The sequence below is a fragment of the Pongo abelii genome, chromosome 15 (assembly GCF_028885655.2).
Source record: "Pongo abelii isolate AG06213 chromosome 15, NHGRI_mPonAbe1-v2.0_pri, whole genome shotgun sequence".
Taxonomy (NCBI): Eukaryota; Metazoa; Chordata; class Mammalia; order Primates; family Hominidae; genus Pongo; species Pongo abelii.
This window is the reverse complement of record NC_072000.2, coordinates 92367549-92439637: the sequence shown is the minus strand read 5'-3', so window position 1 is coordinate 92439637 and position 72089 is coordinate 92367549. Positions and strand designations below refer to the sequence as shown.

General features: G+C 38.5%; 1 long non-coding RNA gene across 1 annotated transcript; it reads right to left on the bottom strand.

Annotated features, from left to right (window-relative positions):
- Window positions 1-41001: 41001 nt before the first annotated feature.
- LOC129049805 (uncharacterized) lies at window positions 41002-70520 on the bottom strand. The gene is made up of 3 exons (XR_008513153.2): window positions 70263-70520; window positions 69447-69536; window positions 41002-41240 (listed from the first exon to the last, which is right to left on the bottom strand). It is a non-coding gene; the product is annotated as an uncharacterized LOC129049805 (long non-coding RNA).
- Between the last annotated feature and the right edge of the window lie 1569 nt (window positions 70521-72089).

The following is a 72089-nucleotide window of genomic DNA, read 5'->3' as shown; positions in this document are numbered from 1 at the left end:
CTCCCCAGTAGCAGGGCTGTGGCAAGCTGCTGATATCCCTACCTGAGCATTCCACCAGGGGCCTGGGCATCACCCCACACTTGCCTATGACAACCAGCACCTGCATGCTGCATGGGGATCTGAGGGCAGGTCAACCCAGCCCAGTTTCCCCATGCTCTCATACCCAAACATGCCATACAAGGGCCTTGGGATTAACTAGCTCAGTCCAATACTGCTGACACCTGAGCACTCCTCCTGGGTGTGGTGGGGGGTCTGAAGTTGTGCCCACTCAAACTGCCACTACCACCACAGCTGACACCCACCCACATACACTACCTGTGTGTTTGGGGACTGGCCTGCCCAGTCTGTTGCAGCCATCACAACAATGGCACGGACTGGTTGGGTCCCAGAGGGTTGTACCACCACTGCTACTGCCATTTCCCATACTATATCCACTGCCCAGGGGCTTGATAAACCACCCAACACTTGGCCCACCACTGCCATTCCTGGCACCTGAACAAGACACCTGGAGGCCCAAGAATGGGCCTGCTTGGAACCACTAACATCATTGCTAGTGTATGCCACCCTGGGTCCCAAGGATAGCCATGCTTATAAGGTCCACTGTTGCCACTAATGAAGCTCAAAGACTATCTGACCTGGCATCCCAGTCCCCAAGAAAATTTCACTAAAGCCTCTATTAACAACTGTACCCTAAGTTACCAAGGAAATAACAGCCACCACTAATGCTATTTATAGCTGAAGAAATCAAACAAAGACTGCACTACTGTACACACTCAGAATCAAAGCCAAAGTGTCCTACCCAACCAGTACCATAGATACATCTCCAGGAAAATGTTCTTCTCTCCGAAAGCAAATTCAAAAATTAAAAGGGACTGTTACGCAACATGTGTAGATATCAATGTAAGGACACAGGAAACATGAAAAAGCAAGGAAATATGACACCTCCAAAGGAGCACAATAATTCTCCAGTAACAGATCCCAATAAAAAATAAATGTATGCAATCCCAGAAAAATAAATAATTCAAAATAGGTACTAAAGAATCTCAGTGAGATACAACAAAATACTGAAGACTAATACCAAGAAATAAGAAAGATAATTCAGGATATGAATGAGAAGTTTGTCAATGAGATAGACATCAAAAAAGAACCAAACAAATTCTGGAACTAAAGAATGTATTGAATAAAATAAAAGTACACTCAAAGGCTTCAACAATGGACTAGATCAGACAGAAGAAAGAACCTCGGAACTTGAAGACAGATCTTTTGTAATAACCCAGTCAGACAAAAACAATAAAAAAGATTAAAAAATAACAAGCAAACCCTATGTGACATATGGGACACCATAAAGCAAACAAAGATTCAAATTTTTGGTGACCCAGAGGCTGAAGTGGAAACTAAAGGGTTAGGAAAACTACATAACAAAATAATAGATGAAAACTTCTCAAGTCTAGCAGGAGATTTAGACATCCAGATACAGGAGGCCCAAAGTTCTTTAATTAGATACAATTCCAAAAGGTCTTCTCTACAGCACATTATAGTCAAACTGTCAAAAGTTAAAGAAAAAGAGAAAATTCTAAAAATAGCAAGAGAAAAGCTTTAGTCACTTATTAAAGAAATCTCCTATCAGACTAACAGTGAATTTCTCCGCAGAAACCTTACAGGCCAGGAGAGAAGGAGATGATATATTTAAACTGTTAAAAGGGAAAACCCGTCAGCCAAGGACACTACCCAGCAAAATTATATGTCATAAATGAAAGATAAATAAAATATTTCTCAGACAAGCAAAAGCTGAAGGAATTCAACACTGCTAGCCTGGATGTACAAGAAATGCTTAAGGAAGTCCACACTAGAAGCAAAAGAACGATAACTACCATCATGAAAACATACAAATATATAAAAACCACCAGTAGAGTAAACACACAAGCAAGGGGGAGAAAAAAACTTAAATGTTACAACTATAGAGTATCACCAAACCATAATGACAAGAGAGACAGAAAGGCATAAAAGATGTACAAAACAACCAGGAATCAGTTGATAAAATGACAGGAATAAGCCCTCACACATCAATACTAACTTTAAATATAAATGGATTAAACTTTCCTCTTAAAATATATAGACTGGCATAAATAAAAGAATGACCCAAATATATGCTGCCTACAAGAAACTCATTTCACCTGTAAATACACATATAAACTAAAAGGAAAGGGATGGAAAAAGATATTTCATGCAAATGAAAACCGAAAGCAAGCAGCAGTTATATCAGATAAAATGGACTTTAAGTCAAAAACAGTAAAAAGAGACAAAGAAGGTCATTATATAATGACAAAAGGATCCATTCAGCAAGAAGATATAACAATTCTAAACATATATGCACCCAATGTGGGAGCACCCAGACTTACAAAGCAGATATCACTAGATACAAAGAAAGAGATAGACTCCAGTATAATAACTGTTGGAAATTTCAACAACCCATCTTCAGCATTAGACAAATCATGTAGACAGAACATTAACAAAGAAATGGTTGATTTAGAGTGCACATAAGACCAAATGGACCTAATAGATATTTACAGAACATTTCATCTAACAGTTATAGAATACACATTCTTCTCATCAGCACATGGAACATTCTCCAGAATAGACCATATGTTAGGATACAAAACAAGTCTCAACAAATTTTAAAACGTGAAATTACATCAAATATCTTTTCAGACCCCAATGGGATAAAACTAGAAAACAAAAACAAGAGGAACTTTGGAAACTGTACAAATACGTCGAAAGTGAACAACATGCTTCTGAATAACTTTCGGGTCAAGGAAGAAACTAAGGAAGAAATAAACAAATTTCTTGAAACAAATGAAAATCAAAACACAACTTGCAAAAACCTATGGGATACAGCAAAAGAAGTGCTGTATAAAGCTGTTAAAAAGAATATTATACTTTTATTTATTATTTATAAATTGTGGTATACATATCTTTTATAATTTATAATAAAGATACAATGTATAATATACATAATTTTTTTAGAGAACAGTTACCAGCACACTGCTGGACAGATCTAGGTTTAAGTTACAAGAATTTTAAGTAAGTAATTTATTCTTTCTAAGCCACAGTGTCTGTCCACATTTGTACTCTATTATGGCAAGAAGTTACTAATATTATTTGTTAGATAAGGGGTAGTGATATGGTTTGGCTATGTCCCCTGCCAAATCTCATCTTGAATTCCCACATGTTGTGGGAAAGACCCAGTGGGAGGTAATTGAATCACTGGGGTAGGGCTTTCCTGCACTGTTCTTGTGATAGTGAATAAGTCTCACGAGATCTGATGGTTATATTAAAAATGGGACTTTCCCTGCACAAGCTCTCCTCTCTTATCTGCTGCCATGTGAGATATGTCTTTCACCTTGCACCATGATTGTGTGGCTTCCCCAGCCACGTGGAAGTGCAAGTGCAATAAACCTCTTTCTTTTGTAAATTGCCCAGTCTCAAGGATGTCTTTATGAGCAGCATGAAAACAGACTAATACAGGTAGCAAACTTTTTCTTTAAACAGCCAGAAAGTAAATATATTTGATTTTGTGAGCCATATTGTTTCTGTCACAAATATTCAGTTCTGTCACTGTAGCATGAAAGCAGCCATAGACAGTACGTAAATGAATGGCTGTGGCTGTGTTCCCATAAAACCTGACTGAATAAACAGGTAGCAGGCTGCATTTGGCCCACGAGCTATAGACTGCTGAATCCTGTACTAGATTATATATTTCTTGAGAGTGAGAATTACGCCTATCTTGATAAAACTTGTATCCTTAGAACTTGACACAGTTCTTAGCACACATAGCAAAAGATGAATTAATATTTGTTGAACTGTGAATAAAAAACAGCAGTAAAAATGAATGTACTGATGCTGCCTGAAACAACATGGTTAGCACTCACAAACATCATGTTTAGCAAGAAAATCTAGAGGCAAAAGAAAACATACTGCAAAGATCCATTTCCATAAAGTTCAAAAACAGGCAAAACTGGACTCCTGCTTCCAGTCATGATGGGATAACAGATTTAATTTACCCTCCTGCTTCAAGCAACTAAAAATGAAGACAAACTCTGTAATACAATAATTTATGACAATGGGAAACAAGCAGCACTGGACTCAAACTCCCAAGAAAAAAGAAACAAAGTGAGCCCTATAATCATTTCAGTTTAATTTCTGGATACAGTTTCTAGATTGCAGCACAGGATGGAGGAACTCAAACCCAAATCCTGGTTGTCTTGCTGAGTGAAGGACACAGGGCTAAGAATTTGAGAATCCAATGAGGCTAGAATTTGGAGATGAGGAAGATCAATAGACAGCTCCAGAGATCTGTAGAGAAGTCCGCTTGTATCTTTGGTTGAGTATTAATCTGCCCGTAAGTGCAGAGGAAATTACCCTAGGTCAAGGAAAAAAACACCAGAAAACACTAATGTAACCAATTTCTAGAATTCCTATATAGTGAAGAAAAGCTTATGTTGCTATGACTGAGAATGGGAAGATATCATAATACATGGGACATTGGATAGAATCCTCAGACGGGTGTAATATTAGTAGTGGGTTGAATTAGCTCTAAAATAGTGGCTACTCTGGATCAACCTTAGCATAGTATGATAGCAAGTCTGAAAAAGATCAAATTGATTTAAAATAAGTGAAAACCAGAATAAGGTCCAATATAATATTAAGCAATAAAACAAAATATCACACCTCAAAACCTAAAATTCATGTTGATCAACTAATCAAAAATTACTAAGTATTTTTGGAAAATATGGTCTATAGCAAGGAAAAAAAATAGTCTGTAAAATAGACCCAGAAATGATACAAAACATGAAATTAACAAAAAATTAAACCAGCTTATAAACATGTCCCATTCATTGGTTTAAGAAAAATGAGTAAAGCATAACCACAATGAGGAGAGAAATGGAAGTTATAAGAAGATTCAAATAGAGTTTCTAGCGATGAAAAATGTAATAGAAATAAAAAAGACTCTGGATGAGATTAACAACAGATTAGATACCATAAAAAATAAGTGAACCCAAAGGTATAGCAATAGGAATTATCCAAAAAGAAGCACAATGAGAAAAAAATACTTAAAACAGAATAAACAGAGCATCATTTTTCTGTATAAAAGCACTAAATGGTCTAAAATATGTGTCACTGGAGTCCCAGGGTGGAAAAAAAAAAAAAAAAAAAAGAGAAGAAATAGTAAATGAACGTTTTCCATAACAGATGAAATTTATAAAGCAATCCAAAAAGATAAATGAACCCCAAACAGAATAAATATAAAAGAACCACCACATTGTAATCAAATTGATGAAAATCAGTGATAAAGGGAATTTTATAAGCAGCCAGAGAAAAATAAACATTACAAACCAGATAAGACTGATGCCAGACTTTAAATCAGAAACTATGTAAATCAAAAGAAAATTGAGAAACATTTTTACTTCATGAGAAAGGGGTGGAGGGAACAAAACAAAAACAAAACAAAATACAGTTAAGTGATAATTCAATAACATGTAATAATATAAAAATGATTTTAAAAAGGAATTTTTAATATAAAAATGGAGCTTGAGGAACTCACTACCAGCAGGTTTCTAATGTAAGAAGGCTATGAAAAGGTCTTTGGCAGGAGGAAAATAATGGAAGAAATTTGGCTCTATGCAAAGAATTGAAGAATGTTGGAACAGGTAAATATACTGGTTAAGTATAACAGACTTTTGTCCCAATTTAAATTTTTTTTAAAAAAATTCACTGCTTGAAACAACAATAATAACAATGTGTTGTGGAATTTATAACACATGTAGAAGTATACATATTAGGACAAAGGACAGGAGAAAGAAAATGGAATTATACCCTTGTAAAGTTGTTACGATATACATGAAGTGGTTAAAGTAATATTTGGAGATAGACTATGTTAAGTCAAATATATGTATTTTAAGACCTAGAACAACCACTTAAAATAATAGAAAGTATAGTCATTAATATGTTAATATCAAATATAAAATAATCATCCAAATGAAGGCAGACAAAGAGGCAAAATGGAAGAAAAAATAGAGATTAAATAAAAACTAGGTGGAAATATGGTGGTTTAAAACAAAAGTATGTTAAAAATTACATTAACTGTAATTTTTTTTTGAGACAGAGTCTAGCTCTGTTGACCAAGCTGGAGTGCAGTGGTGCAATTTTGGCTCACTGCCACCTCCGTCTCCCGGGTTCAAGTGATTCTCCTGCCTCAGCCTCCCGAGTAGCTGCCTGCCACCACACCCAGCTAAGTTTTGTATTTTTAGTAGAGATGGAGTTTCACTGTCTTGGCCAGGCTGGTCTCGAACTCCTGACCTCGTGATCCACCCATCTCGGCCTCCCAAAGTACTGGGATTACAAGTGTGAGCCACCGCATCTGGACTTAAGTATAAATTTTATAAAAAACTTCAATTAAACTACAGAGATTGCCAGATTGAATTAAAAAACTAGTTGTAACTACATGCTGTCTGATTCTCCTATTAGCAATGATAAGAAAGAAAGTTTTATGGCCAGTATCTAGAAATCACGTATAGTGACTCTCTGCCTCTGCCTCACATGAGTTCACATAAAACATATACAAAAAGGTTCATCAGAAAAATACAAACTCATCTTTACTTACTTGGGTTTTGTCTTAAGCCTTTATGAGGAACCATCTACCCATGTGCCTGACATAGGTCTTATTTTTCTCCTTAGTACAAAGGCAATTAAAACAATCTGAGTGATCTCTTTGTTCTTGTTCTCCTATACCAGGAGTAGAAAAACTATAGACTGCAGGCAAATGCTTTCCATCACCTGTTTTTTTCTACTATTCTATTGAATTATAATTCATATACCACACAATACAACCATTTTAAGTACACAATTTAATGGTCTTCAGTATATTCATAGCGCTGTGTAGCCATAATCACCATAATTAATTTTAGAACATTTTCATCACCCCCCAAAGAAACCCTGCACCCCTTAGTTATCACCCTCCAATCCCCACGTTTTTCTGCACCCCACACTAGGCAATCATGAATTTACTTTCTGTCTCTATAGAGACAGAACATTTCATATAAATGGAATCACACAATATGTGGCCTTTTGTGTCTGGCTTCTTTCACTTAGCATAATGTTTTTAAGTTCATCCATACTGTAGCATGATTCAGTATTTTGTTTCTTTGAATGGTAGAGTGATATTCCATCATATAGATATACCGCATTTTCTTTATCCATTCATCAGTCGAAGAACATTTAGCTTGTTTCCACTTTTTGGCTATTATAAACAATGCTGCTATTAACATTTTTATACAAGCGTCTGTGTAAACCTTTGTTTACATTTCTCTTTGATATACACCTAGGAGTGGAATTTTATGTTTAAAATTACTGTTTGACTCAACAATTCCACTCCTGGGTATATACCCATTTTGAGGAGCTGCCAAAATGTTTTCTAAAGAGGTTCCTCTAATTCACATCTTATTAGCAAATTGAAGGATTCCAATTTCTCCAAATTCTCATCAATATTTATTATTGTCTTTTTTTTTCATTGTAGCCATCCTAGTAGGTGTGAAGTGGTATCTCATTGAGGCTTGAAACAACTGGATATCTACAGGCAAAAGAATAAAGCCGAACCTCTATCTCACACCATATATAAAAATTAAGTCAAAATGGATCAAAGATCTAAATGCAACATCTAAAGCTGTAAAACTTGGATGGTCGTGGTGGCTCATGCCTGTAATCCCAGCACTTTGGGAGGCTGAGGCAGGAGGATCACTTGAGCCCAGGAGTTTGAGAACAGCCTGGCCAACATAGTGAGATCCTTTCTCTATCAAAAAAGAAGAAAAAAAAAAAAAAAGAAAGCTGTAAAACTCTTAGAAGAAAACAGAGGTGTAAATCTTTGTGACCTTGATTTCAGCAATGGTTTCTTAGCTATAAAACCAAAAGTACAAGCAGCAAAAGAAGAAAAAATAGATAAATTGGGGTTCAAGAAAATAAAAAAACTTTTTTGCTTCAAAGAACACTATCAAGAAAGTGAAAAGACAACCTATACAGTGACAGAAAATATTTGCAAATTGTATTTCTGATAAACAACTACTCCAGAATACATGTAGAATTCTTGCAGCTCAACAATAAAAAGATAATTAGTCCAGTTAAAACTTGGGCAAAGTGTTTGAACAGAACATTTCTCTAAAGAAGATAAACAAATGGCCAATAAGCACATATAAAAGATGTACAACATTAGCCATTAGGGAAATGCAAATCAACATCGCAATGCAATATTAGGACATACCCACTAGGGTGCCTAAAATACAAAAGCAGACATTAACAAGTGTTGGCAAGGACGTCAGGAAATTGGAACCCTCATACATTGTTGACAGAATTGTAAAATAATGCAGCCATGTCAAAAAAACTGTTTGGCTGTTCCTCAAATTGTTAAACATAGAGCCACTATTTGACCCAGCAATTTCACTCTAGGTTTATATCCATGAGAAATGAAAACCTGTGCCTACAGAAAACTTATACACAAATATTAAAAGCAATATTATTTATAATAGTTAAAAAATGAAAAAACCTAAGCATCTATTAAATGATGAATGGAAAAACAAAATGTGATACATTTGTGTGGTATATTATTCAGCTATACAAGGAATGAAATACTGAGAAATGCTACAACATGGATGGATTTTGAAAACATTATGCTAAGTGCAAGCAGCCAAATACAAAAGACCACATACTGCATGATTTGGTTTATATAAAATATCCAGAATAGGCATATCCATGGAAACAGTAATTTAGTGGTTTTCACGGCTAGGAGCAGGGAGAAGGAAGAAAGACTGCTAATTGGTTTGGATTTTCTTTATGGGATTAAAAAAAAGAAAAGAAAAAGAAATCCTGAAATCAGATAGTGGTGATGGTTGCATTTTGTGGATATACTGAAAACCACTGAATTGTACACTTTAAAATAATGAATTTTACAGTAAGTGAAGTATGTATCAATGAAGCTATTAAAACATCTATTTATTAGCTCAAATTTCTACAGGTCAGAATTCTGGCATGGAGTGGCTGCATTCTTTGTTTAAGCTGAAATCAAGGTGTTGTTTGGCCATGTTCTCACCTGAAGCTCAGAGTTCACTTCCAAGCTCATTTTTGTCCTTAGCAGAATTGAGTGTCTTGCAATTGTAGAACTGAGGTCTTGGCTTGCTGTCTGTCAGCAGGGGACTGCTCCCTGCTTCTAGAGGCACCAGTTTCCCTCGTTATGTGCCCCTTCCATTTTCAGGCCAGCAATAATGTGTTGAATACTTCTTATGCTTCAAATTCCTGGCTTCTGCTACCAGCTGGAGAAAAACTCTCTGCTTGTAGAGGGCTCATGTGATTTACTTAGTCTTTGTCTTAGCGTCAATTTATTTGGTACTTGGGATTTTAATTGTATCTGTATGGTTCCATCAAGGCAATAACTGTATTAGCGTTTGAATAAATAACCAGGTAATCTGGTAATTTACCATATTGGTCAACTGACAGGGAGATGGGAATTCATCTGTACAATTCTGCTTACCACAAACCATGTCTGTGCTTATTTTCTTTGGGGAAGGGTTGTCTGTGACTGTCACTTACTTTGAGGTTCCATGTTGCTGAGATTCTGTCCAGTATTTTGACCTCTCCCCGAACTGGTATTCAGAACCATCTCTTAGGAGCAGTGCACAGGAACATCCAGTGTTTTTTGCTCCAACTTTGGTCTCAAAGGGTCATCCATCCCCTTACATCCCTTACCTGAGTTGACATGCTTCCTTAAGAAGGTCCCATGGAGGGCTACTAGTGGTAGAACTTCAGGCCAGATGGCCTGCGGTGATTGCAGTTATCCTGGGTTTCTCACTGGTGAACGGAGAGTTAGGGAGGAGGAATGTTCAGCCCTGTTGCTGCTGCCTAGATTTCGTGTCTTGCAGAGCCATTCTAGGTGGCTCTGAACTCTCCTCTCTCTATTTTCCTTATTGGAATCACTGCCATTCAGGCTGGTGAAAACCCTGGCTGAATCTTTGTTACTGAATGTTCACTGTGGCATGGTGATTGTTTGGAGGTCTCTCGAGGGTGGAAACATGGGATGAGTAATAATTTATGATATGCATCATCTGAAAATAGAAAAAAGAGGTTACATTTTTCAGTACAAAACTTAATGAGAATGAACCAAACATCTACGTACTCTGTTTTTCACCTTTAAAAGATTATTCACTAAGAGGGCACATACTGGCAATATGCAGTCATTATCAGTGTAATGAAGAACCCAAGTGAAGGCTATTTCGGATGCTCTAATGGGCCTGTTTTATGAAAGTATAAAAGGCCTATTTACTTTTCAATTGTTTTATTGCAGTACAAAAAAACCTATCTCTTCCAATTTATGACTAATCTTGGATTTTATTATTCATGGTCTAATTCTGCAGCGGAAGGTTACAGAAGCAGGTACACATTAATTCTCCTCAATTTGGAGCCTGAGAAAGATGATTGATGGCAGCTCAGCTGCCCTCTGGCTCTCACTCCTGGAGCTTAACCTTTACATATGGATACTAAACAGGCCTGGTGCAATCCTGGTGAGCCTCTCAATGAATATTTTCTTACTCAGAATAATCAAATTTTATGAATGTGCTACAGGAAAAAGCTGTCACATTGCATTAGGTTAGCACTGTGACTTCATGGAAATGGTCAGGTAACTCAATTGCCCCAGCCCAATAATACACAGGCATAATTTAGTTCACTTAGAGTTAAGAGGACAAATCATTTAAAAAATGTCCTATTTGAGTTTGTTGAAGGCAAGCAAGGAACTGTGGGGCAATGGATGATTCAGAGTGGTTATAGGAGCTGAGCTAAGAATAAAATGGGCATCAAAATACTCTGTATTCTTTATAGAAATGCTTATAATTAAATTATATAATGCTCTATAGTTTACAAATTACTCTCACTTATAGTCTCTTTTGACTCTATGGGAGATTCTATAAAGAGATACTATTGTCTTAATTTATAAGTGACGATACTGAGTATACTGAGTATCGGAGGCAGTGCTTCATTCAAGGTCACTTGGCTGGTTTGTGGGACTAGAAGCTGAACTTAAGTTGTTGTTATGGGTTGACTTGTGGCCCCCTGCCACCATAAAGATATGTTCAAGTCCAGCCTCCCAGTACTATAGAATGTGATCTTATTTGGAAATAGGGTTATTGCAGATATAATTAGTTAAGATGAAGCCATACTGGAGTAGGGTGGACCTTTAATCCATACAAATGGTGTCCTTATAAGAAAAGGAGAGAAACAGAGGGAAGATGGCTATGTGAAGACACAGCGGCACAAGGAGAACACCATATGAAGAAGAAGACAGAAACTGGAGTGATGCTTCTACAAGCAGGGAACACCAAGAATTGCCAGCCATCACCAGAAGCTAGGAGAGGCATGGAACAGATGCTCCGTGGGAGCCCTCAGAAAGACTAGCACTGCTGACATCTTGATTTTGGATGGCTCTTCTTTTAAGCCACCCAGTTTGTGGAACTTTGTTATGGTAGCCCTAGAAAACTAATAATAGCTCCTAAGAGTAATAAAATTTTCCATTTATAGTGCCCTGACTGTGGGCCAGGTACTCTACGTGCATTATCATGAAATCTTTTAAGAGTGCTTCAAGGTCTATTAACATCAATGGCATTTTCATGACTTATCTTAGGTCAAATAACTACTAAGTAGTGGAGCTGGGATTCCAGCCCCAGCCCTGAGTTTAAACCTGTGCTGTGTCTACTTTGTCCATAAGCCATGGTGGTGTTTAAAAATGTTTGTGGCAGTGTGAACGAGGGCAACCTCCAACCCTGGCGAGTTGCTTCTTTATTTTAGGTCTCCTAGGCAACTACTAACTCAGTTTCAACTCTGCTATGCTAATTTACATGCACTAGTTACTAATAATTACAAAATAGTGCCTGAAACACAGAAAAAAATCAGTATTTTTAAAACATGTAGTAGTAAGAACCTGTTACAGTGCTTCAAAATTTATAAAGTATTTTCACATAAATTCTTATTAGGTCTTTTAAAAACAATTGGAGGCTACTATAAGCAATTCTTATCTTTTTTCCTTCCAATTTTTGTTTTTAAGATTTATCATATCCCCAACCAGATAGTAAGCTTCTAGAGGTAATGAATACATCAATTTTCTTCTCTTTCTTCTTCCGTGATACTGATTCTTCCCCGAGTTCTACTGGATGCACACTTAACGGTCTTGCAATGATGATCCGTGTCATTCTGAAGATGGTTATCAAAAATAAACTGGATAATCTATATATAAAAAGCAAGAACAGAATTTTTCATTTTTATCTTCTAAATCACAGAAATCATTGCTAATGTTTCCCAAACCTCACTGTAAACCATTTTAAGACTTTCCCTCATTTAATGCACTGTGAGGTGAACACTAATAGCATCATCCTCTTTGCTCTATCAGACTCAGAGCTAGAGAGGGATCAACCCGCTGTTCAGCCCTCCATAGTTCTTGGGGTCAAGGAAGATGAGAAAGTCCTTCCGAGAATATTCACATAAACTAGGACAGCCTTTCTAGGATCCAGGATGTGCCATAGCCTTGTTGTCACCTGTCACAGTGTTTGGCCTTCTTGGGTGATCACTAAATTCCTTGCTGGTTTTAACAAGTTATGTTTCATTTTTATTTTTTCCAACGTTAGTTTTCAAGATGTTCCTCTGTTACATAGATTCTCTAGGCAGCTTATTCAAAGTTGAGATAAGCAAACCTAAATTGACATACTTTGATTTTCAGTGATATGGGAAATGTCCATGATAAAACAACTGAGTAAAAAATGGCAGATAAAAATATGTGCAGTATGCTCCCAGTTCTCTATGTATCTTTCTGCTACTTGTAGCTGTGTGATTTTGGGCAAGTTACTTATCCGATGAGCCTCAGTTTCCTTAAATGTACATAATAATATGTACCTTGCAGGGTTAATGTGAAGATCAACAGTGATGTATTTGACACTCCTTTACAAATGTTGGAGAGTTACGCCTTGTCTTAGTTTGCTAGGCTGCCATGACAAAGTAGCACAGACTGGATGGTTTAAACATTAGAAATATATTTTCTCAATGTTCTGGAAGTTAGAAGTCTGAGATCAAGGTGTCAGTTGTTTCTTCTGAGACCTCACTCCCACTCTTCTTCCTTTCTAAGTTTAGCTCTTACGTAGGAATCTTTAGGAAGTACTTTTTCCTTTCATCACAATCACAAGAAATTAATCTTTCCCTTCAGGGTCCTAGGGCTCTTCGATGAACCTGCATCAGAGCCATGTTAAATCTTACTTACCTTTGCATCCACCTAGGCCTAGGACAGGATTTGACACACAATAGGTATTTAAGAAATAACCCATTGAATTGCATTGAATGCCAGTTAATTAAATGAATGCTTTCCTGTTGTCTGACTTAGCTGGGGAATACTTTCATTTGACCAGCAGCAGACCACCCTGCAGGAAGCAGAGATCAGAGGAGTTAACATGATCCCAGACCATTTGTTAAAAAACTGAGAGTGAAGAAGTCTGTTCATTTGATTTCCTTCATATATATTTTATGTTTAAGAAATCTATGGTAGGATATGTTTGAAGCAGCCTAACATTTGTGAATGTTAACATGAATGTTAAATGACTTTCCTAATATATAGACATACTTTGAATTTTTAGTCAATATGAGAAAAACTATTCTACTCAGGAAGTTCAGAATATCATGTAGGGTGATTATTTAAACTGCTTATGTAGGAGGATAAATAGGGCAAAAAGAAAGTCTGCTGTGAAAATGTGGAGAGATGATTTAAACAGGACTGTGTTTTGAAGTGTATGGAATGTACATACACATACTCTTTGCCCTGAATGTACATGTACCTATGCTTATTTGGAATGACTCTCCTCAGGATATTTGGGATTACAGTACAACTACATGAGTGGCTATGTGAAATTCTTCTCACTGTAGGGGCCTTCTCTTTCTTATATGAACCTCAGCTCCAAACAGGTGGACTTTTATAAAATCTTAAAGCTGAAAGTGTGCCTCACACACTCCCCTTGTCCAGGCTGGCTGCTTGGGCAAACCTGAGACAACACTAAGTGAGATGTTAGATGATTTGTAAACAGCTCAAGCAGTGAAGGGCCTGACAAATCTGTGCATAATCTATAGAGTTCTGTATTTTTACTATTTTTACAGCTGAGGTTCCCATCTTTATTGTTTTTGTAATAAAAACCTACGCTGTTGCTAATGAACATTTTTTTTTTGTAGAAAAATCCTTTGTTCCTCACACATAGTAAGAGGTAGTAAAAATTTTTTGAATCAATGAACAAATGAACTGAAAACAGGTTTTTCCCAGCAAACTTCCAACTCCTCTAAAATGTTTGGAAGTAATCTTACTTCTCCTACATCCTCTTTTTTTCATTGATGACTTCACCATCCATTTACCCAGTCTTGGAGTGAAAGCATATGGGGCGGGAGGGTGCAATTAACACCTTCTTCTCTCTTGTTTCCTACATCCTGTCAATAAGTCCAACAACTTTTCTCAGATCTATTATCCCCATGAATTCATTCACCCTGTTCCTGCCTCAGACCATTGCCTTTCACCTAGGCAGCCTCAGGGACTTGTTCCAATATAGGTTTTACTGCCATGACAGAGATTAAACATAACAGTATTTTAAAACACAAGATAGAAGTGATTCTGTCTGTCACATAATGATCCAGGACTGTTTGGGGTCTCTTTCTTTGCAGGAATTCAGATTCCTCCTGTGAAACCCAGAGGTTTCACATGTAATTTAAACTCACATCCCATTTGTCAGGATTAGTAACATGGCTCATCTCAGTGCAAGGGGATAGCTGGGAAATATAATTGTGTTAGTCTGTTTTCATGCTGCCGATAAAGACACACCTGAGACTGGGAAATTTACAAAAGAAAGAGGTTTAATGGACTCACAGTTCCATGTGGCTGGGGATGCCTCACAATCATGGTAGAAGGCAAGGAGGACCAAGTCACGTCTTACATGGATGGCAAAAGGCAGAGAGAGAGCTTGTGCAGGGAAACTCCCCCTTATAAAACCATCAGGTTTCATGAGACTTATTCACTCTCATGAGAACAGCACGAGAAAGACCTGCCCCCATGGTTCAATTATCTCCCACCAGGTCCCTCCCACAACACGTGGGAATTCAAGATGAAGTTTGGGTGGGGACACAGCCAAACCGTATCAATAATCTTCATTCTGAATAGCCTTGCATCCAGGTAAATTTTTATCCCTATGGAAGACGAGAGAATGGATATTGGTGGGCAGCCTGAACCCTCAACCTTAACTCCTAACTGGCTTCCCTGCTCCTGGCCTCAACTAATTTGCCCTTTTCCTCAACTCATAACAAAGGCAATCTGGTCATACCTTTGTCTGCTCAAAAACATTCAGCAAGTTACTCTCTATTGACAGATAAACTTTTAGCTCCCAGGGTGGACTGAATGGTCTATATGTTCTGGTTCCTGCCCAAGTTGCCTCCTATTTCTGTCCCTTTGGTACCTTACTTTTTAACTGCACTCTGGTATTTTTTAGTGAATAAAATGGGGTTTCTTGCTTCAGCACCTTGGTACATGCTACTGCTTCTTTAGGGATGGTATTCCACCTGATGAATTTCTAGTTGACTTAAAAAGCTAAGCTCAGAAGTCATTCCCATCAGGAAGTCTTTGTTAATCTTCCATCTCCCACCACTAACCAAGATAATTAATTGGTCACTCATTGCCACCTCATAGGTGCATTTGCCTATTTTTGCCTTTAATATATTATGTAGTCATTTATCTGTTCACGTACTTATCATCTCTTTCACATCATGAACATGATCGGATTCAACTCAGATATCCTCAGAGCTCAGTACGGTGCTTGCTACCGAGCAGTGGACAATGAAAGAGAGGAAAGTAGAGTTTTGCATGGTGTCATATGCCAGAAAGAATATTGGACCAGCAGTTACTGGGCATCTAAAAGTTAGTAATTTTCTTATTTTTCTAATATAGCAAGTTGAAATGTAACCCTCCTCCACACCAATATGTTACATTCACACAGCTATGATTTTGCTAAAAATGGACACTTTCTAAATGTTAAAACAGTACATGTTAGAGAATAGTCAATTTAGATCCAAAAATCCTCACTCCGCTAAAGGATAAACACTAAAGCTTTGGATCCCACTGAGTATAAAACCATTCCAGAATGGAAGATGTGAAATGGCATTGTTTAAAAGTCTGCATCCAGATATATTTGCCTACCAAATAAATCTTGGATCTGAAAGTGTTGTAATTTAAATGCAGCTAACAAATGCACCATGGATTCTCTCTATGACATGGGTCCATAATGTGGGGAATTCTATACAACTCCTTTGTGTTGCCTTTTCTTTATTGAATTACATTGGGAATCTTGAAGGGTCTCAGTAACACCATTCTTTTCCATGTGAGCTCTGAAACAGTTGTTTAGCAGATGGAGATAAGCCTATCATCTTTATTGGTGTGAAAGATAATATGGAAAAGTATGGCTTACATCTGTGGCCAAGGCAGCTTCCTAGTACTGAGCCCTAGAATTAGACAGACATCCCCCAGCCAGGCTAGATTAGGATAAGCTTGTTCCTTAGCAAGTGCATGAATTAAGCATGCTCAGTTTCTCCTTACAAACTCACCATGGCAGGGACTGCTACCTCTTCCCTCAAATCTCTTCTCTCCTTCTTCTCCTTCTTCTCCTTCTTCTCCTTCCTTCTCCTTCTTCTCCTTCCTTCTTCTTCCTTCTTCTTCTTCTTCCTCTTCCTCTTCCTCTTCCTCTTCCTCTTCCTCTTCTTCTTCTTCTTCTTCTTCTTCTTCTTCTTCTTCTTCTTCTTTCTTCTTGAGGAATACAACTTCCATTTTTTAGTGGGGCATGGCAGCTCCCCAGAATAAAGACTACATTTCCCAGTCTCCTTTGCAGTTAGGTGTGGCCATATGGCTTAGTTTAAGTGGACAGAAGTAAGGGAAGTGTTGTGCCCAATTTTTAGGCAGAGTAAAGGCATATGCTTTTCTCCCTAGTTTTTCTTCTTTCTTCTGACAAGAATGTGGATCTGGGGTGTCCATTCTAGATCATGAAATGGAAACTGGAATTTGTGAATGACAAGCAAACTGGAAAGAACCTGCGGCCCTGGAGACATCTTGCTATCCCTAGATGGCTTATCTCAAAGTTTATTTATGGGAAAGAGATGACCTTTTTTTGTTTTTTGTTTTTTGTTTTTTTTTGAGATGGAGTTTCACTGTTGTCGCCCAGGCTGGAGTGTAGTGGCATGATCTCAGCTCACTGCAACCTCCACCTCCCGGATTAAAGTGATTCTCCTGCCTCAGCCTCCCAAGTACCTGGGATTACAGGTGTTTGCCACCACACCTGGCTAATTTTTGTATTTTTAGTAGAGATGGGGTTTCATAGTGTTGGCCAGGTTGGTCTAGAACTCCTGATCTCAAGTGATCCACCTTGGCCTCCCAAAGTGCTGGGATTACAAGTGTGAGCCACTGTGCCTGGCCAGAGAAGACCTTTATCTTGTTTAAGTCACTATTATTTGGAGTTTCCTGTCCCTTAAGGCTGGGTCTTATTCTAACCTATATACTCTCCAATCAAATGAATTATTCCATCTCCTCCAGGCAGAACGTTACACTAATTGATATCCCTCCACACAGAAGGGAGAGTTGGGAGTAGGGAAGGAGAGTTCCCCCTCTGACAAGTTTATTCATTCAACAAATTATTATATGCCACTTGTTATGTGCAGAATACTGCTCTAAGCACTTTACAATAATTAATTTAATCCTCATAGTGATCCTATAAGCTAGGCACTAATAATATTATAATCTCACAGATGAGGAAGCAGAGGCACAGGCAGGTTAGGGAACTTGCGCCAGGTGACATTGCTTGGAAGTAATGGAGCCTGGGTAAAAGCCTGGGCTGTCTACCTCCAGAGCTCCTGCTTTTCATTGCTACCTTACGCAGTGTCTTGTGAGAGACAGGAACAGACACTCTCGTGTTACCTCAAGTAAGGGAAGACTGTATTTAGAATCAATGGAGAGGTCAGAAAAATGAGAAAAATGTCTTAGTGATCACCTGAGATGCCCTGGTGTCTGGTCATCTCCTCAGCTGCATGAGCTGGTAGCTACTTTTGTGGCACCAATATGATGACTCAGTCACTTCCTACTACTGCCAATCACCACTTCTCAGGCTTCTCGTCTTTATTTCGCTCAATTACTGGCTGTTTCTACTCAGTTACGACATGACATCTTATACATGTCTTCTGCTACCCGTGGCTTCCTAATTTTGTCTTCTCAATGTGTACACATTTCTGCTTATCTTATTTTCCATTAACAATAAATAGTCTTCTTTAAACAGAGAACTGATGAAATCAGCCAGTTGTCTTCCAGTACTGAATGCCCAGTTGGGTAAGGCTTTTGAGCCAGTCACTGTTTTTGGATAGTCTGCCCAGCCTCTCAAGGTCACGAAGAGTGCTGCAGGATATGTCTCACCTTCAAAGACTCTTTGCCGTATAGTTTCTCACTCAGTTTCTCTAAGCAGGAGCCATGGTAAGCAGGGAGTTTGGATATGCTGTCCCTATTATTTTCTCCTCATTATTCTTTCTCTTTATATCCTATGAGTGTGAGGGGAAGTCTGAACTGTTTCATAATAACCAAAGACATGGGATATTCAGTGTTTGAATGGCATATTCAATGTATGCCTTTTCTTTTCCTATATATCATCAAAAGAAAATGGAATAAGCTTTGGACATGTACCCAAAGATATCTTTCAACTCTCACATCTAGTCTAAACATTGCACAGTCTTCTTCATAGGTGGTTGGCCAGCCTATCACTAAACGCCTTTGGATCAGTGGCTACTCTGGTTCAATCTGCTGTGACCAGAATATTGGTTATGAACAAGTATGGAGACTGTAGTCTTCTTCATAGCTTCTTCTCTAAGAATAGTAGCAGAAGACAGGGCATAGGAAAGTTTGGTGTGGGGAAAGATGGATTGATTCACTCAAGGTTTCATGGGTTGAATATAATTTTTGCATAACCATTGATTTCTGAACACTTTTTAGTGACTCTAGGTGTTTAGAATTTGAATTAGGAGGTAACCAATTATAGTAGAAAAGAGCACTGGACTGGAAGTTCTAATCTGAGCTCCCTGACAAAGGAAGAGAGCGGGTCCCTGGTCTTTTGTCTTTTCTTTCATTTTCTTTTCCTCCTTTATTTTCATTACAGGCGTACAGAAATTGATTAATTACAATCTTTAGTTCATGACTTACACTTATTATTGATTTGTAAATGGCTTGCTTTATTTGTTTAGTTACTTATTAGTAACTTACTATTGGTGAACTATATATTTTATTATTATTATTATTATACTTTAAGTTTTAGGGTACATGTGCACAATGTGCAGGTTAGTTACATAGGTATACATGTGCAATGCTGGTGTGCTGCACCCATTAACTCGCCATTTAGCATTAGGTATATCTCCTAATGCTATCCCTCCCTCCTCCCCCCACCACAACAGTCCCCAGAGTGTGATGTTCCCCTTCCTGTGTCCATGTGTTCTCATTGTTCAATTCCCATCTATGAGTGAGAACATGCGGTGTTTGGTTTTTTGTCCTTGCGATAGTTTACCGAGAATGATGATTTCCAGTTTCATCCATGTCCCTACAAAGGACATGAACTCATCATTTTTTATGGCTGCATAGTATTCCATGGTGTATATGTGCCACATTTTCTTAATTCAGTCTATCATTGTTGGACATTTGGGTTGGTTCCAAGTCTTTGCTATTGTGAATAGTGCCGCAATAAACATACATGTGCATGTGTCTTTATAGCAGCATGATTTATAGTCCTTTGGGTATATACCCAGTAATGGGATGGCTGGGTCAAATGGTATTTCTAGTTCTAGATCCCTGAGGAATTGCCACACTGACTTCCACAATGGTTGAACTAGTTTACAGTCCCACCAACAGTGTAAAAGTGTTCCTATTTCTCCACATCCTCTCCAGCACCTGTTGTTTCCTGACTTTTTAATGATTGCCATTCTAACTGGTGTGAGATGGTATCTCATTGTGGTTTTGATTTGCATTTCTCTGATGGCCAGTGATGATGAGCATTTTTTCATGTGTCTTTTGGCTGCATAAGTGTCTTCTTTTGAGAAGTGTCTGTTCATATCCTTCGCCCACTTTTTGGTGAACTATATTTTAAAACAAAAGCTAAGATTTTTACAATAATTTATATCTCCTTGCATTAGTTTTTTTATTGCTGCATAACAAATTACCACAAATTTAGCAGTTTAAAATAATATCCATGTATTTTCTCACAGGTTCTGTGGGTCAAGAGTTTGGAAAGAACTTAACTGGGTCTTCCATACCAGGTGTCACAAGGCTTAAATCATGGTGTTGGACAGACTGTAATCTCATCTTGAGGCAGGACAAGGAAAGCTCCCTCAGGTGGTTGGCTGAATTTGTTTCCTTGAGGCTGTAGATGTGGAAGCTTGCATCTTCAAAGTCAGCATCATGTCCTTTGCAGGAACATAGATGAAGCTGGAGACCATTATCCTTAGAAAACTAACACAGGAACAGAAAACCAATACTGCATGTTCTCACTTGCAAGTGGGAGCCAAATGATAAGAACACATGGACACATAGAGGGGAACAACAGACACTGAGGCCTTCTGGAGGATGGAGAATGGGGGGAGGGAGAGGGTCAGGAAAAATAACTAGAAGATACTAGGCTTAATACCTAGGTGATGAAATAATCTGTACAACAAACCTCTGTGACACGATTATACCTATATCACACCCCTGCATATATACCCCTGAACTTAAATTAAAAGTGAAAAAAAAATCAGCAATGAAGAGAAAGAGTTTCTGCTGCTCTAAGTACCTGACTTCTAAACTCATTTTAAGGGCTCTCCTGATTAGGTAAGCCCCACCCAGGATAATTTATCTTTCGATTATTTAAATCCAACTGTTAGGGACTTTAATTACATCTTCAGAATTCCTTCAACTTTACCATATAACAGAACTTAATTACAGAAGGGATATCCCATCACCTTTGCCACATTGTATTGGTTAGGAGAAAGTTACAGATCCCACCTACATTTAAGGGGAAGGGATTATACAAGAGTGTGGGTCACTGGGGGTCATTTAAGAATTCTGCCTGCCACACTACCCCTATGGAATTCCTCCAAATTCCCACACTCCTGACTCTCTCCCTCCAAATCTCGTCATTCCTTAGCTTTCCTTTCTCTATCAACTTATTCACCTTGAGATTTGCTTTTAGTCAGTTAGTATTATATTGCTAAGATTCACCCATATTGACATATGTTTTTATAATCCATTCATTTAAACTCTACTTAATATTCCATTAAGTGAATTTTTATACGATGAATTAATTCACTCTCATGTTGATGGACAGTTGAATTGTTTCTAGATTTTTTGCTACTGTGAAAATGCTGATGCAAACATTTTTGCACATGTCTCTTGTTGATGTATAAGAATATATTTTGAGGATATATGTAGGAGTGAAATTTCTGGGTCACAGGATATATTAATTTCAACTTTAGTAGAGAATGTCAAATTTTTCTAAATTCACGTTTCTATCAGCAACATATAGATCCTGTGGCTCTATTTTATCTCTTGGCATAGATTAATTTTTACATTTTTGCCTGAAAAAGCCATGGGAATTGGTACCCCATTCTGGCCTTAATTGCGTTTCCCAGCTCCCTGATAACATTCAACACCTGTTTGAATGTTTGCAAGCCATGTGTTTCATCTGCAGAACATCTGCCCATGGATTTCCCTATTTCTTATTGAATTGTTTGTCTTATTTTAATATTTGTGTGTAGGCATTATTTAGACATCCAGCTTTACTTTTCTTGCCAGAAGTATAAAGGAATTGGGGAAGATGCTTGTTAAGTTCCTTCATCTGTAAATTGGGATAATCGTTCTTGCCATGCTTACTTTTCAAAGCTGATGCAAAGATCAAATGAAAAAATATATGTGAAAGCACTCTGTACACTAAAAAGGAAGGACTTGTTTTAGGGTAAGTAAGCCTGATAACTTGTAAATATGGAAACATTCAACTTTGAATTGGGAGGCAATTTAGTGTGGTGATTAAACACACAGATGGTTGCACCAGATTGCCTGGGTCCAAACCTTCACTCCAGCAGATACTAATGATATGAACTTAGGTGATTTATGTAACCTCCATGTCCCAATTTCCTTATCTAACAAATGAGAGATAGTCATGTCTCTACCTCAAAGAGATTTTTTATAGGATTGAATGAATTAATATGTAGATAAGATTGAGAACAGTATCTAGCAAATAATAAGCACTATATTAATACCTATTGAGAATATTACTTGACTTGGATTTCCACAGTTCCTGCTGAATGTTCTGCTAATCAAATTGAGGACAATTACTTCCACACGCTCCCATACATGTACATTCTTTTCATATTGACCCATTTCTAACAGGTCAAAACAGTTTATTTTTTTCTTTCATGAATAACTCTTGAGTATGGAATTAGTGGCTTGTGGAAAAATATTAACTCAGGCCACTGAAGTATACATGTAATAATAGAATACAAATAATACATTATATAATAATAATATATCATAGAACATGTAATTCTGCCTCTAAGCTCTTATCCTGGTTTAATAGCCTGTGATCCTGTAAGGGGTATTGAATTACTTATTCCGGGCTGCATGAAGCATGACAACAAGGCATGATAGACCTTAAATTCCACTGCTTTGTTGAGCCTGAAATCACATTTGAGGCCATAGTTATTGTCCAAGTAAAATTGACTGCCAATTATTTGAATAAAGAGAAGTGGTATTGTCTTATATTAGTTATCTTTTTTTCTCATTAATGAAGTTCATTTGTGCCCATTTGTCTACCTTTTCTTTGTTCTTCTGCGACTTTCTTAAGACTACTGAATGCATAGATGGCTTTTATACACTCCAGACAGATAGAAGGAGTCCAATTCTTCTAGTGAATGTATTTTTAGCAACAATTAAAGCTTATGTATCCTGCTTTTTGAATGCATCCTGCAGTATTCAGAACCACCTGCATTCAGCCTTCAGGGACCTGGACTGCTTTGCTGATGGTTTAGCTATCAACTGAAGGCATAAACACTGCAGGTTGTGTGTAAGCTTGAGAGGGTAGCTAATTATGCTAAACAAGAAATATTAATAATGCAGGATGTGCAAACAAAAACGCTCTTACCAATTTCAAGACATTATTCTTCCTTTCCTCTTCCTGCTCTCTCCCTCCCCACTCTCTTCTACTCATCTGAAGAACATAATAGTAGCAGAAGGTGGGGCTTCTCCAGCAGATACTGGATCCTAAAAAAGCAAAAGATGACAATGACAATAAAATTACCCTTCCTGAGAAAGAGAAACACCATTTTTATCTATCTTGGAGCTGGATTTTTATGAAAGGTTTGGAAACCATGGCAGTGCAAAAACTGGAAGAAATTAAACAAAACTGGTAAAGACTTTCACGGAGAGTCCAGTCAAGTGTTAGGGTAGGGTCTTGTCAGAGACATCCTGGGTCACTTCCCTCCAGACCTGAACAAGGGGAGGCTTGGCATGTGGAGAGGTAAGGGTTGGGTCCACTGGAAGGACAAACTCTTTTTCCTGCCATTGGAGTAAGAACGTCTGAATAAACATTTTTCAAGAGGCCCTGTCAGCTGATCTAAACTTAGTTCTCTTAGGGTAAGCCCCCCAAAAGAGTCTTTCGAGATCATGGACAGGTATTCTGGTTATCTTTTGCTGTGTAACCAAATATCCCAAAACTTGTTGGCTTGAAATAATGACTTATGATTCTCTGTTGATGGTTGATGGGCTTGGCTTGGCAGTTCTTGTTGGGCTCTCTCACATGGTTGCACTTAGGTAGCTGCAGGTGCTGGCGTCATCAGAAGACCTAAATGAACTAGATATCAGCCTGGCCTTGGTACTCACATGTCCCGTCCCTAATGTCCTTCCATGTGACAAATATGGCACAGCATCGCCTCTGCCATGTTCTATTGTTCTAAACAGCGAAAGGCCAAACCAAATTCACCCAGAGAATGGAGTCACCTGTGGGTACTAAGAGGAACCCATTAGGAATAGGATGGGGGCTGTCTTTGGAGAAAAACTACTACACAGGTACCCTCCCCTTGGGAAGTTTCCCAGGAAACATACCCACAGAGAAGCACTAGAGACCTTTAGTGCTGGGCCTAGCAGGAATTCCTTGCTAGTGAACTACTTTTCAACCTTTAGCTTTCAGCTAAAACATTACTTTCCCTAGGATGGCTGTCCAAGGCTCTGTCATTAAATTAGGTTTTCCAGCATTTTTGTTTTATAGCATTTATCACAGTTTGTAATGACATATTTCTATGATTATTGATTTAACATATGTCTCCAACAGTGGACTGAACTCTCTGAGGACAGGTGCTCTGCTTTGCATGCTTCCCACTGATTCCCTGCACTTAGCTTGGTGCTGGCTCTTAGTAAGACAACAGGCAACAGTTATAGTGGAATGAAGACATAGGTGAGTGGTTAACATCAACACATCTGATCTTGCCAACCACCTTCTATGGTTCGCGCAGAGATTTCTACAAAGAGGAGTCTCTCTTTCATTCACTGATTACGTTTTAAAATCAAAATTTACCGAGAGAGAGAATTTCAGAGCCTCATGGATTCCAGATCAAGAACACCTAGTTTAGGTGTTACAGCATAAAACATACTGCACTTATATTTTTAGTTACATTATTTTGGATGTATTTAAAATGGCTACGGAATGTCCTTCTTTGATGAGAAGATAAAAAACCTTCTACATCCTAGATGTTTATAATAACATAAAAGCTAGAGTTTGTGTCAGAAGAGCTAGAATCTACAAGAGGTTGAAAAGTTCGTAAAATATTCTAAGCGTCAGGGTCAGAGGTTAGGGTATTTTACTTTAGGACCTGTTTGCATTTCAGATCATGCTTGCATTTCATGACAAACTAAACGTACCCTTGAATCTGCTCTGAACATATTTCACATGAGTATTTATCTGAATGTCAATAAAATATAGAGCAGTTGCAAAATCATCCAGCAAGGATGAAGTTTTATTGTTTCAGGTCAGTTGACTGTCACTCTGAGAATAAAACAGTGAGCGCCTAATACACTGAAGTGAAGAGTATGGATTTTGTTCTAAATGAAGCTATTTGAAGTTTTTCAGTTGGAGAAAGACAGGATCATACATTTTAAAGAAATATCCCGGTGCTGAGTGGAGTTTAGACTATAGTTTATGAATGAAAGAAGAAGACTAGCCAAGAAGCTACTGCAATTGTCCAGGTGGGACATATAGGTAGCAGTCAAGACCAGAGGTGAATGACTAGAATAATGAAGGGATTTAAAATCGTATCATATTTATACTTAAAAAGCCAGGAGATGCTTAGATGTTTCAACTGGGAATATGAGAGATGCCTTCAAATATATGACAGCTGTCATGTAAAAGATGGATTAAAATTATTCTGAATTTCAAAAGGCAGAACCATGAGCAGAAACCACAAGGCATGAGACCCAGGCTCAGAATAATTTTATCTCTGAGCCATGCAAAGATGGAAGGGGCTGCCTGGGGAGGCGGTGAGTTCCCATCCCCGACTGTGTTCCAGTAGGGACTAGAGGACCTCTCAGAGCAAATGTGGTGGGTCTAGGGAGGGATCATGGGACCAGATGACACTTAGATGTCCTTTGGAGATTTGGGGAAATGTGGCAGTAATGACAGCGGTGGATATTCTCATTTTGGTGTTACACTACTAAGGTAGAGAAAATTAACAGTTATGTCACTCTTCTTGAAGCTTTTCAGACAAGGACTCCAGAGTATTTGGCACATAGCGTATCCAAGGTGGTGTGTTGCTACTGTTGACCTATTTAGTAGAGATGCATAAGCTTTTCTTTTCACTTCTTGGCTACATTTCTCAGAATATTTTTCTTTAATCTTCTTTAGAGAGATGCAGTAGGGGAAGACTCTAAGATCTGGATTAGAGAAACCTAGCTTGAAATTCTCTGTCCACGTTGCTAATTGCATGAGTGTCAGCAAATTATTTAATGGCTCTGGGCCTCATTTAATCACCTATTAAATGGGGATAACACTACCTATTTCTACAGTTGTTGTAAGAACTAATCCGTACAAAGTTCCCAGCATCCTGGAAGATTTTAATACATAGTAATTGTATGTAGATAAAAACCCCCAAAACAAAAACCATTTACTTATGCAAGCAAATGAAACTTAGTCATTATGTATACAAGTTGGAAGGTACAAATCACAGTAAGTGAAGAGTTAACTGGCAAAAGGAAATGCTCACTGACTGAGTTGATGAAGTTCTAAACTTCAGGATATTATTTATTTTTTCCTCTAATTTGATGCATCTTTAAAGATAACCATTTATACAAATTCTTAAACACTCTGAGAAATTAGCCTCAGTTCAGAGGCAATAATGTATGATTCTTGGAGCTTTCTCCAGGCTAGTGCTGGGAAGCGGGAGGGAGTAATTGAGCCTCTGGGATGAGTGCACTTCTTCCTGTGGATACTGGGTGGGGGTGAAATTGGTCTTCAAATAAACATGATTCATGGCTTAGTGGAGAAACTGCAAAGTTTCCATGAAAATGGAATAGCAAGTCAGTTCATTATACTGTAGTTATTGATATTGCAATCTGCTCCCAATGGAGGCAATTACAAATCCACTTAGGAAAGAGTGTGTTTGAGACTTTTGTTTGTATTCACCTAACCATTAGGTGCCTGGACAATGTTTTTCAAGTGAGACTCCTCCACCACCTTTGGGTTCTATTCATTTCTATATCTCTAGCACCTGTCACAGTTGCCTGGCACATTGATGGTTTTTGTTAATATTTGCTGATTCATTAGAAATTCCCTCATTATGCAGTCTCTGATGTGCTTTTGTCCACCCAGCACAGTATGCTCAGAAACTGCTTATAACATTACCTTTTGTGTATATACATTATATGTGCCCCCTCACCCCAGAGGCTTTGGTTCTCACCTAGTACCAATCTTGAACGCACGTCCTCCACAGCTCTTATATTTACAGTGAATGACCCATTCACACCAATGCAATAGTGTGCATAATCTGCTTTTGCATGAGACTTTCCCTATTTTCTCAGAGTTTCCTGTAAAGCCCCAAAGCTGAAGAGAGCAGACAAGTTCCCCCATATTTTTACAAGAGTGTCAGGAAGCTGGCAGAGGTGCCCTCTATGGCTTTCTGGGTAATCTATTGATACTCTGACTATCACTACCGCCCACCACATCCTAACTATCCTATATAAAGTGAAGACACGACATTTGAAGGAAACTCACCCAATAGTTCATCGATGTGGGGGAATTTAGGCTTAGAGGGGAGTGCTGTGACATTGTCATCTCCAGACCCACATAACAGAGTTCCAAGAAAACTGTCATAGAGTTTAGAAGTGCGTGCTTCAAGAAGAGGAGGCTGTATCTCACTCTCTGCCTGGATGCTGGCTGAGCTCAGAAGCATAGCAGCCACTCTAGCTCTGCCACAGGGAGTGGAGGCAGAGAATTCCCGAAGGACTTGACTCCTTGACACTGGAGCTTAGAGTGACCCCTGAATATAGACAATGGGGCATAATTACAACCTGGACGATTGTGGAGGTATGAGGGTGGATGGTGCAGCCTGCAATGGCTGGGTTGAGAAAAAGGATAAGAGGGTCAGCATTTGACAAGCATTTTCCTTGCCACAGGAGCTGGCCAGGCTTAAGTCATCTAGAAAGCATCTTCCTAAGAGGGCAGCACATGTGGGAGGGGACTCAACTGTGGAAAGTACCACAGTGCGGGGCAGGAGCTAAGAGATGGTCCAAAGAGAGCAATTGGAGAGCACACCATCCCCTCCAGGACCTGAACAGTAAGGCAGTTCCCACTGTGACTCTGAGAACTCAGACACATCTCACAAGAAGCCAGCATTTGAAAGTGGGCAACACAGAAGGGCCACCTAGTGTCAGCCAAGGGAGAAAGATAACAGTGACTATCTAAGGGGGAAAAGAGACTTTTGCCTCTTCCTCTAATCCCTCTTCATGCACTGACCCCGAAAAGGGCAGAAGAGAAGGAAGAAAGTGGAAGGACAGGTCATGCTCAACCTCTACTGCAAGTCCCCAAGCCAAGTTCGAGCCTGACTGGAGAAGGAGTCAAGCCTACCTGGAGAAGGGCAGTGGAGGCAGGTAGTGAGGAGAAAAGAAAGGGAAAGGGCCTGAAATTAGATGTGAGGTTCAAGTTTTATTTTAGATTAGACAGAATGTTAGAGTATGTAAAAATCTCCTTTAGAAAGGAGATCATTTGTAAAAAAACAAAAGGGATTAGATAATCACTGCATCTACCTGGGATGTCATTAAAAGGTAGAGAAAGGCGATCCATCAGAATATGCAGAAAGCAGTGGAAAGAGAAAAATAAAACTATTACTGTTTGTATTCTTACTAAGTTCAGACTATTCGTTAAAATGCTTCCATGTATGATGTAGATGTCACTGAAGAATTCATAGGTGATATGGAAGTGGGACTTACATCTCCCAGGGCCCACTTACATCACACCTCAGCAGCCTCATTAGACGTGCTTTTCCTTTCTGAATCTCACCAGCTCTGTGGAGCTGGTGGGTTACTCTCCCTCATGGTGCTCATTGTCTCCTCTCTGGATGCAAACTTGCATACCCCTCCTCAGAAGGCACTTTAGTGAGACCCCCATGTGAAGAGCATGGCATTGAGGTCACTGTGCATAGGAAGGCAGCTTACATTCATGTACACTCACCCTTCTTCCAAGAATGTCAGTAGCTAGGTTTAGAGATTGAATGTGGTCTAATAGAAGACACTTTCATTTAGGCTAATTAAAGCAGGTATTGTGCTCAGAAAAGAAATCAAAGACAACTTCTTAGAATAATCCTGGATTCTCACTGAAAATGCAGTGGGATCTCTTGGGTGTTAGATATGGAAGGCTCACAAGATGTTTGGTATGTGCTGTTTAATACCCTGTTTCCAACATTCAGGTGAATTTCCTATTTGGGGACATTGTCTCCACCTAATTGAATATTGCTGAGCTCTTACATTATTACCCAGATGGTTTTATAAAATGGTTTTAAGTTCTCATTTGCTTTTAGTAGATGAGTTCATTTGGAAAAGAAAATTTATACACAATATTAGCAAATGAAAATGACAGTGATAGGTCTTTTTTGTGTGGGAATCACAAGAGGATAGGAAATGATGCAATTAAAAGCATCCTTTGAGATGTCTCTTCCATGGTAAGATTGTGGTAGAAGCTAAGGAGTTACGGCACTTAATATTTCCACATTGTAATGGCCTTTTGACTGTCTATACTTCAGCAGTCTGTCCAAGTGTGCAAATTTTGAAGACACGAACATTTAATCTACCTGCAATCCTGTTGATTACATCTCCAAAATATATTTTCAATCAATTCTCTTCTCTCTCTTTTTTTTTTTTTTTTTTTTTTTGGAGTTGGAGTTTGGCTCTTGTTGCCCAGGCTGGAGTGCAATGGCACGATCTCGGCTCACTGCAATATCTGCCTCCCGGGTTCAAGCAATTCTCCTGCCTCAGCCTCCCAAGTAGCTGGGATTACAGGCGTGTGCCACCACGCCCGGCTAATTTTTGTATTTTTAGTAGAGACGGGTTTCACCATGTTGGTCAGGCTGGTCTTGAACTACTGACATCAAGTGATCCACCTGCCTCAGCCTCCTAAAGTGCTGGGTTTACAGGCGTGAGCCACTGTGTCCAGCCCAATTCTTTTATCTTTACCTCCATTGCCACTACTTTAGTCTGGGCTCCTAATTGTCTCTTTGCTTCAATTCATTCCCCTAATAGTAGCTGATGTGATATTAGAAAACTAATGGAGGACTTATGACTTAAAATAGTGAATTGAAATAAACTCACAGGATCTCTATTCTCCAATACTTAATAAATAGGGGGCAGGAGAGAGTACAAACCTGCCAAAAATACGTCAACAATTTGATTGAATAAACTTAGACAAAATCCTCTCGCTCTGTTTGCATCTCTCCATATTTGGGAGTATTGGTGTAAAGGCCCAGGCTTTGCTGCCTCACCAGAATGGCTTCTGGGGGAATAGCTACTGGGTTAGAAGCAGGGTTAGGCTAAGTCCTCCCCTCCTTTCCACGCTAGAACCTCTCTTCCCATTTTTTGGTGGATAAAAAAGTTCCTCTCTGTGGTGGCCATGAGAATGCGCCTCTCAGATCTCCAACTGTAGGGACCAAGGGCTCCAGCTGCTTGGCTGTGAAATCCATCACTGAGTTTGTGTCAAATCCGTGTTTCCCAGCTATCGGCTGTGCCCGGCCGCGACCTTGAAGCAGACCCATTTCTGAGAGATGCAAGACTCCACTGATGGGCAATTTTGGCTCGAGAGCTCTGCAATGGCCTTGTCCAACTTTCGTTAGACTGCATAGCAATCTAGCAAGCTTCTACCTAGCCTTCCTTCCTTCTCTCTCTTCTTTACTCAGAGTCAGACCTACATCACAGTCTAATGGTTCTCTCAGCCTTTCCTGGCAGTCTCCAATTTTCTCTCATAGACATTCCCCTAATAACTTTCTTGCACATTTAGTCTTGTCTTGATGCCTGCTTCTCAGAGGACCCAAACTGATACACTGGCACATAGAAGATGTTTAATAAAAGTATTCAAGAAATGAATGACCTTATTGAAAGAATTTAAAAGTCTTTTCATTAAATGTTTTTCAAGTTAATAAACTTTTTTTTTCAAAGAGTAGTTTTAGGTTCACAGAAAATTTGTGTAGAAAGTACAGAGAGTTCCCACATACCCCATTACCTCCACACATTCACAAGCTCCCCCACTGTGGACATCCTACACCACAGTGGTACCTTTGTTACAACTGATGAAACTATATTGACATATCATTGTCACCCAAAGTCCATAGATTACATTAGCGTTTACTTTTGGTTTTGTACATTTTATGGGTTTGGACAAATGTATAATGATATGTATTCCTCATTGTGGTATCATACAGAATAATTTCACTACCCTAAACATTTTCTGTGCTTTATGTATTCATCCCTCCTTCCCTGTAGCCCCTGGCAACCACTAATATTTTTACTGCCTCCATAGTTTTGCCTTTTCCAGAATGTCATATATTTGGAATCACACAGTTTACCACCTTTTTAGATTGTGTCCTTTCCCTTAATAATATGCATTTAAATTTCCTCCATGTCTTTTTATGGTTTGATAGCTAATTTATTTTTAGCTCTGAATAGTATTCCATTGTCTAGATGTATCATAGCTTATTTGTTCATTCACCTACTGAAGGACATCTTGGTTGCTCCCAAGGTTTGGCAATCATTAACTATAAATATCCAAGTGCTATAATCATTAACTATAATAATCATTAACTATAAATCATTAACTATATAATCATTAACTATAAATATCCAAAGCTGCTATAAATATCCAAGTGCAGGTTTTTGTGTGAACATAAGCCTTCAATCATTTGGGTAAAAAATATGATTGATTGATGGATTGTATAGTAAGAGTATGTTTAGTTTTGTAAGAAACTGCCAAATTGTCTTCCAAAGTGGTTGTATTATTTTGCATTTTCACCAGCAATGAGTGGGAGTTCCTGTTCTTTCACATCCTCCCCAGCATTTGATGTTGTCAGTGTTTTGGATTTTGGCCATTCTAATAGGTGTGCAGTGGTATCTCATTGTTTTAATTTGCAATTCCCTAATGGCATTTGATGTTGAACATTTTTTCATATGTTTACTTTAATATGGTCTTTGGTGAGGTGTCTGTTCAGGTATTTTGCTTATTTTAGAATCATCTTGTTTTTTTTCTTATTGCTGAATTTAGCTCTTTGTATATTTTGGATACTAGTCCTTTATAAGATGTGTGTCTCACAGATATTTTCTCCTAGTCTGTGGCTAGTCTCTTGATATTGTCTTTTGCAGAGCAGAAGTTCTCCATTTCAAAGGAGTCCAGCTTATTGAATATTTATTTTATGGGTCATCCCTTTCGTGTTGTATTTAAAAAGTCATTGTCACATCCAAGTTCGCCTAGATTTTCTTCTATGTTATCTTCTAGGAATTCTACAGTTTTGGATTTAAGTCTTTTATATATTTTGAATTAATTTTTGAGATGAGTGTAAGGTCTGTGTCTCTGTTTTTTTATGTGGATGTTTAGTTGTTCTAATACCATTCATTGAAACACAATATTTGTTCCCGTTGAATAGCCATTGCTCCTTTGTTAAAGCTAGTTGGCTATACTCATGCAGTTCAGTTTCAGGGCTTTCTACTCATCTCATTAACTGTTGTTGTTGTTGTTGTTTTGCTCTAATTTTTCATCAGTACCACATGGTCTTTATTACTGTAGCTTTAATTACTGTGTTTTATTTACTGTAGTAAATATAGAAGTCAGGTACTGTCAGTCTTCTGACTTTGTTTTGCTTCTACAATATTGAGTTGGCTCTTCTGGGTCTTTTGACTCTCCGTATACATTTTAGATTCAATTTGTTGATATTTATAAAATATCTTGCTGAGATTTTAGTTGAGATTGCATTAAATCTCTAATTCAACTTGGGTAAAACTGACATATCGACAATATTAAGTCTTCTCTCCATGAACATAGAATATGTCTTTATTTACTTAGTTCTGCTTTGATATCTTTCATTAGAGTTTTTTAGTTTTCCACAGACAGATATTGTATATATTTTGCTATATTTATATCTAAGAATTTTTGGAGGATGCTGATGTAAATGGTAATATGTTTTTAATTTCAAATTTCACTCATTCATTGCTGGTATAAAGGAAAGTGATTGGCTTTTATATATTAGCTTCTATCCTGCAACCTTTATATAATTGTTTATTAGTTTTGTCAATTCTTTTGAATTTTCTATATAGACAATCATTTCACCTGTAAACAGAAGCAGTTTTATTTCTTCCTTCCTCATTGATATAAGTTTTATTTTATTTTCTTGTATTATTATATTAGCTAGAACTTCTGGTATCACGTTGAAAAGCAGTAGTCAGCAGGGACACCCTTGTTGTGATTCTGATCTTATCAGGAAAGCTTTGAGTTTCTCACCATTAAACATGATGTTAGCTGTAGGCTTTTTTTTTTTTGTAGATTTTATTTATCAAATTGAGCAAGTCCCCTTCTATTTCTAGCATGCTGAGATTTTTTAAAAATCATAAATGGATGTTGGATTTTGTTAAATGCTTTTTCTACATCTATTGATATGATAATGTGATTTTTCTTCTTTAGCCTATTGATGTGATGGATTATATTAATTCATTTTCAAATGTTGAACTAGCCTAACATACCTGAGATAAATTCCACTTGGTAGTGGTATACAATTATTTTAACACATTTTTGGATTTGACTTACTAAGTCTTTGTTGAAGACTTTTGCATCTCATCTCTCATGTTCATAAAATACATTTATCTATAGTTTATTTTCTTAAAATGTCTCTGTCTGGTTTTGATATTAGGGTAATGCTGGCCTTGTAGAATGAATTAGGATGGATACCCTCTCCTTTTTTTGGGAAGAGACTGTAGAGAATTGGCATAATGTCTTCTTTAAGTGTTTGGTAGATTTTACCAGTGATTGCTCTGGGACTGGTGCTGTCTGTTTTGGGAAGTTATTGATCATTGATTTAATTTCTTTAACAGATGTAGGGCTATTTAGATTGTCTTTTTTTTATTGTTTGAGTTTTGGTATATTCTATCTTTCAAAGAATTGGTCAATTTTATCTAGGTATCACAGTAGTGGCCATAGGGTTGTTTATACTATTCCTTATTATCTTTTTAATGTCTATGAGTTCTGTAGTGATGTTCCCGCTTTCATTCCTGATATTAGTAATTTGTGTCTTCTCTTCTACTCTTGGTGCCTGGCTAGAGGCTTATCAATTTTATTTATCTTTCCAAAGAACTAGTTTTAGTTTTATTGATTTTCTCTATTGAGTTCCTGTTTTCAGTTTTATTGATTTCTGCTCTTTTATTTATTTCTGCTTAATTTGAATTTAAGCTGCTCTTCTTATTTTGGTATCCTAAGGTGGAAGCATAAATTATTGATTTTAGATACTTTTTATTTTCTAATATATGCATTCAATGCCATAAATTTCTCTCTAAGCACGGCTTTTGCTGCATCCTGCAAATTTTGATAAGTTGTATTTTCATTTAGTTCCAAATTAAAAAATTCTTGAGATTTCTTTTTTGAGGCATGTGTTATTTAGAAGTGCAGTTTAATCTTCAATTATCTTGGGATTTTGCAGCTATCTTTCTGTTACTGATTTCAAGTTTAATTTCACTGTAGTCTGGGAGTAGATGTTTTATGATATTTATCTTCAAAAATTTGTTAAGGCATGTTTTATGACCCCGAATGTGGTCTATTCTGGTTAATGTTCCATGTGAGCTTGAGAAGAATGCGTAACCTGATGTTGTTGGATGAAGTAGTCTATAAATTTCAATTATATCCAGTTGATTGATGGTGCTGTTGAGTTCAACAATGTGCTTACTGATTTTCTGCCTGAATCAGTCCATTTCTAATAAGACATGTTAAAACGTCTAACCCTAACAGTGGATTCACCCATTTCTCCTTACAGTTTTATCAGTTTTTACCTCACATATTTTGATACTCTGTTGTTAAGTGCATACATATTGAGGATTATTATGCTTCCATGAAGTATTTACCTCCTTTATCATTATGTAATACCTCTATCCATTCTTGATAACATTCCTTGCTCTGAAGTCTGCTCTGCCTGAAATTAGTATAGCTACTTCCTCTTTTTTTAAATTAGTGTTAGCATATTATATTTTCCCTCATTACTTTAAATCTCCATGTGTCTTTATATTTAAAGTGGGTTTCTTCTAGACAGCATATAGTTTGGTCTTGTTTTTGATCCACTCTAACAATCTCTGTCTTTTAATTGGTATATTTTGATCATTAACATTTAAAATGATTATTGATATAATTTGATTAATGTCTATCATATTCGTTAATATTTTTATTTGTGTTTTTGTTCTTTCTTCCTAGTTTGCCTTCCACACTTTTCCTGCCTTTTGTGGTTTTAATTGAGCATTGTATGAGATTCAATTTTATCTCCTTTCTTAGCATATCATTTATGGACAATTGTGGTTTTTGTTTGTTTGTTTGACCTTGCGCTCCCCCAGGCTGGAGTGCAGTGGTGTGATTATAGCTCACTGCAGCCTTGAACTCCTGGGTTCAAGTGATCCTCTCACCTTGGCCTCCCAAAACACTAGGATTACAGGTGTGAACCATCCTACCTGGCCCCTATGCTTTTTTAAAAAAACTATTTTTAGTGCTTGCCCTGGAGTTTGCAATGTACATACATAATCCAACCCCACTTTCAAGTAACACTACATCCCTTCACAGGTAGTGCAAGTACCTTATAATAATGACAACAAAATATTCCTAATTCCTCTCTCCTGTCCTTTGTAACTTGTCATTCATTTCACTTACACATAAACATACACACACGAGAATATGTAATCAAACATATTTTTGTTATTATTTTGAACAAACTGCTATCTATTAGATCCATGAAGATTAAGAAACATAAATGTTTTCATTTTATCTAAACTTATTTCTTCTCTGATGCTTTTTTTTTCCCATAGGTCTGAGTTTCTGACTTACGTTATTTTCCTTCTCTCTGAAAAACTTCTAACATTTCTTGCAAGCAGATCTACTAGAAACAAATTTCCTCAAATTTTGTTTGCCGGAGAAAGTCTTTATTTCTCATTCACTTTTGAAGGATAATTTCATGGGATACAGAATCCTAAGTTGGTGGATTTTATTTTTGGTTCTAAACGCTTTAAATATTTCCTTCCACTCTCTTGCTTGCATAGTTTCTGAAAAGAAGTTAAATATAATTATTATTTTTGCTTTAATAGGTAAGATTTTTTTCCTCTGACTTCTTTCATGATTTTTTCTTTATCTTTGATTTTCTGAAGTTTGAATATGATGTACCAAGGTATACTTTATTTTGGCATTTATCCGGCTTGATAGTCTCTGAACTTTCTGTATCTGTTGATTAGGTGTCTGACATTAATTTGGGAATTTCTCAGTCATTATTGCTTCAAATACTTTTTTCTGTACCTTTCTCTTTTTATTCTCCTTCTGGTGTTGCCACTATGTCTAGTTTATACCATTTGTAGTTTTCTCATAGTTCTTGGCTATTTGATTCTATTTTTTCTCAATCTTTTTTTCTCTTTGCTTTTTAGTTTTAAAAGTTTCTATTGTCATATCCTCAAACTTGGAGATCCTTTTTTCATTATTTTTTCACCTTTTATTTTGGAATTGGGGGTACTTGAGCAGGTTTGTTATGAAGATATATTGTATGATGCTGAGGATTAGAATATGAATGTACTCCAAGTAGTGAGCATAGTATGCAACAGGTACTTTTCCAGCCCTTGCCTCCCTCCCTCTCTCCCCCGTCTGGTAGTTCCCAGTATCTATTTTTCCTGTCTGTATGTCCATGTACACCCAATGTTTAAGAGCAGAGATTCTTTCCTCACTCATGTTCAGGTTTCTAATGAATCCATCAAAGACATTTTTTATTTCTGTTACATTGTATTTAATCTCCAGCATTTTGTTTCATTCCTTCTTGGAATTTTTATCTTTTTACTTACATCATCTGTCTGTTTTTTCATGTTGTCTACTTTTGCATTAAAGCCCTTAGCATATTAATCATAGTTATTTTAATTTCCTAGTCTGATAATGCCAGTATTTCTGTACACATGACCCTAGTTCTGATGCTTGTTCAGACTCTTCAAACTATGTTTTCTTTAGCCTTGTAATTTTTCATTGAAAGGTGGTGTCTTTGTTCATTTTGCATTGTTGTAACAGAACACCTGAGATAGGGTAGTTTATTTTGAAAAGAGGTTTTTTTGGCTCATGATTCTGGTGGCTGGGAAGTTCAAAATTGGGCAACTACATCTGGTGAGGGCCTTAGGCCACTTCAACTAACAGTGAAAAATGGAAGGGGAGTTAGTGTACGCTAAGACATTACATGGTAAAAGAGGAAGCTGGGGTGAAGGAGTGGTAAAAGGTGCCAGCATCTTTAATAACCAGCTGTTTTGGAAACTAATAGAAGGAGAACACAGTCAGCCCCAAGGGAGGTCATTCATCTATTCATGAAGGATCCTCCCGTATGACTCAAACACCTCCCACCAGGCTCCACCTCCCAACACTGCTACATTGGGGATCAAATTTTAACATGAGGTTTGGAGAGGACAAACATGAAAACCATAGCAGGTGAACATGATGTGTACTGGGTAAGAGGAATCGTGGTAAACAGTCCTTTAGTAATGCATTGGCAAGGTGTTGGGGAGTGGGAAGCATTCCATAGTCCTATGGCTAGGTCTCAGTCTTTTGGTAAGCCTGTGCCCTGAACTGCAGAGCACATAGTCTCTCTAGCAGGATAGTTTGATTTCTTCCATGCATCCTCAGAGCTCTAAGAATAAGTAATTACAGAAATAGAACACTGAAGCTACCAGTCTCTTAAGACCTGGGCCAGGAAACTGGTACAACATCATTTCCTTTATATTCCATTAGATAATCAGAGAACCAACCTGGATTTAAGAGAAGGAGACATAGAATTCATCTTTCAGTGGGAAGAGTGTCAAAAGAATTTGTGGTCATCTTAATCTGCCATGACTCATAGTATAGATTGGATACTATGCAATAGATCGTATAGATTGTTAGGAGCTTAAGCTCTGAAGATGGAGAGTATTTTGGCTTCAGAACTTACTACCTGGACAGACACATTACTTAAACTAATTCTACATCTCAGTTTCTTTGTCTGAAAAATGAAATAAAAATGACTGTACCTTATGATGTTAAAACAATATTTCTCTGCTTCTCATTTTTGAATTACATTACAAAAACCATAAAAGGCATCAGACTCCAGAAAAGAGAGAACAGGGAAAAAGATCCAACTTGCCATATAAATATATGTATTGAAATTCCATTTTGTTCTTTATACCAGGCTAATTATTTTATTTGTGTTTATGTTTTATGTGTGCTAATTATTTTGTGCGTTTATTTATATTTTCTCATTAATCCTTACAATAACTCTGAAAAGTACCAATTGTTCACATTTTTAAAATGAGAAAAATCTAAGGCTCTGAGATATTAAAGTGAGTCTAATATCACACAGATAGCATAATTGTTCCAACTGGAGATGTTTTACTAGCTTCAGCTTTCTTTTGTGAAATATCTACCTCTCCCTAAGACCTACTTTTCCCTGTTGCACACAATGAAGTGTTTCAATATCATCCCTATAAGCCAAGTGAAAATTGTGTGAACTGGTGATGCAAGATATTGTAATAAAACAAATAGCAATTTTCTGTGATATTTCAGTGCGTTAGAACTGTTTCAAGCCTGCAAGTTTATTCTGTTGATTACTTTTATCTTAGGCCAGTGATTCCTAATCTTTTAAGAATTTCAATATTCTATTTATTTTATAGGCAAGGCACCCTGGGAGGAGACAGATTTTCACAAGGTTTGGAAAGTAAACTTTTTCTAATACATAGACACAAATTGATTATTTTGCCAGTCTTTTATGGCAAGTAAACTGGTATTTTATTTACACTGGTGTTACAAATGTTGTTTTTAAATAAACGAGAAAAAATCTGAGTTGACTTGAAGGAAACAAATAATAGTAAGATGGTGAGTACATATGGTACAGATTGAGAATTATGAAGTACTGAAATCTGGAAAATACTGGTGCAATGAATATAGATATCTACTAGATAGTGGGTATCAGGGTAGATACAAAGCCCTGGATATGGGTAGACATACATATGGAGACATATTGTGTATAGAGAGAGTCATGTTTAGTCCTGACAGCTATAGTGTGACTTTGAGCAACTCACATAATGTCCATTATGAACATGTCTTCTCATTTGCAAAATTAAATATTGAATTTAATTTTTCCTGGGAATTCTTTTGCTCCAAGATTTTGTGACATTGCACTTCTTTTCCCAACAAACCAATCTCTTATCAGGAATGAAAACTAAATTTGGATTATATTTTATGTGTTTGAAGGAAGTACAGAAGGCAAGACTTTAAATTCAGCATGCTTTCCAAAAATAACATTTTTAATAACTTCTAGAGAGTTATTAGAGGGAATAATTTCTGTCAGCATTATTAATTCCTCATCATAATTATATCTTCAGCCAATGTCATCAAACATGAACCTTATTATTATGTATCATCATCATTCATTGTAATACATCATCAAAGACTGTCCAAATCCTCTATCATTACACTTCCGGTAATACTGTTTGTAGTACATTCAGGAAAACACACAAAGTTCATGAGAAAGAATCTGAAGGAAACATCCTGAATACAGAGACATTTTCCTGTGGAAGCCAGGCAGTCACTGATGTACTCAATCAATTCTCAAGTAGCATCTCTCATGGTCAAGGACTTTGGAGTCGATGTTCTCCAAAGCGGACAGATCCTGAATTATTGGGAGCTTTTACTCAATTCATGCCACAACCCTTGAACATTCTGTTAAAAGAGGCTAAGGGTAGGAGAGGAAACAAAAGCCTGCAGGAAAGGAATTCCACCTTGCTTAGACTTGGGGTGACCTTTTGGCCATGGCACCAGGCTTGGAGACTGGACCTGCTTTCCCATCTTGAAACTTAGAGGCAGTACAATGGTGGGTTTTTGAGATGAAAAGGACTGACTCTTTATCAGATGGAGGCACTGTGGACCACAGAAGTTTAGTGACTTGCTCAAGGTTACTAGGACCTAAGTTACTGGACTCTTGTTGGCCTAACTTTGCAATCCTTACTCTGAGTTTTCAGTAGGGATTACATCCTAGAAAGTTATATCTTTGCTGTCTTCCCTCAGCCTTTCTGGGACACACCAATATGGCACGGGTAGCAGCCAGTTACAAAGTTTTGCTGACACTTGAGGTCTACCCAGTTGGTCATTGATGTTACTACCTCTTCATTGCTCAAGAGTTCTTAGAGGAGCAATTGTATCCCATGCTCAGAATTACTAAGGGATATAAATAGAGGGCAGTCTGAGCACTGGCCCTAATGTCTGCAGAAGGTACAGAGCTGTCCCACATGACACAGCTGGCTGACATCCACTTGACTCAGCAGCCCCAATATCCCTCCTTGGGTGACACACCGGCCTCACCATTCTAGCAACTGCAACAGAATGGGGGTCCTTGGGGAGGGTGGGAAAGGCTCTGATAATACTTGCAGTCAGAGCTGTGTCTTCTTCTGGTACCTTTGGTATTTTACCCTAATGGTGCATCCCCTTGTGTTTAAGAGACCACCAACTGGGATCGTTACTTTTGATTTTGGCAAACCTGCGTGTGGCACATAAAGAAGAAATAAGTCAACCGCTCAGATGAAGACCCAAGCCCTTGGTATCTGGTTAGGGGTCATAGAGGAGCCCATGTATGGGCTTCAGGATGGGCAGACTTACCTGCTTACTGGATGTGGTAGGCTGAATAATGGCCCCTAAATATGTTCATTTTAGAATCCCCAGAACTTCTGAATATGTTACTTTGCCTGGTAAGGGGATTCTGCAGATGTGACTAAGTGAAGGATCTTAAGATGCGGATATTATCCAGGATTATCCTGGTGGGCCCCGTGTAACCACGAGAATCCATATAAGAGGGACACAGAGGAGTCAGAGTCAGAGGAAAAGGCAATGGGCAATGTGATGACAGCAGCAGATATTGGAGTGAGGAGTTTTGAAGATGAAGGAAGGGGTCATAAGCCGAGGAACACAGGCAGCCACTATGACCTGTAAAAGACAAGGAAATGAATTCTCCCTCTCAGAGCCTCCAGATAAAATGGAACCCTGATGATTTCTTCACTTTAGCCCTGTGAAAGTGATTTCAGACTTCCCATCTCCAGAAATGTAAGAGAATAAATTTGTGCTGTTTTAGGCCACTAAGTTTATAGTAATTGTTATAGCAGCAACAACAAAAACCAAACACACTGGACTTAGCACCATGTGTGGTACACAGTGAACCTCCAGAAGGACTTGTTGAAAGCCACTTTGAGACTTGATTTCCTTGTGCTAGTTGCATGAGTGTGAGCAAGCTGCTGAAGCGGCTCTATCAGAAGAATTGGGAATGTCCTTCCAATTGCACAGGCTATCAGATGAAGTCTGCAAAGTAAAACACATTGTGAAAGTTAGAAAATTCTGTACAAATGTGAGGCTATCTGATCGTGGCAGCTAAGCCCTCCTCCCCTGCTTGCTCCATGCCCCACAGGAGAGAAGGGCTTTGGTGGTTCCTTTTAGAGAGAAAAACTATAAATGATCAGCTCCTGAACCTAATCACTTGTGGGCTACAATCTCTGCAATACTGGTTATTGGGTGATGGGCCCTCCTAAATATCTTCCTACCCTAGATTTTCTAAGAGTTTCTACGTCAGTTGTTTATTTCACAAATAATAGCTGAGTATTCACCCAATTATTGACCCATTGCCCATTCATGCCTTTATTCATGCAATCAGGAAATGTTTATTGAGCACCTAATAGCATGATGATAAGCTCTAGATATACACCAGTGAGTCAGACATGGTCGCTGCCCTCCAGGAACTCAGTCTACTGGGGCAGGCAGTCACAGAACAATATCCGTGCAATGAAGTGTCACAGGGTGATATGATAGAGAAAAATACAGAGCATTCTAGAGCAGGGAGGACTGGTTTTATTCAGAAAACCTTACCATGTGGTCGAAGATGAACGAGGTCAACGGTCTCACCGGCTTATGACTCATATATTACATGACCGCTAATAAATATTACTTCTAAAGGTTTTTCTCATAGGGATAGCTGAGTGTGAGAGAGATAATCTGACAGGAAAGTCTGCACACAGCAAAAACCATGATAATCTTGTTGTCTAGAGAGTCAGTGGTTTAAATTCTTTGCAATGACCTTTCTCACCAAAGCAACTACCTACTGAAACAATAGCTTTCTCATTACTGCTGCCCAAAGTATCTTTTAAAAGCTATTTTAGCTCTATGTGGATGGCATGTTCACTTGGACCGAAGTGCTGGCTTTGTCCTTCTCTATTTCTTTTTTTTTTTGTAGTTGTTGAGACGGAGTCTCACTCTGTTACCCAGGATGGAGTGCAATGGCCTGATCTTGGCTCACCACAACCTCCGCCTCCCGGGTTCAAGCGATTCTCCTGCTTCAGCCTCCCAAGTAGCTGGGATTGCAGGCATGTGCCACCACGCCCAGCTAATTTTTGTATTTTTAGTAGAGACGGGGTTTCACCATGTTGGCCAGGCTGGTCTGGAATTCCTAACTTCAAGTGATCCGCCCGCCTTGGCCTCCTAAAATGCTGGGATTCCAGGCGTGAGCCACTGTCCCCAGCCTGTCCTCCTCTATTTCAAGGCACCCTTGAAGGCTTCTCTTTTTCCAGCCTTTCCTTATTCCTTTACTTTTAAACTAGTTTAATCAAATAATGACTTTATTGGCCCATGAAATTGAGAAGGGCATGGGTGGAGCTGGCCTCTGACATGTGGAAACAGGGTCTGGAATGCTGTGGACGCTGTTCTCCACCCATCTCTCCCCACCCCATTTCTCATGTCCGTTTTTCTCTGCTGGTAACTTCATTTTTTTCTCCTGCAGATGTGCTTTCTTTCTGCAGGGGTAAACACTATCACGAATAGGTTGGGTCTTACTGTATTTCTGCCTAGTGATTCAAGAGTAAAAGGAAACTTTACTTAAAATTCCAAGGGTAAAATACTGATTGGCCAAACCTGAGTTATATGCTCATTTCTGGACCAATCACTGTAATCAAGGAAGTGTGGTATTCTGATTGGCTAGGTCTGGATCACATGTCCATTTATGCGGCTGGGACAATGACAGCCCTCATCAGAACCACGTGGTTGATGTAGGAAAGGAAGAATTCCCCAAAGATATGTCAGATGAGTGTGGGTGGAGGGATGGATATTGTTATCAGAAGGGGAAAAGTTGGTTATGAGTAGGCAAGAAGAAAGGATATGCTTTCATCTTTTTTCACAAACATTCTCCACCCTACCAGATGTGAGGGACAAAAAACTGAAATAATAGAAATAAAGTTTAAAATACATACTTTCAAATAGCAATACCAGCGAAAATTTAAAATTTGCTACAAAGTTAGGAAAAGCTGGATTTTTCTTTAGCCGTGGTAAGAAGTAGCTACCAGGGCCAGTTTTAAACCTGTTCCACAGACAAGACAACTCATCTCACTGAACATACATATAGCCAACCAATCAGTGTCAGTCTTTTGCCTCTAAAAGTTCGCCAATCAGTGATGGACTCATTCCTGTAAACAGGCCAGGGACAGCACACCAATCAACAAGGGTCTCACCCCAGTAATCGTGATATTAACCCCTCACACCTCTTAAAGTCTGCCAATCCTTGAACTCCATGTTTCCCAAAAACCCAATATGAAATCAATGCTTCGTTTTGCTCAGAGAAACTGTGTCTAACCGGTTTACCTCTCCCTTACCATAGTGAGAAATAAATTCAGTTTTTTTTTCTTTCTGGCTCTATGTAGGTTTGTTGAACATTTTTAGAATCCCATTTTTATTTCTAGTGTTTTTCAGCATGTATCTTTGAGCAGCTTTTTAAGTAGTTGCTTTAGGTATTACATACATAATTTATCAAAGTCTACTGTCATCGATATTTTACCAGTTCAAGTAAAGTTTAGAAACCTTGCCTTCATTTATATCCCTTTACCCTCTCTCATTAATAATATAAATATTTTATCTACATGCATTGAGAACCACATTGGACAGTGTTAAAATTTTGCTTCAATCATCAAACATAATTTGGAAATTTCAAGAGGAGAAGGAAATTTTATTTACCATATTTTTACCATTATAATATTCTTTCTTACTTCCAGACATCCCCATGACTCTTTCTTTTATAATTTGTGTTTAGAGAACTTCCTCTGGCCATTCTTTAATGTATGTGTGCTGGGGGCAAGGCAAATTCACTTAGTTTTCTTTTAACTGAGAATATCTTGATTTCTCCTTCATTTTTGAAGGATATTGTTGCTAGATGTAAAATTCTGTGTTGACAATTCTTTTCTTCCAGCACTTGAAAAATGTGCCACTTTCTTCTGGGCTCCATGCTTTTTAGTGAGAAATCCACTGTCCTTCCAGTTGTTTTTTCCCTTGTTGATAATGTATTGTTATTCTCTGGCTATTTTCAAGATTTTTTCTTTGTTTTTAGTTTTCAGAAGTTTCACTCTGATGTGTCTTGCTGTGGATTTCTCTTAATTTTTCCTGTATGGGATTCACTTTGCTTCTTGAACCTGTAGTTGGTTTGTTTTTTGCCAAATTTGAGACTTTTTCAGCCATTATTTCTTGAAATATTTTTTCAGTCCCCACCTTCTTTTGCTCTCCTGAAACTTGTTATAGTCCCACGTCTCCGAGGCTTTGCTCATTTCTTCAATCTATTTTCTCTCTGTTGTTCAAATTAGGTATCTTTAAGTTTACTGATTCTTTCCTCTGTTCCAGTCATTCTTCTGTTGTGGTCATACATTTAGTTTTTTAATTTTGGTTTTTGTATTTTTTCGTAGTTCTAAAATATGTATTTTGTTCTTCTTGATATCTTCTTAAGTCCTTGCCGAGACTTTCTATATTTTTCTAATTTTCATAATTGCATGTTGAAACATTTTTGTGATGGATGATTTATAATCCTTATTGTATAATTCTAACATCTGTGTCATCTGGGTGTTGTCCTCTGTCAGTTGTATTTTCTCATTTGATTTGATATCTTCCTAATAGTTCTTGGTATATGAGATTTTTGATTGAAACTTGGACATTTGGGATATTTTGCTTTAAGACTGCATGTTATTTAAATCTTGTGTTTTAGCTGGCTTTTACCTATCTGATGGTGCCACTTCATTAACACCAGCTAATGTCTCTAGACATTTACAAATGTCCTCCAGGGAAAAAGTGGTTTTTCATATTTGAGAACTATTGGCTAGCTGATCCCAGTGAACCTCCAGATTCATGAATGAAATGAGTGATAGGCTATTGTTTTTAAACCACTGTTTGGGTGTGATTTGATATACAACAATAGATAATCAAGGGGCCTGGGAGAGGCTAGGATTCAGAACATCTTCACCTCCTTCACAAGCTTACCTGACACTAGTTTAAGAGCTGGATTAGCTCAAGAGACCTGAATGAATAGTCGTTGCTTCTATCACCTCTGGAGTTTTTACGGTGAACTATCTTCTACATATGGTATCTAGATATGTATTTATTTATCATTTGTAGAAGGATTTGTAAAGACTTATAAAAAATATATGTATGCCATAGAAACATGTACCTTATATGTAAAATACATAAAAGACAGTTAAATAGAAATAAAAGGAAAATTGGAAATCATTCAGGAGAACAGGCAAATAATAATAATAATAATTTTTTTATTTTGAGACGGAGTCTCACTCTGTCGCCAGGCTGGAGTGCAGTGGCGCGATCCAGCTCACTGCAAGCTCCGCCCCCTGGGTTTACGCCATTCTCCTGCCTCAGCCTCCAAAGTAGGTGGGACTGCAGGCGCCCGCCACCACGCCCAGCTAATTTTTTGTATTTTTAGTAGAGACGGGGTTTCACTGTGTTAGCCAGGATGTCTTGATCTCCTGACCTCTTGATCCGCCCTCCCAAAGTGCTGGGATTACAGGCGTAAGCCACCGCGTCTGGCCTCAAATAATTATTTTAAGCAGAAGAAAATACTTACTGATTTTTGTTTCTCAACTTTCTGAAAACCAAGAGAAACACTTTGGTTTCATTGTAAACTCATTTGTATTAAATGATTTTCTCTCCCTAAATCGTAAGAGAAATTTAAAACATGCATTCTTAAATGAAGGACATTGAAAGGGTTGTCAACAACAGTTTTACTTTTTTACAGCTTGCAGAAAAATTCTCCTTATGGCCAAGGACCTCACGATAAATCAAAACCTAAGGGAAGTATTTCTGCCAGAATAAAGCTTATGTAGCCCAGGTGTTTTTGATGATTTAGCAAGACAACAGGACAGCTCTTAGAGAAGGCACTCAACCGAGGAATAGAGCTCAGATGGTGGCCAGCTGGTCAGCAGCCTATTTCTGGTAAGTACTACCTCATGAGATCATCTGTTAAAGTCCTTCTGGTTTAAGACTCATACGTCTTAAGAACCATATCATACATATTTGAAAGGATGCTTATTTTCCCTTTTTTTTTTGTTTCTTAGAAGGTGGCAAATCTATGAATGGGATCAAGTTATTAATCAATGATTTAAGAAGGAAAAAGGGGAGAGGACAAAACACTCCCTGGATTTCCACAAACAACTTCTTTTTTTAAAAAATTGAAAATAGTTATGGGTACATAGTAGGTATGTATATTTATGGGGTACATGAGATATTTTGATGCAGGCATACAAGATGTAATAATCACATCAGGGTAAATGGGGTATCCAGCACCTCAAGTATTTATCATTTCTTTGTGTTACAAACATTCCAGTTACACTCTTAGTTATTTTAAAATGTACAATAAATTTTTGTTGACTGTAATCACCCTGTTGTGCTAGCAAATACTAGATCTTATTCATTCTATCTAACTATACTTTTGTACCCATTAACCGTCGCCACTCCCCTCCCCTCACTACCCTTCCCAGCCTCTGGTAACCATCCTCCTACTCTATCTCCATGAGCTCAATTGTTTTAATTTTTAGCTTTCACAAATAAGTGAGAACACGTGAAGTTCGTCTTTCTGTGCTTGACTTATTACACATGATATGTCCTCCAGTTCCATCCATGTAGTTGCAAATGACAGGATCTCATTTTTTTAATGGCTGAATAGTACTCCATTTTGTATATGTACCACATTTTGTTTATCCATTCATCTGTTGATGGATGCTTAGGTTGCCTCCAAATCTTGGCTATGGTGAATAGTGCTTTAATAAACATGGGATTGTGGATACTTCTTTGATAAACTGATTTCCTTTCTTTGGGGTATATACCTAGCAGTGGGATTGCTGGATTATATGGTAGCTCTATTTGTCATTTTCTGAGGAACCTCCATACTGTTATCCATAGTGGTTGTACTAATTTACATTCCCATGAACACTGTACAAGGGTTGCCTTTTCTCCACATCCTTGACAGCACTCGTTATTGCCTGTCTTTAGGATATAAGCCATTTTAACTGAAGTGAGATGATATCTCGTTGTAGTTTTGATTTGCATTTCTCTGATCAATGATGTTGAGCATCTTTTCATATACCTGTTTGCCATTTCTATGTCTTCTTTTGAGAAGTATCTATTCAGATCTTTTGCTAATTTTCAAATTGGATTATTAGATTTTTTTCCTATAGATTTGAGTTCCTTATATATTCTGGTTATTAATCCTTTGTCAAATGGATAGTTTGCAAATATTTTCTCCCATTCTGTGGGTCCCTCTTCACTTTGTTGATTGTTTCCTTTGCTGTGTAGAAGCTTTTTAACTTGATGTGATCCTGTTTATCCATTTTTGCTTCGGTTGCCTGTGCTTGTGCAGTATTACCTAAGAAATCTTTGCTCAGACCAATGTCCCCGGAAAGGTTCCCTAGTGTTTGTTTTTAGTCATTTCATAGTCTCAGGTTTTAGATTTATGTTTTTAATCTATTTTGATTTTTTTTTATATGGTGAGAGATAGGGTCTGGTTTCATTCTTCTGCATATGGGTATCCAGTTTTCCCAGCACCGTTTATTGAAGAGGCTACCCTTTCCCTAATGCATGTTCTTGGCAACTTTGTCAAAAATGAGTTCATTGTAGATGTATGGATTTATTTTTGGGCTCTTTATTCCATTCCACTGGTCTATGTGCCTGCTTTTATGCCACTACCATGCTGTTTTGGTTACTATAGTCTGTAGTATGATTTGAAGTCAGGTAATGTTATTCCTTCAGTTTTGTTATCTTTGCTCAGGTTGTCTTTGGCAATTCTGGCTCTTGCATCGTTCCATGTACATTTTAGGATTTTCTGTTTCTATGAAGAATGTCATTGGTATTTTGATTGGGATTCCATTGAACCTGTAATAGCTTTGAGTACTATGGACATTTGAACAATATTAATTTTTCGAATACATGAACATGGAATATATTTCCATTTTTTGTGTCCTCTTCAATTTCTTGCATCAGTATTTTAAAGTTTTCATTGCAAAGATCTTTTACTTCTTTTAAGTTAATTTCTAGATATTTTATTTTATTTGTAGCTATTTTAAATGAGCTTTTTTCTTGATTTCTTTATCAGCTTGTTTGTTATTGGCATACAGAAATGCTACTAATTTTTTTTTTTTTTTAAACAGAGTGTTACTCTGTCACCCAGGCTGCAGTGCAGTGGCACGATCTTGGCTCACCGCAACCTCTGCCTCCCGGGTTCAAGAGATTCTCCTGCCTCAGCCTCTTGAGTAGCTGGGATTATAGGCATGAGCCACCACATCCAGCTAATTTTTGTGTTTTTGGTAGAGATGGGGTTTTGCCATGTTGGCCAGGCTGGTCTCAAACCCCTGACCTCAGGTGATCAGCCTGCCTCGGCCTCCCAAAGTGTTAGGACTACAGGTGTGAGCCACTGCACCTGGCCAAATGCAACTAATTTTTGTATGTTGATTTTATATCCTGCAACTTTACTGAATTTGTCAGTTCTAATAGTTTTTGTAGAGTTTTAAAGTTTCTTCAGATATAAGATCATATTATTTGCAAGCAAGGATAATTTGACTACTTCCTTTACAATCTGGATACCCTTTATTTCTTTCTCTTGCCTGATTGGTCTACCTAGGACCTCTGTTGAATAACAGTGGTGAGAGATAGGTTTAAGATGGTGGATAGGAGGCAGGACTAGCTTGCAGATCCTGCTTGGAGAGAAAGAGCAGCCAGCATGTGGAGACTCACATTGTGATCTTTTGCTCCAAGAACTACTAAAGGAAGCTACAAGGAAAGTTGAGAGAATCTACAGACCCTTTGAAGAAACTGGATCACCATAACAGGCTCCCTGAGATGCCGAAAAACTGTGAGTCTGCTTGCTTTTTCAGTGGGGAGGCTGGTGGTCTCGGGCAAGTTCTTTTCCCTGGTCACTGGATGCCTGGAAATAGACTTGGTGCTCCCTCATTTCGGGGCATGGTAGAAATGAGTGACTTTGTCAAAAATGAGTTCATTGTACATGTATAGATTGATTTCCATACAGCCTATAGAACTGTAGGTTCCATGGGAGTAGGGTGAGGTCTGTGACTACCAGCTTTCTCCCACTTCCCTGGGGACCTGTATGACTCAGCAGAGGCAGCCATAATCCCCCAGGGAACATAACTCCATTGGCCTGGGAACAACACCCCCACCCCCCACCACAGCCACAGCAAGCCCCACCCCAGCAGAGTCTGAGCTCAGACAAGCCTATCCCTGCCCAAATCTTGTGGTCTTTCTCTACCAGTTTTGGTTGACAAAGATGAAAGACATAATTTCTTGGGAGCTCTATGGCCCTGCCCAGCACCTGAGAAACCTGGATACTTAACCAGGTGACCCTAGAGCAAGTTTGCATCCTCCCTATAGTACTGAAGGTGATGTGCTCTTGAAAGCACCACTTCCTGGCTAGAGGCCAACCAACACAAAACTAGTGCACTAAACAAAAATACAACCAAGGACCTCACGGAGTCCTCTTCACTCCCCTGCTTCCTCCACCAGAGCACGTGGTGGTATCCACGGCTGCAAGACCTGAAGATGGATCACATCACAGGACTCTTTGCAGACACTCCCCAGTACCAGCCCGGAGGCTGGTAGCTCCACTGGGTGGCCAGACCCAGAAGAGTAAAAACAATCACTGCAGTTCACCTCTCATGAAGCCCCATCCCTAGGGGAAGGGTGAGAGCACTACATCAAGGGAGCATCCTGTTGTACAAAATAATCTGAACAGCAGCCCTTGAGTCCCAGATCTTCCCTCTGACATAGTCTACCCAAATGAGAAGAAACAAGAAAAAGAATCCTGGTACTATGACAAAAAAAGTTTCTTTAATGCCCCCAAAAGATCACAGGAGCTCAACAAAAATGGGTCCAAACCAAGACAAAATCTGTGAATCGTCAGAAAAAGAATTCAGAAGATCAATTACTAAGCAAGCTAATCAAGGAGGCACCAGAGAAAGGTGAAGTACAACTTAAAGAAATAAAAAACATGATACAGGATATGAAAGGAAAAATCTTTGGTGAAATAGATGGCATAAATAAAAAACAATCACACTTCTGCAAATCGAGGACACACTTAGAGAAATGCAAAATGCACTGGAAAGTCTCAGCAATGGCATCGAACAAGAAGTAAGAACTTCAGAGCTCGAAGACAAGGTTTTTGAATTAACCCAATCCATCAAAGATAAAGATAAAATAATTTTTAAAATGAACAAAGCCTCTAAGAAGTTTGCAACTAGGTTAAGTGTCCAAATCTAAGAATAATTGATGTTCCTAAGAAAGAAGAGAAATCTAAAAGTTTGGAAAACATATTTGAGGGAATAATTGAGGAAAACTTCCCTGGCCATGCTAGAGATATAGACACGCAAATACAAGAAGCTCAAAGAACACCTGGGAAATTCATCACAAAAAGATCATTGCTTAGTCACATAGTCATCAGGTTATCTAAAGTCAAGATGAAGGTTATCTAAAGTTAAGAGCTGTGAGGCAAAAGCATCAGGAAACCTCTAAAGGGAAACCTGTCAGAGTAACAGCAGATTTCTCAGCAGAAACCCTACAAGCTAGAAGGAATTAGGGTAATATTTTTAGCCTCCTTAAACAAAACAATTATCTAACACGAATTTTGTATCTAGCAAAACTAAGCTTCATAAATGAAGGAAAGATACAGTGTTTTCCAGACAAACAAATGCTGCGAGATTTGCCCCTACCGAGCCAGCACTACAAGAACTGCTAAAAAGAATTGTAAATCTTGAAACAAATCCTAAAAATACACCAAAATAGAACCTTCTTAAAGGGTAAATCTCACAGGACCTATATAATAATAACACAACAAAGAAACAATAACAAGGTATTCAGGCAACAAATAACATGATGAATAGAATAGTACTTCACATCTCAATACTAATGTTGAATGTAAATGGCCTAAATACTCCCCTTAAAAAATACAGAATGGCAGAATGGATAAGAATTTGCCAACAAAGTTTCTTCTGTCTTCAGGAGACTTACCTAACACATAAGGACTCATATAAACTTAAGGTAAGGGGGTAAAAAAGATATTCCATGCAAATGGACACCAAAAGCAAGCAGGAGTAGCTATTCTTGTATCAGACAAAACAAACTTTAAAGCAACAGCAGTTAAAAAAGACAAAGGGGAACATTATATAATGATAAAAGGTCTAGTCTAACAGGAAAATATTACAATCCTAAATATATATGCGCCTAACACTGGAGCTCCCAAATTTCCAAAACAATTATTACTAGGCCTAAGAAAGGAGATAGACAGCAACACAATAATAGTGGGGGACTTCAATACTCCACTGACAAGCACTAGATTGGTCATCAAGACATAAAGTCAACAAAAATACAATTGATTTAAACTATACCCTAGGACAAATGTACTTAACAGATAATTACATAACATCCTACCCAACAACTGCAGAATATACATTCTATTCATCAGCACATGGAACATTCTCCAAGATAGACCATATGATAGGCCACAAAACAAGTCTCAGCAAATATAAGCAAATCAAAATTATATCAAGTGCTCTCTCTGATCACAGTGAAATAATATTGGAAATCAACTTTAAAAGGTACCCTCAAAACCATGCAAATACATGGAAATTAAATAACCTGCTCCTGAATGATCATTGGGTAAACAATAAGATCAAGATGGAAATTAAAGATTATTTGAACTGAACGAGAATAGTTATACAACCTACCAAAACCTTGGGGATACAGAAAAAGCAGTGCCAAGAGGAAAGTTCATAGCATTAAATGCCTACATCAAAAAGTCTGAAAGAGCACAAACAGACAATCTATGGTCACACCTCATGGAACTGGAGAAGTAAGAACAATCCAAATCCAAACCCAGCAGAAGAAAAGAAATAACGAAGATCGGAGGAGAACTAAATGAAATTGAAACAAACAAACAAAACACAAAAGATAAATGAAACAAAAAGCTGGTTGTTTGAAAAGATAAATAAAATTGGTAGACCATTAATGAGATTAACCAAGAAAGGAAGAGAGGAGTTAAATAAATTAGAAATGAAAAGGGAAATATTACTATGATACCAGAGCAATACAAAAGATTATTGAAGGCTATTATGAACACCTTTACACACATAAACTAGAAAACTTAGAGGAAATAGATAAATTGCTGGAAATATACAACCCTCCTAGATTAAAACACGAAGATACAGAAACTCTGAACAGACAAATAAGGAGCAGCAAGGTTGAAACGGTAATAAAAAAATTGCCAACCAAAAAAAAGTTCAGGACCAGACAAAAATCACTGATGAATTCTATCAGACATTCAAAGAAGAATTGATATCAATCCTACAGACACTATTCCACAGGATATAGAAAGAGGGAATCCTCCCTAAATCATTTTATGAAGTCAGTATCACCCTAATACCAAAACCAGGGAAGGACATAACGAAAGAAGAAAACTACAGTCCAATATCCCTGATGAACATAGATGCAAAAATCTTCAACAAATTACTAGCTAACTGAATCCAACAGCATATCAAAAAGATAATCCACCATGATGAAGTGTGTTTCACACCAGGGATGCAAGGATGGCTTAACATATGCAAGTCAATAAATGTGGTACACTACACATAAACATAATTAAAAACAAAAATCCTATGATCATCTCAATGGATGCAGAAAAACATTTAACAAAGTGCAGCATCCCTTTATGATTAAAACCCTCAGTGAAATTGGCATAGAAGGGAAATACTTTGAGGTAATCAAATCCATCTATGACAAACCCACAGCCAACATCATACTACATGGAGAAAAGTTGAAAACATTCCCCCTGAGAACTGGAACATGACAAGGATGCCCACTTACACCACTTCTATTAAACATGGTACTTGAAGTCCTAGCCGGAGCAATCAGACAAGAGAAAGAAAGAAAGGGCATCCAAACTGGTAAAGAGGAATCCAAACTGTCACAGTTTGCTGATTATATAATTGCATGTCTAGAAAACCCTGAGGACTCATCCAAGAAGCTCCTAGAACTGGTAAAGGAATTCAACAAAGTTTCAGGATACAAAATTAATGTACACAAATCAGTAGCTCTGCTATACACCAACAGCGACCAAGCTGAGAATCAAATCAAGAGCTCAACCCCTTTTACAATAGCTGCAAAAAGTGTAAAATCTTAGGAATACACCTAACCAAGGAAGTGAAAGACCTCTGCAAGGAAAACTACAAAACACTGATGAAAGAAATCATAGACAACACAAACAAAAGGAAACACATCCCATGACCATGGATGGGTAGAATCAATATTGTGAAAATGACCATACTGCCAAAAGCAATCTACAAATTCAATTCAATGCCCATCAAAATATCACCATTGCACTTTGGGAGGCCGAGGCGGGCAGATCAAGATCATCCTAGCTAACATGGTGAAATCCCGTTTAAAATTAGTCGGGTGTGGTGGCAGGCACCTGTAGTCCCAGCTACTCAAGAGGCTGAGGCAGGAGAATAGCATGAGCCCGGGAGGTGGAGCTTGCAGGGAGCCGAGATCGTGCACTGCACTCCAGCCTGGCAACAGAGCAAGACTAAGTCTCAAAAAAAAAAAAAAAAAAAAAAAAAACCCACCATCATTCTTCACAGAACTAGAAAAAACAATCCTAAAATTCATATGGAACCAAAAAAGAGCCGTCATAGCCAAGCAAGACTAAGCAAAAAGAACAAATCTGGAGGCATTACATTACCCAACTTCAAACTATACTATAAGGCCATAGTCACCAAAATAGTATGGTACTGGCATTAAAATAGGCACATAGACCAATGGAACAGATTAGGAACTGAGAAATAAAGCCAAATACAGCTGATTGATGTTTGACAAAGGAAACAAAAACGTAAAGTGGGAAAAGGACACCCTATTCAACAAATGGTGCTGGGATGACTGGCAAGCCACATGTAGAAGAATGAAACTGTATCCTCATCTCTCACCTTATTCAAAAATCCGAAAATCAACTCAAGATGGATCAAAAACTTAAATCTAAGACCTGAAACCATAAAAATTCTAGAAGATAACATTGGAAAAACCCTTTTAGACATTGGCTTAGGCAAAGACTTCATAACCAAGAACTCAAAAGCAAATGCAACAAAAACAAAAATAAACAAATGGGACTTAATTAAACTAAAAAGCTTCTGCACAGCAATATAAATAATCAGCAGAGTTAACAGAAAACCCATAGAGGGAGAAAATCTTGACAATCCGTACATCCAACAAAGGACTAATATCCAGAATCTACAAAGAATTCAAACAAATCAGCAAGAAAAAACCAAACAATCCCATCAAAAAGTGGGCTAAGGACATGAATAGGCAGTTCTCAAACTAAGATACATAAATGGGCAACAAGCATATGGAAAAATGCTCAACATCACTAATTATCAGGGAAATGCAAATTAAACCCACAATGTGATACCACCTTACCCCTGCAAGAATGGCCATAATCAAAAAATTAAAAAATAATAGATGGTGGTGTGAATATGGTAAAAAGGGAACACTTTTACACTGTTGGTGGGAATGTAAACTGACACAACCACTATGGAAAACAGTGTGGAGATTCCTTAAAGATCTAAAAGTAGATCTATCATTTGATCCAGCAATTCCACTACTAGGTATCTACCCAGAGGAAAAGAAGTCATTATACAAAAAAGATACTCACACACGCATGTTTCTAGCAACAGAATTGGCAATTGCAAAAATATGAAACCAGCCCAAATGTCCATCAATCAATGAGTGGATACAGAAAATGTGATATATATACATATATATATATATATACACACATACCATGGAATACTACTCAGCCATAAAAAGCAATTAAATAATGGCATTTGCAGCAACCTGGATGGAATTGGAGACTATTATTTTAGGTGAAGTAACTCAGGAATGGAAAACCAAACATCGTGTGTTCTCACTCATAAGTGGGAGCTAAACTATGAGGGACAAAAGACTACACTTTGGGTACAGTGTACACTGCTTGGGTGATGGGTGCACCAAAATCTCAGAAATCGCCACTGAAGAATGTATTTATGTAATCAAGCACCACCTGTTCCTTAAAAACCTATTGAAATAAAAAATAAAATTTAAAAAGACAGATAATAACAAATGTTGATGAGGATGTGCAAAAATAAGAACCCTTAATATGTTGCTGGCAGAAATGTGAAACAATTTGGTGGCTCCTCAAACAGGTAAAGATAGAGTTACCTTATGACCCAATAATTCCGCTCCTAGGTATATTGAAAACGCATATTTATACAAAACCTTGTACACAAAAAGTTTATTACAGCATTATTCCTAATAGCCAAAAGGTGGAAACAACTGAAATGTTCATCACGTGATGAGTGGACAAACAAAATCTGGCATATCCATACAATAGAGTGTTATTCAGCTATAAAAAGGAATGAAGTAGTGGCACCTGCTGCAACACATAGGTGAACTTTGAAAACATTGTGCTAAGTAAAAGAAGCCTGCCACAAAATACTACATATATGATTCCATTTATATAAAATATCCAGAATAGGCAAATCTATATAGATGGAATGCAGACTGCCTAGGGCTTGCCTAGGGCTGAAGGCATGTGGAGAATGGGAGGTGACTGCTAAAGGGTATGGGGTTTCTTTTTGGAGTGGTGAAAATTTCAACAATTGATTGTGGTAATGGATGTGCAGCTCTGAGAATATGCTAACAACCATTGAATTGTAGACTTTAAATGGGTGAATTTATGGTATGTGAATTATATCTCAATATAATGATCTATGATCATTGTCATAGATCAGGCTGAATTGAAGATCTTTATGATGAAGACACATTCGTTATATGTCCCTTGCCTCTACTTCTTCAAATTTTCATTTTGATTTTCAACAATCAACCTGGAAACTACTATTAGTATTTGCATGTAACAGATGGACTAAGGAAATTATAGTATTTAATAGAGTTTACTTCTCGGTTCCTATTGAATTCAGAATCACCTTTGATCACCAAGTTGGCTCAGGGTCACTGGGTGGTGCAGAATGTTTATAATTTTGTACCGTGAGTGTGAATTCTGACTCTGTTTTTGGAGAAGTATACATTTTTGAGCCTGTGTTTTTGACTCATTGTGATGGCTGCCACAGCCTGATAATGAGGCTACTTATCTGTAAATCACAGTGCCAAAAAGTGAGCTCTTTGCATGTCCCCAAGAAAAGCCAATTCTTGGAGCAGTTTATTAACTGCCCTTCACTTTTAGAAGGGCCTTGAATCTTTATTTTCAGAACTCAGTAATACAGTGTCCTTTGTCATTGTACTTTTGTGTACTCTGATTCCAGCCATTGTGGAACTTAGATGTTTGGGTCTACGTAGAAAGAACACTGAGAGAATAATCCTTTCAGTCAATAACATTGGTTAATCATATTTTGAGTCTTGATTCCTCCACATACTAGTTGAGTGACGTTGTGCAAGATTTTAACCTCTCTAATCCATAGTTCCCTTTTGTGTAAAATAAAAATAATGATAGTATATCCCTCTTAGGGTTATTATAGGAATTAAATGAAATAATGTAAAGGTCTTAACTCAGTTCTCAGAAAACAACAAGCCTCTGAAAAATAGTAGCCATTGTGATGATTGAAAATAATACAGGGCAGGGAGAATCTATCAAATGTACTTTTTATAGCTCGAAGAGCTGGTAAAATGACTCCATTTTCCTTCTGTAATTGTAGTTACTAAGAATGTTTTTGTATTACATGTAATCTTAACTTGGAAGATTTCAGTGGATTATTTCATAAGGTTGAATTTTAATTTTCTAAGAATGATTCCACATTAGCATAAATTATTGACTAAGTAAAACTTCTCTAAGGGTAGAAAATGATAATAATTTATTTAATAGACACATCCCTGTCTTTTATGTACTTGTTTAAAAATAGTTATTTGTGTCTTGGATATCCATTTCTTCTGTAGACATCCCAACTTACAGTAGGCGTTCTCCCTCCCATATCCACTATGGTTAAAACAAAGTCCCTGCATCTGTTTAAATCACAGAGGAATATTTTGGCATAAGCAGAATCCTATGCTTTATTCTTGCTATTTTGGATTGTGACTCATGCCTTCTTGTTCCTTAAAATTATTGTCACAGGGTCAGATTTCCTGTGAACTTTGCTTGTCTGTGTTGAGTGGTAGTTCTCTTTTTAGCTCCTGTGAAGGACAATGTTTTATTACCCTAAAAAGTTTAAATCACACAAACATACAGTCCCATCTAGAGAAATACAAGAAGTGATTATAAGACTGTGGTCTTCTGAAAAGAGCAAGCTCTCTGGAACCAGTTAGGTCTGGGTTCTGATCCAGATTCCTCCTCGTCCAGGTTGTGTGGCCAAGGGCAAACCATTTCTCCCTCTGAGCCTATTGCTACACATGTAAAATAGAAAGATACTACAGTACTACATACACGTGAAACACTCAGAAGATTCTTCCAGTTTATAGAAAAATCTCAACACATGTTGTCTATTATTATGAGGATTATAATTATACTCCTGATTATTGTAATCTCGTAAGGCCATTGAGACAACATTGTACTGCAATAATTCATTCAAAGCAATTGACCCAGTACCTAGCTGCAGAGTAGACAAAAGATAGCTACTAATATGATCAATAATTTACTTATTGGAGGGAAGATGTGGAAGGAGTAAGCCGGTGTGTTAATGTTGCCTCTCTTAGAACTTTGAATAAGCCCAGCCTCAGCTCTCTTTGCGAGAGAATAATGATAATGATGTCACCAACAATGATAACTGTAATTTACCAAGCACTTACTCAAAGCCAGACATGGTGCTTGGTACATTCTCCATTTGTTCCTTCTAACAAATCTGTGAGATGAATATTAGCATTAACCCCACACCTCAGCATGGATCTCCCCAAAACACATTCTGAGACATACATTCAGGTGCAAGTAGCTTATTTTGGAGGGAATGTCAGGAGAGTATGGCGAGGTACTAGGAAGTGACACAGAGGAGGGAGGAAGCCAAGAAGGAATAAGATAATGACTGAGTACTGCCCTGTGCAACAAATGCCAAGAGCACAAATTTCCCCGGAAGTTATGGTAAGGCAAGGGCATTCCTGCTTCTCTTTGTTGGTACCCAAACCTGTGTGTTCTAGCTACTGAGGACATGGTGCTATTTAATGGTCACTGATTTAGGGAGAATACCACATCCTGGAGGATGGCACCCACTTGGCAGGGTATCATCTCCAATCTGGTGCTTCAGCTGCGCATTGAAAGAGCTGTCCCATTGCTCTAAGTGGTGTGGTGTATGATAGGATCAGTGGATTCCGGCTCATGTGCTCACTGCTGTATATCATTTGTTTAAGTAGGTTGGTTGGTGTGAAGTGAAAGCATTTCCCAAACAAAAGCCATCTCATTTTTGAGTCCAGTTAGGGACTCAAATCACATTATGTGTCCTTATTACCTATTGTCAGACTCCAAAGAAGAATGGCTTCATCAGACTTAAGCAGCATGCAGGGTAGCAGGAAACAATTGCACAGGTGCCTTTGGTGGGACACAAATATGAATGCAAATGAGAGTACTAAATATTGTGGAAGAGGTGGACACAGGGTGCCTGGCCAAGTGCGGTGGGGAGCTGCTTGATGCGGTTGGTAGAGGTTCCCAGAAGAAGGGGATGGGGAGGAGTATTAATTGTAAAAGAATGAGTTCTGGCTCTCAAGAATCCAGTTAAAATCATTCAACATTGTTATTGAGTCCAAAGCCAAAAAGTGAAAGTTCACACCCCATCCTAGAATTTTGCTGTGGAAAAGGATCATCTGGTCCAACAATACCACTTTACTTAATAAATGAGAAAGATGAGCTTGGTAGGATGGGAGCCACAGTCAAAGTACAATGTATTTCAGCTGCTTGGGAAAAAGCTGGGGTAGGAGGACTTTGTGTACACGTGGTATCATCAGCTTGAGAGGATTTCTGAATTGGAAGATGAAGTTGACAGAACAGAGAACTGGGATTGAACAAAGCCCAGCATGGAAGGAGTCTGGATCTAGGCAGAAGAAAGAATGCTGGACACCAAGAATGGCAAAATGCAAATCATTGTTAAAGCTGGTTGCTGTGCACAAGGGGCTCATCACACCATTCTCTCTGCTTTGTGCATGTGTGCAACTTTTAATAATAAATAGAAAAGTATGCAGGGCAGGTTAACTGTGGAAGGTTCATATGCTGGTGAGGTTGAAAGCCTTGTGAACATGGATTACTCAGTGAGTCTGAACATCTTGAACTTCTGTTCAAAAATACTACTTGGTGACAATTCGAAAATTAACATAGGGCCAGAAGCAGAGGGAGCTTCAAGTTTAGATGGCCCAGATAGTATATGATTGAAGTGACTCAGGGAACAACCCCAGAAAATAAGTGCCTGGCCCTAGAGCCACCAATCATGGCTGATACAATAAAGAATTCAGCATCCATCTCAACTCCTCTGTAGTTGCCTCCCTGGAAAGCTAGGAACCATGTTTTCCAAGCTTCTTTACCACTTGGTTCAACATGGGACCCAGTTTTGTTCAAGCATTTGCACCTGCACAAATATAGGAGGCAGAAGTGAGCAACAGGAGCTGCTGTTGGGTGAGGGGAAGTAGCCTCTTGTGACAATGGCAAATGTGGAGGAATTAGGCTCTTCTGGGGTAGCTGCAGGAAAGCTCTTGGTGTCCAGTTCCTAATATTATGGGAGCCGACGAACAAGAAGCATAATCCTGCTCAATGGTGTGGTGTTCAGCCGGGCTTGCTCTTGGTTACGTTGGTCCTGGATGTGAGCTTTCCTAACTGGGTGTTTTTTTTTTTTCTGCCCTTCCCAAAGATTGAGTTGTCTCTTAATATCCTCAAACTCCTTTCTGACTAATCAGCAAAGGGATTCTTTTTTTTTTTTTTTTTCTGCCACTAACAGCCCAGATACAGATGCTATCCTTGATTCCTATTTCCCCTGCACCCCCAAATCCAATTTATTACTAAGACAGATCTTTTCAATCTGTTCACTTCTCTCTTTCTCCTCTGCTGCTTCCCTGGTTCAGAACCCTAACATGTCCTGTCCACAACCCAGCCACCGCATCCCTTCGGCAGCTCTCTGGTGGCTCTCACTGACCCCAGTGTCGTCTTCAACCCAATTCATTCTCTACACTGACACTAGAGCCATCTTCATATAATGTCAATATGCTCATGACATTACCCAGCACAAACTCCCCTCTCATGCATATATATCTAGGCCTTAGTCATGTGGAATTACTTTCTATTACCAGAGTGTGCAGCTATTCCTTTTATCACTAGGGCTCTGTGCATGTTGCTTTTTCCACCTAGGACACTCTTCCTCCCCTTATCAGGCTAGCTTCTATTCATATTTCAGGTCTTAGGTTAAGAGTAATCTCCTCCAGGAGGTATTTCTTGATTTCTCAAGTTCCAATTAGGTGATTCTATAGTATCCCCAAATGTATTGTACTTGCTGTTTATTTATCTGTGTCTCCTACTAGCCAAAAAGCCTTATGAGGGCCAGAATCTTGTCTGATTACTTGATAATTATGCTTCCCAAATTGGCACACAGCCTGAAACATTGTGGGTACTCAGTAAAAACTAGTTAAATGAAGAATAGTGTCAAATGCAACAGGAAGGTCTAAAGTATACAGATTGCCCATCATCCATGAGTTTGGCAATCTAGTGGACTCTGATGACCTTACAGGGGCAGTTTCAGTGGGGAAGTGGCAGCAAAAGCTAGTGCCAAGTGGGCAATGAGAAAGTAGAAATGGGAAGTGCATTGGGAGTCACACCCCTCCTAACTCTGTTGCTGGCCAAAATATTTCAATTGGGTCAGTGGTCAGGAGAGGCAATGGAAACACAAAGGTATTAGATACCTGAGACATTTGTTTGTAAAAAATGGTGTCTCAAAGAAGGGCAAAGTGACAGTTGACATGCACAGGAAAAATAAGAGGAGGCAAAGATGCTAAGGCACCAACTTTAAGGCACACTTTTCCATAAGCCACAGGAGGTACAGTGCCTGGGGCCCACAAAAATGTTTAATTTTCATTTATTTTAAAGTTAGAACAAAAATTACTCTAATCATAACATATCTGTAATAATAAATTCAGTCATGATTATGTTTGTCTTTATAATAAAATACAATTTTTAATGTTAATTGTTGGAGGAAGAAGGTCACAAAGGCAAAAGTGCCCAGAGCTCAGGGAGGACATAATGCAGCTGTGAGGGACTTTGCTGATTTTACAATCTAGTCCTGCTTGTGAGATTCATTTGGCATGAACTAGGTCACCCCCTTTCTTCTGTCAGCCTCTGGCTCCCACCCTAGCTCTCTCATACTTCCGGGGTCAACCTGGGATGGGTGACTACATGCTCCAACATTGAGGGCACTTTGGTCTGAAAAGATCTTGTTAGAGGCTCTTGACAAAGCTAAAGGTGATATTGTTTTTAGTGATTTCTACAAAGATATTGAGTTCAGCCTTTGGACATGTCTGTCTTAGTTTCTCCTCAGGGTAAACACAGTCTAGATGGTACAGATACCATCTTTCTGGAAACGCTGAGAGAGAGAAGACCCAGATAACTCTGCCAATGTGGCACAGTATGCGTAAACAAGAAGTGCTGACTTTGTTCTATGAGGCAATTCGAAACTACCATAAATGACTCAATAGATAAACTAACTTGGGGAAATTAAAAAGGGGCCCATGGGCAATGATTACTTCCCCTTTAAGGAAGCTAAGGACCAAAGAAACTTATCAGAAAACACTTTAACTTGCAGACTCATTTCCCAACAAGGTAGTCTTTGTTCCAAATAGAAGTCTCATTTGCTTTAGATAATGTAGAGCATCAAATTGTGTGATTTCTTAATTTTACAGGAATCTCAATGTTTCTTGTAAAAGAGATGAAGTTTTTCTGGTTCCGGGTGTACAAGGAGGGCAGAGGTCAAAACGAGGACTTCTATCTCCCAAAGCTTTTCCTTTTGAAACCACCTGCCACCAACGCATAACAAAGCCACAGTTGTGGGAGATGAAGCTAAAACCATGCATGCTCCATCCCAGCCCATTCAATGGCTTTGGAGCAAATGTTCTGTCTGATCAGAGATTCTGCAGGTACAGTTTATATTGAGTCATTAATCCATTCATCCCTTAAGCCCCTTTCCAAGCCCCAGATGCTGGTGATGCAAATGTGAATAAAACTCCATCCCTGTTTGCTTTGCTGACACTTTTCCTCATAGTCCATACATATTACACAATTGTTAATCACCTCTCCCCTCAATCAGACCATAATCTCCATAAGAGCACAGACTTTGCCCTTTGTTTACCCCTGTGAACATGGAGCACAGAACAGTGACTAGCATTGATAGATAAATATTTGTTGCATGATTTTGCTGAAAGAATTAATTAATGAGATTATTTCACAAAAATTGCTTAATCTTGGACAAACTGCTAAAAAGAAAAGTCCATAAACTCCATTCAAAGCAGTTTTTATTACCATTTTCCAAGCATCTGGTTTTGAGAGAATTTATAAAGACATGGTAAAATTAACATGGAAGCATGCTAATTTAACCAACACTTTTCTTTAATAAAAACGCAACATAAATATGTAACAGGGAACTACCAAGCTCTGTATAAACCTCTTAGAAGCTATTCACTTTGCAGATTTGAACTTCACTTGACCTGGCAATGGTTCGAATTTATATCTTTAGTAACTTTTAAATATAGTATTTGCAAGCTAAACAATGTAATTCTTCTTTTAGTCATTTAAAATAGTAGTTCCTTCGTACCAGGCTAGATCCTTTCCTAGGAAAAATTAATCTGTTTTCAATAATCTTTGCACGTGTTCAAAACCTGGTTGGCTTGTATTGACAATTTCAAAAGAAAACAGACTTGGATTCTGAACCAAATCAAACAACTCTCCAGGAATGAGCCATTTGGCTTTGTAAAATAATCTGGTAGAAGGAGTTCAGTCGTAAGAGTAGAAAGCATAGAAAGTCAGTGTGGCGATTCCTCAGGGATCTAGAACTAGAAATACCATTTGACCCAGCCATCCCATTACTGGGTATATACCCAAAGGATTATAAATCATGCTACTATAAAGACACACGCACACTATTCACAATATTGCGGCACTATTCACAATAGCAAAGACTTGGAACCAACCCAAATGTCCAACAATGATAGACTGGATTAAGAAAATGTGGCACATACACACCATGGAATACTATGCAGCCATAAAAAATCATGAGTTCATGTCCTTTGTAGGGACATGGATGAAGCTGGAAACCATCATGCTCAGCAAACTATCACAAGGTCAAAAAACCAAACACTGCATGTTCTCACTCATAGGTGGGAATTGAACCATGAGAACACTTGGACACAGGAAGGGGAACATCACACACCAGGACCTGTTGTGGGGTGGGGGCATGGGGGAGGGATAGCATTAGGAGATATACCTAATGTAAATGATGAGTTAATGGGTGCAGCACACCAACATGGCACATGTAGACATATGTAACAAACCTGCATGTTGTGCACATGTACCCTAAAACTTAAAGTATAATAATAATTTTTAAAAAAAGAAAGTTACTATGTGGAATGATTGTCTCTTGATATCTAGAATTCCATATTCTAGATGAGTCATTCCTTGGGGTCTCGAAGTGCCTTTTAATCTTTTGATTTTTCTCCTATGAACCTGGGAGGACTGAAATATCCTAATGTGTTATCTGCTAATCATATGCCTTTAGAAACCAGACAAAGATGAATTAGTGAAGCAGAGAGGTACATGCAAACAGGGAGTTTGGGGTACTGTAAACTGTCAAGTACCTGTGCCGTCCAATTTCTAGCCAATAGCAACTTTATGCTTTTCATTTAGAAGGATGGCCATCTAGCTGGGCAGGAATGGGAATGGGTTGGCAGAAGAGGAATGGAGAGAATGGGATGGGGTACTGGTGTTCGAAGCTAACTTTGCATAGAAGTTTACATTAAAAAAATATAACACAACACCAATTCTCCATACCAAGGAATGAGGACAGAGTCCTGATGGAAATTATATGGAAAGAATAACTAGAGCTGCCTTAAGCCCCACCTTGGTGTTCCCTGGATCAAGTCCATTGTTGCCCTTTGAGAATTTGGGCCCAGTTTTGTCATAGTGGTTGCTTTCTCTAAAGAAGCTGAGCATTCTGATTTTTACAGAATATGTTCTGGTGGTGGTGGTGGTGATAGTTTAGACTGAGTGCGTGGAAAAGGCCTCTTTGATAAGATAATATTTGGGTACAGTCTTGAGGAAACTGAGTGAGTGCGTCATAACGTAACAGGGCCAAGAGGCTTTCAGGAAAAAGAAAGGAGTGCATAGCCCTGCAGCAGGAATGTGCTCGCAAGGCAGTGCATAGGTTATTGCCCTGGAATGGAAGGAATGGGATGAAGAGTGGACATGGATGAGAGGAGAGGAGGAGCAGGCAACAGAGCATAGAAGAACAGAGATGTCCAGTAATGGCTTTGGTGAGAGCACAATGGGAGAAATAAGAGAAGCTACCAGAGGGCTTTGAGGACAAGAGTAGCATGAGCCAGTCTGAGTCTTAAAGGGTCTACTCTTGCTAATGCTGTGGGGAGAATCATTTATAAAGTAGCAGGAAGAGAACCAGTTAGAAAGCGTATTGATTTGGATGAAGTTCAGTGGTGAGAGGAAAACCGAAATGACAGTGGCTTTAAGTAGAAGTTAGTTTCTCTCTTACTTATAGATTCAGACATCAAAATCCAAAAGTAGATGACAGATCTGTTTCACCAAGTCCTCAGGGATCCCAAGACCTTCCAACTCACTGCCATGAGTACAATAGAAAAGAATAAACATAACGATGTATCCCTGTGGTCTAAGTGGTCATCTCTGTACTGAAAAACAGGATGGAAGAACAGATTAAAAAAAGGAAGGAAGGATACCTTGGAGCTATCTCTTATGGGAGGTTCTATAGATATTTCAGATTACAACCTCTTGGTCACTCTAAGCTACAGGAAATGTTAGGAAATATAATCTACATTCTGGAAGACCAAGTACCCAGATGAAAATTGTATTTGCACAGGATATAGGGAGGGAACAAGTAGTTTTGTCCACAGGCTACTATTTCAGTAATCTAAGTGGGAGGTGATGGTAAGGGGGTCATGAGAAGTGGTCAGATTCTGGATATGGTTTGAGGTGGAGGCAACAGGATATGATGATGCACTGGCTGTAGGATGTAAGGAAAAGAGTACAGCTAGAGATCATGAAGGTTCGGGCTTAAATAAATGAGAAATGGAGCTACTTTTATGGAGCAACCTTGAGGGTAAAGATAATCAGGAGTTTGATTTTGAGGAATGTTAATTTCAGGATAATAATGAGACTCCCAAGTAGAGATGTCAAGAAAGCAGTTGGATATGCAAGCCCAGAGTTCAGCGGAGACATCTGGCTTAGAACTAGAAATTTGGGATCCATCTGCATAGATTTGGTATGGAAACCTATAAAATTTGACAAAATCATCTGGAAAATGAGTGCAGATGGGAAAGAATCAACATAAGGAACTGAGCTTGGGGCACTCCAACATTTAAGGGTTGGGGAGATGAGGAGGAGAGACCAGTAAGGAAAGCAAAGAACCAAGAAAGAATAGTCCATGGAGAAAAAAGTATTTCAAGAAGTGAAGGATACACTGTATCAAATACTACTGACAGGATGAGTAAGCTGAAGATTAGTAATGGGCCACCGGATTTGGTAAGATGAGGATCACTGGCGATCTTGATGTAAGTTGGATTAAAAAAAATTTTTTTTGAGACAGAGTCTTGCTCTGTTGCCCAGGCTGGAGTGCAGTGGCACGAACACAGCTCATTGAAGCTTTGACCTCTTGGGCTTAGGCGATCCTTCTGCCTCAGCCTTCCCAGTAGCTGGGATCATAGGTGCACACAGTGAAATGGTGAGTATGAAAACCTGCCTGAAGTGGGCTCAAAAGAGAATGAAATTAGAGAAAGGAAGACAGTGAATATAGACAGTTATTTTCAGGAATATATGTATAAAAGCTAGCAACAAAAGAGGATGGTAGTTGCAAGATAATGCAAAGTCAATTTTTTGGGGTTTTTTTGTTGTTGTTGTTTTGAAAGATGGGATATATATTAAGATGTTCTGTGTGTTAAGGGAAGGGAAAGATCCAGCATAGAGGGAAATTTTGATGATGCAGGAGAGGAGAGAATTGTTGGAGTAGGATTCTTAAGTAGATAAGAGGAAATGTGCCCAGTGCACATATGGAGGTTTTGGCTTTAGAAAGGAGCACAGACAATTCACCCAGGAGGGATGGAAAATTACATAGGAACAGATGCAGGTAGGCAGTGGAGGAAGTGTTGGGAACCAATGGAAATTTCTCCCTGATTGCTTCTTTTTTCTTATTTAGTAGAACTCTAGCTCATCAGCTGAGAAAGAAGAGGAGTGGGGAGGAACTGGACAGTTGTGGAGAGAAGAGAAAGTATGAAATAGCTGTGCATGAGATTGAATGAATGAATGAATGAATCAACTATGGAAATGTAGTGAGATTACTGGGCAGCACTATGGATTTATTTTGCATCAGCAGTCATGAGTTTAAAGTGAAACTAGCCACAGGAAGCTTGTGAGTGTGGGCATAGGTAGAGTTGGATGAAACCAGAGCTGGGGTTTTGCCAGGAGAGTGCAACAGGGGAGTTGGGGAAGAGAGATAAAGAGAGGAGAGGAGAGGATGGGAGAGAAGAGACGGAGTGTATTTATTTAAAATAGTCATAAGAAGGGACCGTGTAATCTAATCTGACCAAGAGTGAGGATCAGATTCGACAGTGTAAAGCTCTTAGATTCAATGGATCAACTGTAGACTTCCTTGGAAAAGTTGGCAAATTCTGCATAAATAGACATTGTCACTTTTACAGTGATGTATTAGAGTATTCTGAACTGCAGTTGAAATAAAACCCGAATTCCAGTGGCTTAAAAACAAAGTTTTTATAATAGGATTTGGATTGATGTCAGCTCTCCTCCACAGTCACTTAGTGGTCCCTATAGAGCCATTTGGGGATGGCTCTGCCATCCTCAATATGTGGCATCTAGAAGTTATACAAAGCTTTGCCACACCAATCAACCAGTAGAAAGAAAGGACATATTGGGATAAGTGTGAGGTTTGTATGGGCCAAATGTAGAGGTGACATATGTCACTGCAATCATATTTCACTGAAGAAAACTTGGCCACTTCACTGCGAGGGAGGCTGAGAAATGCAGTTTAGCTCTCTGTCAGAAAGAAGGGGAGAATGGATTTTTAGTAGGTAGCTAGCAACCTCTATCACAGTTAGCCCCTTTCGCTGCTATCATCCTTTACATAAAACATACGTACATACTACTCTGGGGAGAAAACCCAAAATTTTGTCCACTTATTGAATTATCCACTTATTGATATCAAAGTCTAGGATCTCCAAATGATGCTCTGGCCTCTTCTGAAAGTCCAGATACTGTTCCTTAAAGTTCAGCATTCTTTGAACTAACAGAGCGGTTATCTTTGCTCCATCTGCCTATTCAATACACAAAAGTGGACTGGCTAACCACAATAAAAATGCCTAAAGAATTTCCTGGTTCAGAGCAATAATGGAATCCTGTAGGGTAGGTATTGCAAAGATCCCCAAGCCCTAGAAGAAAATGTTTTGATAGTCCCTGGGTCTGTCCTCTGCAAGGAAATTTCTTCCTCATTTTCCTCTGTCTCTTGGATCTGACCTGGAGAATATTTTTGTCCATTAGCCTCCATGGACCCTTATATGGTGAATATTGAGGAGTATGTTGCTAGGAGTTGCACACCTTCCAGAGCCCACTTTCTGCTGTTACAGGAGGGTAATTTTACAGATTCAAGCTTGTGGTTTCTTGGGCATTACAGTTTTCTCAAAAACTTGATAGGTATCTGACCTACTTGTTTCCAGACAGTTTCATGTGCTCGTAAATAACCCCCAAATTCTTTTCTAGACCTGATCTAAGATTTGTCTTCTTGGATCATACCATCTATTCCACCATCATGGAATCCACATTGAAGTCTAAAATAGCCTGGGTGGCAAAGCAACTTTATTGATATTATCTTTGCCACTTGGCTGGCTCTCTCTCTCTCTCTCTTTTTTTTTTTTTATAAAAGATAAGATCTTTTATATCTTATCTTTTAGTATTTGAGGTATAGAACCGATGAGTTTTTTCAGCCCCAAGAAGCTTTGTAATTTTTTTCCAGTTCCACTTTGGCTGGAAAACTGACCAATTCTTGCTTGAGTTTATCTGTTTCTTGTAGCACTTGATTAAAAACAACAAGTAACAGTTGACATACACTAATATTCCTACTCTTTTCACCTGCTTTCCCTAAAGCCGCAGCCTCAACACGTTCTTGGTCTACCTTCCAAGTAATCATAGATGATAATTTTTAAAGTTATCCATGGATAACATGAGGCTTTCACTTTCTAGCCTCTCATAACCATTTTATTCCTGCCTTCAGTCTGAATGCTAAGCTAATACCTTCCATTTTAGATGTTTGTTATAGTGCTTACTTTTTGGTACTAGCTCTCATATGAAATAAGGAAGATGGCAAACACAGGGACCCATAACATCCAGTAGCTTACAAAAAATGTATTCCTTTCTCAAAGAGGAGGTTTAATCAGCAGCAACAGTGATACTGTTTTTCAGGGATTCAGGTGTGCTAGTGAGTCTGCCATTTTCTACTCCTGGCTGCCAACATTGCCTCATGGTCATCATCTCAGTCAGCCAGGAAAGATGAGGAGGAGGAGGAGCACGAGTGGGAGGTTTCAGGACCATCTAAACCTCATTTTACAGATAAGAAAACTAAGAATTTGGCTAAGGTCACATAGCAAGAGTTTAATGTGGTATCTTTGGGACTAAAATTCAGGTCACCTGCCTCCCACCTCATTACAGCATCCATCGCACACACTTCTGTCCAGTCAAGCTACCCTGAGCCAGTAGCACACTCTATTTCTAACCTCCTGCTGTGAAATGCCAACTGCTTTTCAGTCTGCATTAAACTATGGAGCCACATCATGAATGTGCCATTGGAGAAATACAACAGGATGAATTCTTAACTTTCAGGCTCCCTATTGTCCTCATGTATATTACTCCAACTCTCCACAGGGAATTTGAGTTTCAAGGGGTGAGTGAAATAAATCCTGCATAGCCGTTACCTCATGTTAACAATGGCTTGGTGATAAACATCCATGGATTGCAGGATGCCTCTAGCAGGGACAGCAGCTTGTTTTTCACAGGGCTTGTTTCTAGAAATGGACATGGAAAGGGAAAACAACTTACACTTGTTTGTTTTTGATCAAAAAAGTGGGCAAATTTAAAATGCATTGGTATGTATTCTTATACATTTGTGTCTCCTGGTTATTTCTTGCAAAACATTCTATGTGGCTCCAGTCATTCATACATAGACCGGCAGTAGTGTTTCCCAAAGTGACCCTTAAGGAACTCTGTTTCTTTGAGATATTTCATGAGAGCATGCAGAGAGAGCTGCAGTCTGTATCTTGCCTCTAGAAACATCACCTTTCTCATTAGCAGATAAAAGGCCTTGGAAGTCCTTTCATTTAGCCCATTTCCCAAACTTCTTTGATCATGGAACCCATGTTGATTTTTTTCATGTACCCTCCTTAGAACTCAGGTTCCACGGGCCACTCTTGGGAAGTCCTGGCTTATGAGTATCCTCCAGGAGTTTAACACCCTGGAAGGGGATTTTTGGTCACAATGGCTCTCTGTAGAACCTCATAAATGCAGTTCTAGCTGTGAGTCTGTCACCAAGGTGACCACCGACATCAGCAAATTCTCTTTTGTCACTATGTGACAGTATCTTTCAACTTTCCCCCTACTCCTGAATGTCTAAAGAACTCTCAATGCGTATTAGCCATCACCATGGTTGAGACCCAGACCTCTGCAGAGACAATCTTGATTCTCCAGCTCCTGCTTCACATTGCCCATGTCACCCTCAGCACTGAAATCCTTACCTCGAGCACTAGGAATTCAGGCCACGGAAGATTAGGAGGCTCACAGCAGGTTGCTTTGTCCTTTTTTTCCTTATTTCTTTTTGCATTTTCTTCTGGGTCTCTCAAAGGCCATCTAATTCTTCTCTGTCATATGCATAGATTTTGGGAACTACTTTGTTTCCTAAGCATGCCCCTGAGAGGACTCACCCCTTACCCCCAGCAGCTTATCAAAGTATTTCTGTATTTCTGTCAAACTAGTGGAATGCTGCTCCAAGAAGAATTCTGATTACATTTTCCCATGTCGTTGTTATGGAAGCTATATCTATATAAAGTGGGAAGATGCCAATAAGGGTCCTTGCTCCTTGAGTGTAAGCTCCCCTATCTTTTATCTCTCTGTTGGTCTAGAAGTGTGGTAAGCAACCCTGGTTGCACATAACAAGCTTGTGAGCAGCCTTCAAAATACAGATATCTGGGCCCCAATTTCCAAGATTCTGATTAAACGGTGGAGTCCATGCATCCATTTTTTAAGCACCAAGGCAATCCCATTGTGTGCATATCAGAGTACAATATAACTGATTGAGAACATGGAGTCAATGGAAGTAGAAAATGCCATTCATTATCAAATCATCATAAAGATGAAACAACTATTCCACTGATAATACACCTGATCACCCAAGTACCCACTCAGCTATTCTGTTTACCCACAGCTCTTCAGATACAGCTTTTCTTCCAGATGCTCAGAAAAGTGTGATAACATAGTAATTTATTCCTGCTCCTGCCCATTGATTTCCAAGCTTGTGAAAATGGGAAAATAAGGAATGTCTAGGCACTTTACTGATAGATGTCCTTGGTATAATGTTATACTTAAAATTTACAGCAGGGGATGGATTTTCAGTCAGCTCCCATGTGCCCAGTCGAGGGCACTAGTGACTGGCTTGCTACTTGTAGGCAGTTGGTACAATTTGCTCATCTCAGAGGTGTGGGGAGGCAGAGTCTATCAGAGATTGTTCATGAAGATAGCTGCAGTAGTACCAAAGTGAAGTACTGAACAGGAGTGATGGGGTAAAGGCAGCTCAGTAAGACAGGGGCAAGCAGTCCCACATCTTGTCCCTAACTCACTGTTCTAAACTGCCATCCCATCTTCCCACTTCTGCCTCAGGAGCAAGTTATCCTTCAAGATTCAGGACAAATGTCACTTCCTCAGTGAAGCCTTCTCTCCCTCCTCGGTGTCTCCATAATACTTTGCTTAGACTTCATATGGTATCATGTGTTTTCCTACTAGATTTTGAACTCCCCAAGAGCGGCAACCCATATCTTAACTCTCTTTGCATCAACAGAGCCCAATACAATGCCTGGCACAGAGTGAGCCTCAGTAAATATGTCTATGATATAAATTTTCTAATAAAATGTCTATGGTATCTATTGTATATCTCAGAGTGAATTTAAGAAATTCAACATCTCTTACAAATCTAGATCATTCACTTAACAGAATGGCGTTACCATATTATCAGTATGCACAGACAATCAACCTCAAGCTCTGCTTCGATGATATGTAACAACTCTAACTCTTATCTCACTCGAGAATGGGGGAAAATGATGACTGAATTGAAGGCCACTAAAAAAATGGTAGGGAAGAGAACCAGGTACAACATCGTTTTGTTTAATCACAACCAAGATGAAACCTCATCTGCATAAAGATACTTCAGTGCCTTCTCATCCCCTGAAAATGTTAAGCATTTTCTTAAAAAGAGATTGCTGCTGTTTCTAACATGAGCCCAGGGTTCTGGGAATCAACTAACCCTGTTGCTTCCCTGCTCGCCTGTGCTGGAAATCTCAAAGGAGCTTAGG